Source organism: Nomascus leucogenys, chromosome 19, assembly GCF_006542625.1.
Source record: "Nomascus leucogenys isolate Asia chromosome 19, Asia_NLE_v1, whole genome shotgun sequence".
Lineage (NCBI taxonomy): Eukaryota > Metazoa > Chordata > Mammalia > Primates > Hylobatidae > Nomascus > Nomascus leucogenys.
Genome location: NC_044399.1, coordinates 62,973,847 through 63,045,935, shown reverse-complemented (window position 1 = coordinate 63,045,935; position 72,089 = coordinate 62,973,847). Strand labels below are relative to the sequence as shown.

The 72,089-nt window shown below is 41.3% G+C and overlaps 2 long non-coding RNA genes across 2 annotated transcripts; both read left to right on the top strand.

The window, feature by feature from the left end:
* The first annotated feature begins 14,951 nt into the window (after positions 1-14,951).
* On the top strand, positions 14,952-50,054 carry LOC105738619. Its single transcript, XR_001114454.2, has 2 exons — positions 14,952-15,003; positions 49,131-50,054. It is a non-coding gene; the product is annotated as an uncharacterized LOC105738619 (long non-coding RNA).
* On the top strand, positions 30,847-31,825 carry LOC105738618. The gene is made up of 3 exons (XR_001114453.2): positions 30,847-30,973; positions 31,088-31,364; positions 31,463-31,825. It is a non-coding gene; the product is annotated as an uncharacterized LOC105738618 (long non-coding RNA).
* Positions 50,055-72,089: the final 22,035 nt, after the last annotated feature.

The following is a 72,089-nucleotide window of genomic DNA, read 5'->3' as shown; positions in this document are numbered from 1 at the left end:
ACCTGTAGAGATAGAAATCAGGTTAGTGGTTTCCTAGAGATGGGGGAATCAGAAGTTTGGTGATCCTTAAAGAGTACAGGGTTTCTTTACAAAGTGTTTAAAATGTTCTATAATTGATTATAGTGATGACTGCACAAGTCTGTGAACATACACAAAAAACATTGAATTGTACACTTTAGATGTGAATCATATAGTTTAGAGGTGAATCATATAGTGAGTGATATCTCAATAAAGCTGTAACCAAAAAATGATGTCAAATACCTGAATATGTAGGGTAAGGAGTAGTGAGAGGAGGTGGGACACCAGGGATCAAGTTAGAAACCACATGTGCAATGATTAGAGGAGGGACATTATCAAGCAGAATATATTTGTAGGTCAAAAAGTTGGAAATTAGCCTCAGGCAAAGCAATACGATAGAACACAGTGACAGCCACACATTCATTAAAGATTGAACCTACAACTGGCACAGCAAAAAAGCACTGGGGACCTGAAGGACTGTAGTGACAATAGAAATGGAAAGGAGGGGACACACCTAGGAAATACTGTCTGCCATTCTTGAATTAACAGGACATTAATTATGTCTGTTGAGTGGAGACTAAAGTGTATAGGAAACCCAGGTATGATTGTACGGTTTTGAATCTGAAAACAGGAAAAATGATATTTAATACAATGCAAAAGTCAGGAGAAGATGCTGCTTTGGCAAAGTGGGGTAGTAAAGTCAGTTTGGACAGACAGACCGGAAGTGGAGAAAGTGAGAGAGAGATGAACACAGGCAGAACCCTGAAAACACTCACATGCTCAGTCTGTGAAATGGACCAACAATACCTCACTCTCATAGGGCTTTTTAAAGTTGTTGTTTGGTTTGGTAAGTAACTCAGGGGGTGGATGGGGGTTGGGAGAGACAGGTATTTATTGTTTACCATGTGATATGGTTTCAATATTTTTCCCCTCCAAATTGCATGTTGAAATTTGATCTCCAGTGTTGGAAGCGGGGCCTTGTGGGAAGTGTTGGGTCATGTAGGCTGATCCCTCGTGAATGGTTTGGTGCTGTCCCAGCAGTACTGAGTGAGTTCTCTCTCTATGAGTTTCCATGAGAGCTGGTTGTTTAAAAAAGCCTGAAACCTCCTCCCCTCTCCTTGCACCCTCTCTTACCATAAGACACACCTGTTCCCCTTCCCTTTCCACCATGATCAAAAGCTCCTGGAAGCCCTCATCAGAAGAAGATGTGGGTACCATGCTTCTTGTACAGCCTGCAGAATCATGAGCCAAATAAACCTCTTTTCTTTATAAATTATCCAGCCTCGGTATTCCTTTATACCAGTACAAAAGGAACTAATATACTATGCATCCAGAATTCCCCTATGTTGTTTAACTTTTTTTAAAATATGCATTGTTTTATTTTTCACAGCAGCCGCATGGAGTACATATTACTTTCATTATCCTCTGATTTTGAAACCAGATCTATTTGGTTAATGATAATTTCTACTGTCCTTTGTTGTAAAATCAATGAGGCAGCATGTCTGAGAGCCTAGCCCAGGGCCTGGCAATCACAGATGCTCAACAAATACTAATTTTCTTCCCCATACCTGCATCAACCTGCCCTCCATTGTTGCTGATTTTGTTTAAAAGCCAGGATTTACATTTGCTAACCAGAATCTCCCTGCTCCTTCACCTCTTTCTTTGGCACAATGCAGTTGGTACCTCAAAGCTTCATTTCTCTGCATGGGTAACTTCCTTATCTCTGATCACTCCATTCCTTGTACATCTGCACCTCCCCTGTTCCTTTCAGTGCCTCCTCCTGACTCCACCAATGTCTCTTTCAGCTTTGGCTGAACCAGTGGGGTTTAATAAAGACAAATGTGTATTGGATTTGAAGCTACGGTTAAGTGCTTGTTGGGAATTTGGTGAGGCCCACCCACACACCCATCTCATTTATAACTAATGTCGCTGGAATCAAGACAGCTAAAAACAGAAAGATTATGATCCCCCACCACCCTCTCCAACTAATCTCAAACACGAGAGAGGAAACGGCAGAAGGCTCGTCTCTGTGAGATTTTACAACAGTAAATTGTAGCTCATCAGAGCCAATTCCTCAAGCTATTTGCTGTAATCTAAACCAGGATTTCTCATCTCCCCTTTTATGATTCCACTTTGGGGCTCTGTGATGAAGTTGAGCAGCATGTCCATATGTTATCATCCTAATGAAAACAATCAGAGCCCAGTGATTATTAATCACTTGGCCTTATCATCCATTAAAGGAAAGTCTTATTAACCAAAAGGCATGTGTTTTGGTCCAGAATTCCAAAGATAAAAACCCAACAGAGATGACAGAAGTGAACTAAAAATTCAATTGCATTGAAATTTTTGTTTGTTTGTTTGTTTTTTTGAGACGAAGTCTTGCTCTTTCGCCCAGGCTGGAGTGCAGTGGCGCAATCTCAGCTCACTGCAAGCTCCGCCTCCCGGGTTCACGCCATTCTCCTGCCTCAGCCTCTCCAAGTAGTGAAATTTTTAAAATGAGCAGTATCTTGTCAATGACTTCTTTAATTAAACATTCATGGAGTTTGAAATAAAATATTCAGCCCCTAGATGTGGTTGTCTGACTGTGGTTCTCTTTTTGTTCTTGTCATTCTCTTAGTTTAACATGGGTTCTTGGAATTCCAGAAAAAATGAAGTAGCTTTAATCAGCTTTGTAAATAGTGTTCAGAAATTATTAGGCCTCGTGGAAACCATTCATAAACACCTAGTTGTATTCAGTTTAAAGTTTTTCATAACAGGAAAACAACGTATAAACCGTTTTAGAAATGTGCTTTGATTAGAAGCCTGGTAGATGAGTTATAGAATAATTGTAAGTGATTTCACAATGCTAATTTCCTTAGGCGAGGGCTGAAAGCAGGGCAAATTGATTTCATAGCAAGAAAACTTCTTGGTTAGAAACAAATTATCAGAGCAAAGACATGTAGGCAGCACACTTCTGTAACCTCTAGTTCACTACCAACTAAAATAGACATTTGGGCGAAGGAAAGTTACATGGAAAATAGTTTTAGTATCTATATATTATTTTGTTTTACTTGTTATTTTAATGGAGAGTACACTGTATTTGAATCAGTATTTCTCAAAATGAGTTCCACAGAGCACAAGTATAATGTGATAATTCATAGGGGAAATGTTTGGGACGATCTACAGTCAATAATGTTTGGGAAACTGTTACATTCTTTACTCTTCATTGAATATACCACACACATTCACATGGTAGGGACTTTGAGAAGTCTTTCAGCAGAAAAAACTAACAAGTTTGAATTTTAGCTCAAGTTCTCTGAAACTTATTTGACAGAGAAAATGTGTGTCCTTGTAATAACTATTAAAACGTTCTGGAAATAGTGTGTGTTCCACAAAGCCCATTTAGGGAAACATCTGCCCCCCTCCCCCAGCATGCTATGATTGAAGAAAGGATGCGGAAGTGGTCCATGTACCCACAGCCAGGCACTGGTATTCATCCTGTGACAGTGACCTAATTTTCAGGCACAGCAACTTAGGGAGATACAATCATGGGCACACAGTAGGCACTTACTACTGCTTCCATGGGATAAAATTCAAGTTAATAAAGCTATTTAAACAACCCAGACCACTGACTGGCCGCAGCCCAACTGTTGCTTTCACTGGGACACATGTAAACTGTGTTCAAATTGGTGACCTGGCTACCACCTGACACAAATGGGCTTTGTCCCCAAATCCTTGAGACACCAGGAATCTCAGCGAGCTCTACATTATGTCGAAGTCCTAGACAGCTAGACTAGAAGATAAACAAATCATAGAGCTAGAGGATGGTCAATGCAACACTTAATCATGTGCAGCCTTGGGCATTCTCTCCCATTTGGACACATGTTTGGTCCCCTCCTGGCCCACTGCATAGTGGGGAAAGAGCTTGTGCTTAGGCATCAAACAAAACCTAACTCCGAGTTCAGGTTTTGCTATTTATAATCTTGCAAGCTCCAGCAAGTGACTTACGTACTCTGAGCCTCACTCTCATCATCTGTAAAATGTGAGTAAAAACAGAACCTACGCCGGGCGCGGTGGCTCACGCCTGTAATCCAAGCACTTTGGGAGGCAGAGGCGGCCGGATCACCTGGGGTCAAGAGTTTGAGACAAGCCTGGCCAACATGGGGAAATCCCGTCTCTACTAAAAATACAAAAATTAGCCAGGCATGGCGGCAGGCGCCGGTAATCCCAGCTACTCAGGAGGTTGAGGCAGGATTATCACTTGAACCCAGGAGGCAGAGGTTGCAGTGAGCCGAGATCACACCATTGCACTCCAGCCTGGGTGACAAGAGTGAAACTCCGTCTCAAATTTAAAAAAAGAAACAAAAAACAGAACCTACTTCATAAAGTTGTGAGGAATAAAAATTAAAAAGACCACATGTGTATGAAATAAAAAACAGTGCCCAGAAGACAAATGACCAGGCAATTTTAGGTGATGCTGACCACAATGAAGATGACGACTCTTTGGCTGGGAATACCATGAAATCAGAAGTTCACAGTGGGCTCTGAGACCTAGTGAGAATATTAACCAAACAGGCTATATAGAATTTCCAGCCAATATCACATGGCATTGCAAAAATTTCCACTCTTTCCATTGACAGAGACTGCAAGATACATAGCGGCCCAGAGGAAGGAAGAACAGCAAAAAAGAAAGTGAAGCAGTGCTCAGTCAGGCCTCTTGGGACTTCCAGATCATCCATGAGGGGGAAGGTTGAAGCTTTCACACTGAAACAAGAATTTGTCCCCAGGTACAGAAGTGTGCCAGGTTGTACAGCCTGAGCCTTGCCCCAAACAGTAAGGCTGGATTGGGTCACCTCTGGGATGCTGAGCATAACGAATAATATCCAGGTGCATTTAAAGGGAGAGATCTAAACATTAGCAAGCCACAGAACAGGGACTACCCTTCCCCAGTAGATCTGCAGGAACATGAAAATGAAGCACATATTAGCTGGAACTTTGACCCAGACCCCTGTATGGAATCGAATGAACTGGGCTGGCCTGTTGGAGAGAGCTTTTAGCTAAGTGAGGTCAGTGTGAGAGGCCAGGAAGAAAGGGTAGGCATGTCTGCCCTGAAAAGCAGAGTGTGTGAGAGAGTGAGAGTGTGAGAGTGAGCAGTGGAGACCACGAAGCTCACACCAGTAGCAGAAGAGGCACCCAGTGTGTGCTTCCTGGGATGGGGGTGGAGTGGGAGTCGAGTTGCTTCCAGTCTCAGCTTACGTGGACATATTAGAGAAGGAAGAGCATCTGAAGGGGGAAAATAAAGAGAAAAACAGGGCTAGGCTTTCCCCCAGAAGTAGCCAGCTCAGACTTTCACTTATTCATTCATTCATTCATTTCCTCAACAAATATTTACTGAATACCACAAACAGTTCTAGGCTCTGTGACTATATCAGCCAATACAACAATTACCTAAAACCCCTCCTTTTGTAGAGCTTACATTCCGTTGGGTGTGAAAAATCAACAATAAACATAACAAATACGTATATTATATATTGTATGTATATTATATTTTGCATTAGATGGTGACACGTTATGGAAAAACAAATAAGCATGGTAAGGGAGACATAGAAATGCAGTTGGCCACTTTAAATAAGGTAGTAAGTATGGTCCTCCCTGAAAGGCAACGTCTGAGCAAAGACTTGAAGGAGTTGAAACAGCAGGCCGTGTAGATATGGGGAAGAACATTCCTGGCAGAAGGAACAAAGGACAAAAGTCTTGGGTCCGGAGAATCCCTAGAGGTTATAGGGATGCTGTATAATAGGGTCACCTATTATAGAGGTATGCTCTATTATAAGGATGCTCTGTACTATAACTTAGAGGTTATAGGGTGTTTCTCAATGTCTATTACACAGGATCCAGACTAAAGAAGGGAAGTCAGAGGAACAAGATGGACCAGGCCATCAGCTCCAGTGAAATGTCCTGGCCCTGACCACATCCACAGCACTGCTCCCAGGGTGGGTATAGGGGTAGGGTGGTAAGGTGCCGGGAGACTAGCCTCAAGCCCCTACAAAGTCCAGTAGCGAAGAGACGAGAGCAAGCAGCACCTTGGAGAAACAAGAGTCCTTGATCCTGATCCTCCAGAACATGGGCACTTGAGTTTTCAACTGGACGTGCTACGTGGAGCTGAAACTAGTGACAGCAGTGGATGGAAACAGGCTGCGTCTCAAGGGGGTTCCATAGGAAAGGTGCCAGCCCCAGATAGTAAACCTGCAGTTGTTGGGAGCTAGTTGCAAAGCTTTGCTCTCCTCTTGAATTAGGCAATCTAAGCCTCTGCCTAAAACCTGGAAATGTTTAAAACTCCTTCCCTGGAGATTTGATTCAGTAATGCTGGGGTCAGACCCAAGAGTCTTAATTTTTACAAAGGGAATATAATTCGCCTCCAGGCATAGAGCTGTACGTCCACGCCCTGTGCTCAGCTGCGTGGGGACCTCCAAAAAGGGTTGTCTCTAGCCTGCCACCAGCTTACCCCTTGATAGTATTATTCATGTCTTATTCTCCAATGAAAAGCTTTTGACCTGAGGGATGGAGGAATTTAATAGAATCTGGAAAAGGCAAGGACTTTGTATTTTAGTTTCTTTGGCGCTAAATAATTCCCATAAGTAAGATATCCAAATATTACGTTTTCCTGTGGTTTGCCCTTTATGTTTTAATTCACAACATCTCTCTGTAGCCCTCGTTGAATATCTGGGTGACAATATGTTTCTCAACACTTAGAAATAAGTCCTCCAGAGCCATTACAACTATAAAGTACAGCTGCTAATAGCATACGATCCAAGTTTCCCAGGCTCTCGGAAAACATCAAAGTTTTCTGTTGCCAGAAACTTTGGGTGGAAAGAAAAGTGAAAAGGAGCCTTCTGATCCAACGTGTGAGCTGAGGAATGGTGAGTGGGTTCGATTTATGAACTGTTAGCCGTCGTCCTTGGATGCCTGGATGGCCAAGAGTGAGGTCATCAGAAAGCAGGTGCGCGGCTCCCTAACAGGTGTTTCCAAAGAGACTTTTAGCCTTTTCTAGGCTGCTACCTGGAGTCAAGGGGTGCAGACATCGGGCACAGGAATTCTCAGCAATGGTGCTAAATCAACACAAATGTTCTCCTAAAGGAAATTGCTAAGACTTAAAATCGTGGTCATGTGATTGGGGAAGTTATTTCAGAAAACTGACATGAATTTGAGTGTGTGCCAAATCTGAAGTCTGAGAATGTTATAAAAATTGGGAGAGTTCTTCAAACGACAAAGAATACATTTCTAAAAATGTGTGGCTTTGTTGCTCTTGCCTTCTCTTCGGTTCAGGTATGAATGTGGAAAGGGATATAAAAGTCCAAAGTCATGGGTGTCCCACCCAAGAAAAGGGTACATGTGGCCCAATCTGCTGAGCCTGTCTTTCTGTCATGCACTGTCTTTCTCCCATTATCAGTCTGTGGGGTTTGAGAGAGCTGCCTCTACACCTGTGCTCCAAGATGGGACATACGACCTGCTCCAACTACAATCTGCAATCCCCTGAGCCTTTTGCAGAATTATTGGAAAAGGGTTCCTGAGGCACTTGGAAAGGAACCTTAATTAGCTGGGCCTATCTTTGGTACCATGGGTGGAAGGCCACCTTGAGGGCAAAGCCAATACAGAGAACACTAGAGGTGACAGAGAGAGAGCAGCAGAGCCTTGAAAGCACTGTTTGAGGCCCTGGTGCTGGACGTGCCTAATGATTCATCTCTGATTTGATTTTCATGAGTTTCCTCTCTCGGCATAAGACACCATTTCAGACCAGAAGATCCAGACTTCATCTTTTATCCCTCAAACAAAAACTCTGGGATGGAGCCCTGGCTTTTTGACTCCTGTGACACTCTTGGCTAATCATTTATACTTTGAATGCATCAGGTATCCTCATTTATTAAACCAGAGGGTAGAACAAGGTCAATTCTCAGCTCCTCAATTCTATTATCTTATTATAAACTCCATGATCTTATAACCTAACACCATCTTTAAGTTCATATAAATATAATTTCTTCTCTACACTTAATTGCCTGATGATATGGCTCACTTTAAATGTGTTCATTTGTCGAAGGAATAAAAAACTTGACCTCGTAAATTTTAGCAGCATTACTTTTTATTTGTGATTAATTCTAATTCCTGACAGCTAGTAGGAGAAAAAACAAGGATACTTCCAGCGAAACCTGTTACTGGAAGCAGCTGTCTTGTCAAAGAGCACGTAGGGTGTATCTGAAGATGTTTGATTGGGGTCCCTTTTCGTATACCCACATTTAGAGCCTCTCTCTCATCCTTAGACTCAAATCTTAGCCTCATCTTTCACGTATCTTTGAGCCAAGTGGGACAAAAATTCTCTGCAGACAAATGCAGTAGTGCCAGGAAGCGTTTCTGCCTGTCTGTCACCCAGCTTCCATGTTCAGAGCAAAAAGATATCTTTTCTGTTCACAGCTTACAAAGTATTAATGTCTACTTGTTTCTTCACCTGCTGCCTCTAACCCTAGAATCCTGGAAGTATATCCTTATTGGATTAGTGGCAACTAAATGTCTCAAAACGAATAAAATTACCCTAGTAGGAATTGTTCGTAGGTAATTTGTAAAATGAGGATGCCCTGACATCTTTCCCCTTGTCATTAGACAGCTGGAGAGACAGAGCCTGGCTTTCGTTTTAATAACAAAGCTCCATGCAATTCCTCTAAACACCCTCACAGGAGGAACTAAACAAGCCTATAGACGAGCAATAAATGTGGACTCACCTCACTGAATAGGCCTTTTCCCACTTATAAATCAGAGATAACGAAATTTGCCAGGTTTCTGCTTTAAGCTCCAAATGGGGGTGGAATTGTAGGTCAGGGAGTAAATTGCTATATAAATGCAATACATTGATTTGTGAGCGTTTCGCATTTGGTTTGGGAAAGAGAAAACGGGGGCTAATTCAATTTGTACTGAGTGTTTTCTTTCTCCTTTAAGCTGATCATTGGAAATTCTGGCAGTTGCTAGGCAAAACTTTGGTTGTTCTGAAAAATCTACCAGGAAGCTAAGGTAAGGAATTGCCGAATCCTGGGGGAAACAAGTTTGACAACTGAATGTCCAACAAACACTTGAGGTCAGAGCATTTATTCCCTGCTGGGCCGTGGTTTGCAATGGCTGTGTGCCTCTGCCCACGGCCATGTATCTGTGATGTGGGTCCTTCCCTTTTGCAGCAGTTCTCTCACTTTGCCCCTTTGCACGTAGAGCTGTTAATGACTTCCTGCTTCTGATCATCCCTGGTGTACTGCTCTTCTCTGTTAGTTCACCCTTAAACTCTTCCTGGATATTTGGACCACCACGTGGACACATGGACACATATTAATGACATAGATAAAAACTGTGAGCCACAAAACCAAGATGTAAGAAGTCAAAACAGCTGTCATTAGTCTGTCCCTCACTAAGTTGTAAATGGATCTCTTTTCACCTTCTATGTCTGTAATCTACATTATCAAAGATAGTTTTCTCAAGTCCATGTGGTTTCAGCCCCAACACACCTGTGAGCACACATGCACACACCTACACATTTCCAATTTAAAGCTGTTTGCAAACACCAGGATGTTTAGTGACACCGCCCACCTCCTCTACACCCTGCAACCCCACCAACATCAAAGAACAAACACTCTGTCAATTACTAATCTTCCCAAACCTTAGGTAATCTACCACCCCCCAAACCCCAGGTTGCCCCATGCTTCATCCTTTACCCAAAAAGACTGTGATCATTAATTTTATGTGTCAACCCCTCCAGATCACAGGATGCTGGGATATCTGGCTAAACATTATTTCTGGGTGTGTCTGTGAGGGTGTTTTCCTGAGAGATGATCAGCATTTGAATCAGTAGACTTGAGTCAAGCAGTTTGCCCTTGCTAATGTCGGTGGACATTATAGAGCAAACGGGTAGAGGAAGATGGGATTCACCCTGTCTCCCTGCCTGACTGAACTGGAATATTGATCTTCTTCTGCCGTTAGCTTTCCTGATTCTCAGGTCCTTAAACTCAGACTGGAATCTCCACCATCAGTTCTCAAGCCTCCCAATTACACTGCTGGCCCTGGGACTCCAGGTTGCAGAGAGCAGGTAGTGAGCCCACTTAGCCTCCATAAGCGCAGAAGGCAATTATCTTATAACAAATTTATTTATATGTATTCTATTGGTTTTGGTTCTCTGGAGGACTCTGACTAGTACAAAGACCAAATGTGGATGTCTCAAGACCCAAAGGACGTGGAGAAGCAGACACGGTGGACTGTGGCACAGTGCTGTAATCACGGCCCCAGAGAGCGCGAACAGCTCCTGTCAGGGCACAGGAAGGTAAGTGAGGCAGGAGAATAGAGATAGGATAACATGAGACCAGTGGCCCAAAGAGCAGCCTCCATCAAAATTGCCTCTGTGTATTTGGCACCTAAGAGCCAAAGGTAGTGTGAAGATAATGTCTTATTATAAAACCTGATGTCGGCTGGGCGCGGTGGCTCATGCCTGTAATCCTAGCACTTTGGGAGGCCGAGGCGGGCAGATTACCTGAGCTCAGGAGTTCGAGACCAGCCTGGGCAACATGGTGAATCTCCGTCTCTACTAAATACAAAAATATTAGCCAGGTGTGGTGGCATGAGCCTGTAGTCCCAGCCTCTCGGGAGGCTGAGGCAGGAGAATTGCTTGAACCCGGGAGGTGGAGGTTGCAGTGAGCCGAGATCGTGTCACTGCACTCCAGCCTGGGCGACAGAGTGAGACTATGGCTCCAAAAATAATAAATAAATAAATAAATAAATATTTAAAAAATAAAGTAAAATCTGACGCCTGCCTAGACTTGCTGTTGGAAGCCAGGAAATCAGATGGCTTGCAGGAGCTGTGGTCTGCAAAAGAATAGAATGGGGGCCGGGCGCGGTGGCTCACGCTTGTAATCCCAGCACTTTGGGAGGCCGAGGCGGGCGGATCACGAGGTCAGGAGATCAAGACCACGGTGAAACCCCGTCTCTACTGAAAATACAAAAAATTAGCCGGGCGTTGTGGCGGGCGCCTGTAGTCCCAGCTACTCGGAGAGGCTGAGGCAGGAGAATGGCGTGAATCCGGGAGGCGGAGCTTGCAGTGAGCCGAGATTGCGCCACTGCACTCCAGCCAGGGCGACAGAGCGAGACTCCGTCTCAAAAAAAAAAAAAAAAAAAAAAAGAATAGAATGGGAAGAGGTGAAAGGTGAAGAAAGGTGCCTGCAGAGATGCACCAGAATCAGGAAACAGGATGTGGGACTTAGATAAGCCCTAAAACGTTCAGGCTTGGAATCCAGTGCTTAGCAAGCCTGCCTACATGCACGTCGTAGTCTTTCGTTTCCCGTAGCCTCAATGACCCTTTCCTTTTAGAGCCAGCTTTGACTACACATTGGAATCATCCCAGTGCGAAGGCTGAAAAACACTGACTCCCGAGTCTCATCCCTCCTCCTCTCAGCCTTTAACCCATCTGTGATGTGGCTTTGTGTATTTGGATTTTTAAAAGCTTCTTCCAGGCTATCCCAATATGCAGCCAAAGTTAAGCATCACTGTGTTAGAAATGTCAGCCAGACTCACCTGTGCTCAGGGAAGTACGGAAAGGGCTTCTTAGCCATCTTTGTGTAGGTAAGAATAGGTACTACTGGCCCGGCGCAGTGGCTCATGCCTGTAATCCCAGCACTTTAGGAGGCCAAGGCGGGTGGATCATGAGGTCAGGAGATCAAGAACGTCCTGGCTAACACAGTGAAACCCCGTCTCTACTAAAAATACAAAAAATTAGCTGGGCGTGGCGGCATGCACCTGTAGTGCCAGCTACTCGGGAGGGTGAGGCAGGAGAATTGCTTGAACCTGGAAGGCGGAGGTTGCAGTGAGCCGAGATTGTGCCACTGCACTCCAGCCTGAGCGACAAAGCAAGATTCCATTAAAAAAAAAAAAAAGAAAGAAAGAAAGAATAGGTACTACTATAATCCTTAAGCTGGACTTAGTGGCAGAGGGATCGAAATGAGACTATACTGCAGAGGAAATACCAAAATAGTATCTGAAGAATGCCCAGTGATGCTCTTTCCCCTCTGAGCAGGTTATTTTCCTTTCCGACAGTGGTTCTCAAATGTTAGCAGCATCCAAATCATCCGGAGGGCTAGGGCTTGTCAAAACACAGACTGCTGGGCTCCACCGCAGGAGTTTCTGATTCCGAGAGTTGGAAGAGACCCTAGGAATTGCTTTTCTGACAAGTTCCCAGGTGAAGCTGATGGTGCTGATGCAGGGCCACACTTTGAGAACCACTGCTTTAGAGAAAGTTCCTCTCCATCCATCCCTTACTCTTCCCTGGTTTTTTTTTTTTTTTTTTTTTTTTTTTTTGAGATGGAATCTTGCTCTGTCGCCCAGGCTGGAGTGCAGTGGCGCAATCTCGGCTCACTGCAAGCTCCACCTCCCGGGTTCAAGCCATTCTCCTGCCTCAGCCTCTCCGAGTAGCTGGGACTACAGGCGCCCACCACCACGCCTGGCTAATTTTTTGTATTTTTAGTAGAGACGGGGTTTCACCGTGTTAGCCGGGATGGTCTCGATCTCCTGACCTCGTGATCCGCCCGCCTCGGCCTCCCAAAGTGCTGGGATTACAGGCGTGAGCCACCACGCCCAGCCTTCTCCCCTGTTTTATGTGGTTAAGGGAGCTCTTCCTTTACAGCTCCATGGGAGCCTTCCCAATCTGTGACCACACAGAGGGAAACTTCCATCATCCTGGGCCAGAAAGGGCAGCAAAATCTTATCTATTTCCCCAGCAGGTGTTTGCAAACACAGCTGCCTGGGGCCATGAAAACACTCACTGGGAACTTGGGGTTTACATGGCTGTCATTAAAAATCTCGGAGCCTACACAGCAAAGAAGGCCCATGTGTCGGCAGGAACATTTCTTCCTATGATCACAAACGGTTTCCATTCCTGAAGAACACCCAGGAGACATGTGGGAAGAAAAATTGCCAAGTCTTAGCCCATCCCAAAAATGAAACAGAAAGGAAAACTATGGAAATATATTGGCTTTTCTCTACCCATTCTTGCACTCCTTTTTGGAATAAATAGATTTTTCTTGTATTTCTCATTTTTAATATTTGCAAGGAAACAGTCTCTTGAGAAAAGGTAGAGTATTTGGAGAAGATTCACTTTTATTAATACCTGAGTAGCCCATTTTTTTCCTTTCTCACAAACACAAGCATCTTATCATTCTTTTTTAATTATTGGGTTATTTTCTTTTTATACATGGAAACACATTTTAGAGATAGAAAATACCAGTGGTGCTAATTTCCCTAGCCTCTGTAGAAGAAAATGTAGCAGCTGGGACAAGTGCATGAATTCTACTGGGCTCTTCCACAGTCACCTCTTTACAAAGGCTCAGCTTAGCCACCCTGACCCCCCAGCCCAGGTGAAGGTCACTGTGATGGTTAATATGGAGTATCAACTTGACTGGACTGAAGGATGCAAAGAATTGTTCCTGGGTGTGTCTGTGAGGGTGTTACCAAAGGAGATTAACATTTGAGCCAGTGGACTCGGACAGCCAGAACTACCCTCAGTCTGGGTGAGCACCCTCTAATCAGCTGCCAGTGCAGCTAGAATAAAGCAAGCAGGAGAAGATGGAAGAACAGACTTGCTGAGTCTTTCGGCCTCCGTCTTTCTCCCATGCTGGATGCTTCCTGCCCTTGAACATCAAACTCCAAGTTCTTCAGCTTTTGGACTCTTGGACTTGCACTAGTGATTTCCCAGGGGCTCTCAGGCCTTTGGCCACAGACTGAAGGCTGCACTGTCACTTCCCTACTTTTGAGGTTTTGGGACTCAGACTGGCTTCCTTGTCCCTCAGCTTGCAGACAGCCTATCATAGGACTTCAGCTTGTGATCATGTGAGTCAATTCTCCTAATAAACTGCCCTTCATATATACATTCATCCAACTACTTCTGTCCCTCTAGAGAACCCTAATACAGCCATGATCTCATGTTTGCATCTCAAACACGTGCTGAAGCTTTGAGTTCACAGGGTCTGAATCTAAAAGTTGTGACTTACAAATGGCAGGTTGCATCACTGGGTTCCTGAAATTGCTATGCATATGTGCCTAGGCCACCGAGACCAGAGATAATGGACACTGGACCAGAACGGACATGGTTCTGCAGGCATGATGAATGACCCCGGGGTAGCCTGAAATCTACTGCATGAAACACTGATTCCATGAATGTCAGCTGTCACTGGAAAAAAAAAGGGTGCCATGGACACAGAAGTTTGGGAAATACTCATTGAGTTAAAGAAAGTGAATCATACTGGTTTCTTTATTTTAGGATTCCTCAGAACTTTTGAGATATTAATGTGCATGATGAAGTTTCAAGAGGGGATTTATTTGACCATAGGAAATGTATGAGATCAGAGAGTGAAAAAGAGGGGGATTATCTTGGGATATTTCTGAGGACTATTTTGGGAAAAACAATATATTATATAACATCTATTTTGGGGCTGGACACAGTGGCTCATGCCTGTCATCTTAGCACTTTGGGAGGCCGAAGCGAATGGATCACTTGAGGTCAGGAGTTCAAGACCAGCCTGGCCAACATGGTGAAACCCGTCTCTACTAAAATTCAAAAATTAGCCAGGCGTGGTGGCATGTGCCTGTAATCCCAGCTACTCGGGAGGCTGAGGCAGGAGAATCACTTGAGCCCAGGAAGTGGAGGTTGCAGTGAGCTGAGATCGCGCCACTGCACTCCAGCCTGGGCGACAGAGTGAGACTCCATCTCAAAAAAAAAAATCTACTTTGGTCTTCTCTCACATAAATTCTGTGTTCCATGTTCTAAGTTTCTATGATGTGGAAATAAGTCTTAATGAACCAACAAAACTTAAAGGTGAGGTCTGAGCCAGCCACAAGTCATGTGCTTATGACTTAAGAAGCAAAGCATGGTGAAACTTTCTCAATGTTCCTTCTATTCCCTTTCCATCTCCTCAGTGGGCTAAGAAAAGGATTTTGGTGAGAAAAAAAAAAAATCCAAGAGAGAATTTTAAAACACTAAGTTTCAACGTTTATAGGCATATTTTAAACATTTTCTTTCACTATCTTACATATAAAATATTTGGGTGCGAATATTCTTGCCAAGAGCTCTATGCTGCCTAGGGACCCTTACACAGGCCAGTGCATCTTGGTGGAAATCACTTTTTCTTAAAGAAATATGTAAATGAGTATTCAAATGCAAAGCCCAGAATCAGAGACTGAGCTATCTCTTCTACACTAATTTCCCTCGCTGACCTCTTGTGCTATAGTAATACATCATTTAGTTTGACATCGAACCAAATCCATTAGTGTAAAATATTTTTGCCGATTAGTTATATTGTTTCCTAACAGTTTAAATGCTCTAATGCTCCAAAATTCTATTATATCATGCTGTATTAATTGTATCATATTACCATAATGTTAATTATATAATTATATCATTGAATTCTCATAATATTATACTTATAAACTAAGTATTGTCAAAGTATTCCCCTTTGATAGGTAAGAAAACAAAGTCAGCACAAAGTTAAATAATTATCTCAGGTCACACAATTAGTAATGGCTGGAGCCAGGAGTTAGATCAAAATCCATCTGAAACCAAAGCCTGTGGTCTTCACCATCACCTCAAGTTGCCTTTCATAATTATTGGGATAAGACTGAGAAAGAGGAAAAATGGAATCTTTAGGATAACTTCTTAAAGTAAATCTCAAAATGCCCTTAACTTAATCAATCATTAAAAATTGGAAATAGATTTTAGTAAATAAATAGTAACACACAAGAACAGATTGGAAAAATACAGTTTTATGATCTGCAAATAACTACATCTCACTTATAATAGATTTTATACCAAATAAATAAACAGCTGTATAGATAAAATCTTATACAATGGGGCTATAACTCCTCAAAATGTACACTTTTTTTATTGGTTTGTTTTTGTTTTTGTTTGAGACAGAGTCTTGCTCTGTCACCCAGGCTGGAGTGCAGTGGCGCGATCTTGGCTCACTGCAAGCTCCACTTCCTGAGTTCACACCATTCTCCTCCCGCAGCCTCCCAAGTAGCTGGGACTACAGGCGCCTGCAACCACGCCCTGCTAATTTTTTGCATTTTTAGTAGAGATGGGGTTTCACCATGTTAGGCAGGATGGTTTCAATCTCTTGACCTGGTGATCCACCCTTCTCAGTCTCCCAAAGTGCTGGGATTACAGGCGTGAGCCACCGCGCCCAGCCCTAAAATGTACACTTTTAAAGATGCACTCCAAACTCTTAGAACCAAGGGATTGAAAAAAAAAAAACAACTACCACCAAATTGGTGAGAGGAGAAAAGAACTTTACAGTTAACACAATGCAATTAATCTTCAAGTATGGTAAAACACACTCATTTGTACCAATTAACTTCATTATTCTATTTGGAAGATTTCTCTCCCTCTGTGTGTTCTAACCTTCTTCTAAGTTTTTAGTCCGAGCAATCTTTACTACCTTATGTCTAGTTAAGATTGCAATAATTTGTCATTGGTGTGCAGGCACTTTCTTAACTATTCCTGTGTTACAAATAAAAGAGCCAGTATTGCTCGGGAGGTTATCTCAAGGGCCCTGCAAAGCCATGCACTATAAAATGGTTAGACATTAAAGATGCGAAGAAAACCCATAAAACAACACATAAAAATGTGTCTTCCCATGCCATTTATACGGAAAGATGGTGCAGTTCAATCTTTAAAGCCAAAGACTATTTTAGAATTCAAGTTTCAATCAGAACTTTCAGAAAGGAAGAGGTTTCACTCTCTTTGACCCTCTTCCTTTGGTTGTAAAACTGCCAAAGTTAAAATCATGTGCTTTCTTGGCCTATTGGCCATTTTTTTTTTCTGTTTTTGTTTTTTTTGAGACAAGAGTCTTGCTCTGTCGCCCAGTCTGGAGTGCAGTGGCACGATCTCGGCTCACTGCAAGCTTCGCCTCCCGGGTTCGCACCATTCTCCTGCCTCAGCCTCCCAAGTAGCTGGGACTGCAGGCACCCACCACCACGCCTGGCTAATTTTTTGTATTTTTAGTAGAGACGGGGTTTCACTGTGTTAGCTGGGATGGTCTTGATCTCCTGACCTCGTGATCTGCCTGCCTAAGCCTCCCAAAGTGCTGGGATTACAGGTGTGAGCCACACCGCGCCCAGCCTCCTTTGGCCTTTTGATCTGTCACTCTCTCTCTTTCTCTTTTTTTCTCTCTCTCTCTCTCATGAAATCTGCTTTTTCTAGCTAATATTATTTCTGGAAAATACCTGCTAAATCAGACCTCCAACTCCTGGAGAAAAAAAATATTTATTTAGGCAGATTTATAATTAGAAAAAAATCTGAGAAATGTAGAGGTTCATACTCACTTGAAGAGCCGTTGAATTAACCATTCAAGGGAGTTGTTTTTTTCTTTAAAAGACTGCAATTCTCTGGGTGCATCAATCTGACAGCTTCCAACCGTGAACACCTATGTCTCTTTGAGTGCTTTCTCTAGTTATCTGAACCTTCCCAGAAAGCTGGAAGTGCCAAGGAGTTAACAGCTCCCCACAGCCCTCAAGCAATAACTGACCAGAGTTAAAACCTCAGAGGGAACTTCCACACTGCCGCTGAGAGTTCCCCAGCAGGAAGGCCTCAGTTGTGCGTGGTGTGTATTTGCTTCATTTCCTTCCCTGCCTTATATCCCCACTCTTTACTGATGTTTCTTGGAATCACCTACCAGATAAAGTTCTTGCACTGGAATCCTTGTGCCTCCAGAAATGCAGCTGAAAATATAGGCCCACGCTGATAGAGAAAGGAAGGGAAATCAGAAATTCTGGAGTTATCACAAGATCCTAAAAGTGCCCCAATGTCAATGATCCTATTTTTGTGTCTCAGACATGTTAGTACAGATACCATAAAGCATATGTAATTCTACAGGAGCTAGGTCTAGTCTGTGGATTACCGAGGCCAATTTTCTCAGCCAAGCCCCATCCAGGCAATCAGATGAAAAGAGTGTCTTTCTGTCATTTAGGGAAATCCATGAATTTATTGATTCATGGAGACCAGCGAGGTCTTTGCATGTGATCAGGATGGCTGGTCAGGATGCCTATCATGCATGCCACGTAGATGTTGCAACTGTGGGGCTCTGCAAAGGGTTTTAGGTGAGTAAGTGTGGAATGCATTCAAGAATGAAAATTATCAAGTATTCAGAAGGAGATGGACTCTGGGGCTCTGAGAAATGTTCTTTGTGAACCCTTTGAGAGTCAGGAGCCAGAGTTTTGAATCCTACATGTGGCTCAGTTTTCAGTCTGAGTGAAAACATCCATGGGGTGCTGGACAAGATCAGTGCCTGGGAGACTCAGGAGACTCAAAACCAGGACATGAACAAGGTACTTTGTTTATAAGGAAATTCCATGGCAACCTTCAGAAAGAAAAATGTGGTCTAACAGTAATTGCGTAGTTGGGGCTGGAGTAGAGCACCAGCAAGCAGCAAACCCATAGGAATGGGGTCCATTAAACCATCTGCAAATGGCAGGTGATGGAGGAAGGTAGAGGATAAGACCCTGTGGGGAAGTCTTGGGACATTTTCATGGCTGCAGAAACTGCTGGGACATTTGAGGAATATAAAGGAAGTCAATGTGATAAGAAAAATAAACACAAGGAAACTGACAGAAAATTAGATTGCAAAGTAACATAAGAACCAGACATATAAAGACTTGTAAGCCATGATAAGGAGTTTGGGTCACATTCCAATTGCAATGGGAGACCATAGGGGCAGTTTTGAGTAGAAGAATGATATGCTCACATTTAAATTTTGAGATCACTTTGGCTATAGAAGAAGATTGGCCTGACATTTACCAAATATACTAGAAACTGTGCTTATGATATACTAGACATTGTGCTAAAGCTCTCAGTGCATGTAATCCTCACTACATCTTGACAAAACAGGTCATTTTTATTATCTCCATGGCTCAGAAAAGATGTGTCTAACCCTGAGTCACCCACTGGTAAGTGATGGAGTTAGGAACTGAATCCAGACAGAACTAATTGCAAAGACTGAACTCAAAATATATCTCAGAGTACTCTTGAGAACCTATATGCAAATTCTCTCTCTCCAACCCATCACCTAATGCTTGTTGATGTTCTCATGGGTTCAGTAAGTTATATCACAGAATCCACTATCTGTTCAATGGCTGCCCAGCATGAACGTGGAGTTTTAATGGAACAGGTTTTTGTTTGGGGGCCCCACTTCTCTAGCATTACAGGTGTGCCTTCTTCTACGAACAAATCTATTGATACTATTACTGAACTGAATTTGGGTCTGCCTGCTCAGTGCAGAAAAACTAAACACTGACATTGAGATTTGCAGTGAGAGATAGTGAGGCGTTTATTGCAGGGAATCAACCAAGGAGAATCCGGCAGCTCATTCTTGAGAAAAGAATTCCCCAGTGGCTTAAATGTAAGGGTGTTTTTTGATACACAGTCTCGCTCTGTCACCCAGGCTGGAGTGCAGTGGCATGATCTCGGCTCACTGCAACCTCTGCCTCCTGGGTTCAAGCGATTCGCCTGCCTCAGCCTCCCAAGTAGCTGGGACTACAGGCACCTGCCACCACACCCAGCTGATTTTTTTGTATTTTTAGTAGAGACGGGGTTTCACCATGTTAGCCAGGATGGTCTCGATCTCCTGACCTCATGATCTGTCTGCCTCAGCCTCCCAAAATGCTGGGATTACAGGTGTGAGCCACTGCGCCCGGCCACATGTAAGGGTTTTTAAGGTGGGGAAGCAGAGGTTACAGGCAGAGTCATAAACCAATACATGGAGGCTATCCATTAGTTTGACCTAAAAAGGCAGGACATCTTCAATCAGGGGCTTATAGGTCACAGGTAGATTCAAAGATTTTCTGATTTGTAATTGATTAAGGACGTGAAACTTTGTCTGAAGACTTGCGGTCAGCAGAAAAGATGTTAGGTCTGAACCTGTAAACATGACCTCCTCCAGGCCTCTCGGGAAAAGGTTTAGAACGAAGAATGGCAGTCCGGAGTTCAGTCCTCAGTTCCTTCTTACCTGGGGTGTATGCACCAGGGGATCCATTTGGTGGGGGTCTAGGTTTCTAGAAAACAACTCAGGGACACATGTTAAGATGTAATCTTGGTCGGGCACTGTGTCTTACACTTGTAATCCCAGCACTTTGGGAGGCCAATGCGGGCAGTTCATTTGAGGCTGAGGAGTTCGAGACCAGCCTGATCAACATGGTGAAACCCTGTCTCTACTAAAAATACAAAAAAAAAAAAAAATAGCCAGGTGTGGTGGTGTACACCTGTGATCCTAGCTACTCAGGAGGCTGAGGCAGGAGAATCACTTGAACCTGGGTGGCTGAGGTTGCAGTGAGCTGAGATCTCACCACTGCACTCCAGCCTGGGTGACAGAGTGAGACTCCATCTCACAAAAAAAAAAAAAGGAAAGAAAAGAAAAGAAAAGATGTTATCTTTATGTCTATCAATGATGGACTGGATAGAGGAAATATGGTACATATACACCATGGCTGTGTAAGCCATAAAAAAAGAATCAAAATCATGTCCTTATTGCAGCCACATACATGGAGCTGGAGGCCATTATCCTAAGTGGATTAACATAGGAACAGAAAACCAAATAGAGCATTTTCTCACTTTTAAGTGGGAGCTACAAACTGAGTACACATGGACACAAAGAAAGGAACAGTAGACCCTGGGGCCTATTGAGGGTGGAGGATGGTGAGGAATGAAAAACTACCTACGGGTGCTATGCTGATTATCTGGGTGACAAAATCATCTGTATACCAAACCCATGCAACACACAATTCACCCATGTAACAAACCTGCACGTGTACCTCTTGAACCTAAAATAAAAGAAAGAAAAAAAAGTGTTATCTTTAGTTTCTGTAGGGAACCAAACATCTCCTGACTTTAACTTCCTTGGCTATTGTTTTAAGCCACTGTTACCTTCTTGCTTAATCGAGTTGCTCATTTGCTTCTCAGGGCTGGCTAGGTGTCTGGAATTTCCCTTGGAGGAACTCAAGATATTCCTTTATTTCCATGGTTGGGGGTTCCACAGGCCCCTAAGTGGGGGGTCCGTACTCTATCTCATTACCTGTTTATAGGTGCTACATTCTCACCGAGTTTCGAGGGCGGGCTGGAGGGACAGCAGGACATAGCCTGGGGCCAATGTCACTTGGGGCCCTTGAGTCTCGGGATCTCTTTCAGTAGGTTCAGGCTGGTGCTAGGCTTTTCACTGGGACCTTAGCAGTGTCCTTGTAAAACCCTGCAAGAGTCGTAAATGGTTCTTAAGGAGACATTTGCCCAGACCACTTTTTATTTCTGTAAATGTGAAAGATGAAAGTGCACTTTGGGGCATCTGTCCCTGCTTCCTGCAGACTTGCATTTTTTTTTTTTCATCTATTCCTGACAAGCATGTATCAACCCTGTCCTAAAATCTTTACAGAAAGTGATCCCGCAAGTTTTGCATTACAGGAAAGTACTTCCATTTGGTACTTACACTGCTACCCAGTGCCACTTAGGAATAAGCAAACCCAGATCCACGCTGCAGCTTCTACAGATCCTTGCATGTCTGCCACCACATCCCAGGTGCCTTCATTTACTGTCTTGTTTATTTCATCATCTCAAATTCTTCACAAGTTTGATTGTCTGTAATAACAAACACAAATTGAGACTGCCTCCTGGCTCACAATGATTCTCTCAGTGGTGATCATTCTTCCACCATAGCCTCCCTTCTTATAAGATGTTCTGGCTGGGGGCGGTGGCTCACGCCTGTAATCCCAGCACTTTGGGAGGCTGAGATGGGTGGATCATGAGGTCAGGAGATCGAGACCATCCTGCCTAACACAGTGAAACCCTATCTCTACTAAAAGTACAAAAAATTAGCTGAGCGTGGTGGCGGGCACCTGTAGTCCCAGCTACTCGGGAGGCTGAGGCAGGAGAATGGCATGAACCTGGGAGGTGGAGTTCGCAGTGAGCTGAGATAGTGCCACTGCACTCCAGCCTGGGTGACAGAGCGAGAGTCCATCTCAAAAAAAAATTAAAAAAAAAAGATGCTCTGACTCCCTGGCCACAAGTGGTAAACAAATGATCCAATCAGAGTTATTCACAGTGCCTCACCACCATCCCCTGCCATAGTTCAAGGCATGAATGTGTGATTTAAGCCTGGCCAATCAGCGCACTTTCTAGGAAGTTTGTTTCTAGTTAAATTGGAAGAGGTACCTGGGTGCAGTGGCATGTGCCTGCAGATCCAGCTACTCTGGAGGCTGAAGTGGGAAGATTCCTGGAGCCTAGGAGTTTCAGGCCAGCCTGGGCTATATAGTAAGACCCATCTCTAAAAAAATAAAAAAAAATGAGAGAAGCCTTTTCCCTTCTCCAGACATGGAGATGTTGCCATTGCTGGAGGCCGTATTATCAACCATGCAGTTGTGTTGCACTGTGACGATGTAGCCACAGGAACAGGGAAGCAGAGAAGGGAAACCGACAGGTTCCCGATGGTGTCTAACTCCCTCGTTACAGAGGTTACTACCCCTCCTCTGGGTTTGTTCATGTGGAACCACTAAATGTCTCTTCCTTCTTTAAACTGATTTTAATTCTGACAAGATCCAACTTTTCATTGAATAGCAAAGAAATAAATTGCAGAGAAAGGGGAAAGAAACAGCTCTATAGGAAGGGGCACCCTGATGGTGGAAATGATGGTTGATGATCCCACACCAAGAGAGAGAACTGGAGAGGCAAGGAGCAGGCAGAGTATGCACTTGCGGGATGTTTATAACTCTGACCCTGAATCTGTGCCAAAAGTTCAATAGACTCTGTGTAAGTGAGGGATAAAATAATAGATATTTTAGAGATATTTTAGTCCAAATGGTGAATTCTTTTTAGAGCTCAGGTGTTTGAAGGACTGGATTTGGTTATTAAGATCTACATGCTGAATTCCAGATAAATAAAGCACTTTAAAAAAGATTTTTACCATATCAAATTCATAATTTTTCCCAACACTCTAAAATTATTTTCTCTTACAGACTCTATTTTCTATTCCAAATGCAAACACTTGTATAAACATGGATTTCCTTTCATTTCTTTTCCATTTTCTTTTTCTTGCTGTTTGATTCATTCCCCTTTCCACCATTTGGGCCTGTTTGTCCACAACTTGATCTACCTTCAGCACTGGCCATATCCCAGTCCTCAGAATTGAGGTGTTTTTGTTGTTGTTTTTGTTTTACCAAAGGTGCATTCATGCAAAATGCAGGGCCTCTACCTTCTGGTAGTTTATCTCCTGTGCTAGCCCTACGGCCCTACCGTCACAACCCCAGCTTGCAGCCCAGGAAGTGGTATGGCAGATCCATGAGTTAAGAGACTCTCCTGAGTCATGGTTCTAACCAATACTCATCCTCCTGGGACAGAGGCTCTGCTCAGCTCCTGCCCATCCCCCAAAGACGTACCTTTGGTAAATTCCACTTCAGCAGCTGAACTCTTGTGCCAACTCTATAGCTCTCCAATTATTGCCTTCCCCTGCTGGGTGCCCCTGCATATCCAGCAGGAGAGCCTCAAAGTGGGGCTTAGCCCACAAAAGTTCTTGGTTTGGGCCAGGAAATAATTCAAAGGCAAGCCAGTGGTAGGGTGGAAGAAAACAGCTTTATTGAAGAAGCAGCATTACAGCTCCAGCCGTGACACAGCTCTGTGACGACTCCTGGAGAGCAGGACTACTCCGTAAGGTAATGTGCTGGGAGGAGCAGCTCAGGGCAGTTCCCAGTCATATTTATACCCACTTTTAATTACATGTACATTAAGGGGTGGTTATGCGAAAGGATGATCGCCGTGGAAAGGGGCGGTAACTCCAGGTGTTGCCGTGGCAATGGTAAACTGCTGTGGCACATTGGTGGGCATGTCTTATGTAAAGCTGCTTCCACTCCATATCTGTCTTAGCTAGTCCTCAATTTGGTCCGGTGTCTGAGTCCCACCCCGAGTCCAGTCCCACCCCCTACCTCACCGCCTCCTGCCAAATCACCTGGGTATAACCTATTTGAGTCCAGTTATACCTGTCATCTCCCACTAGGTCATATGGACCCCTGCTTACTCACTCGGTGTGTCTTTTTCCTGTTACCCGCTACTCTCCACCCTCTGCTAACTCCCATCAGGGCCCATCTGGGCTTATCATGCAGCTGCTGCTGCAGGTAACATTTCTCTGACACCAAGTTTTTCTGACTGTGTGCATTTCTACCATCCCACTGACCCCCATATAACCATGTCCCACAGGTATTTCTAATCGAGAATCCAGCTTTTTGTCTCCATTGGTGTTGAATATTATATCTGCTTCTTTTATTAGTATAGTTTCCTAAGTATATGATTTCCATACCTTTTGGCATGTGAATCTCCAAGATTTTTTTTTCTAATTCTTCTAAGCTTTATATTGAATTTTACCAATGACTTGCAATTTTTTTTTTTTTTGATGGAGTCTTGCTCTGTCGCCCAGCCTGGAGTGCAGTGGCATGATCTTGGCTCACTGCAAGCTCCATCTCCCAGGTTCATGCCATTACGCCATTCTCCCACCTCAGTCTCCCGAGTAGCTGGCATTACAGGCACATGCCACCACGCCCAGCTAATTTTGTTTTTGTATTTTTAGTAGAGACAGGGTTTCACCGTGTTAGCCAGGATGGTCTCCTGACCTCATGATCTGCCCGCCTCGGCCTCCCAAAGTGCTGGGATTACAGGCGTGAGCCACCCCACCCAGCCATGACTTATAATTTATATTTTATTATATCTATGCCGCCACCCCTTTAAGATATTTGCATAGTTCTGCCATTCCACTTCTATCGTATACTTGTGTTTTTGTGTAATATTTGCATATAACTTTCTTCTTTTTCCCTTTTGAATGTTCTTACTTTTTCAACATTCTGCCATTCTTGCCAAATTATGCATTTTGTAATTCTATTTCTTTCGCAAAGAGGGACTCCTACCGTTCAGTGTTTTATCTTAGGTAAATAAAATTTAAATTTTTTGAGAATTTAAAAATTAACTGAGAACCTGTCCTTTTCTTGCTAATTAGTTAAACCATAATTTAATCAATTGAAAATAATTGTACATTTACTATTTATAGCTTGCTCTTACTCTAGTTTTCCAGTGGTAGGGATGCGAACTGTCTTTGGGCTACATTATTCTTATTATTTCATAAAATATTAAAAATAGTCTTCATCAATGAGACCACTTAACTGACCTCCAGAAAGCAGCAGAATTGTTTGACCCAACTTGTCTGGTATTTTCAAAATCTTTCACATAATAATTCGTCCTCCTCTTATTTTAATTTTTCAATTATTTTCCCATACCTGTAATCATTAATATCTATCCATATATCAGATACTGCTGGCTCCTGAGTTTCCTTCTTGCTCCAGCCATTGGACCCTGCCTGTGATCCCTCTTTGCTTTGAGTCACCCGCTCTCAGTTTCACTGCTCAGTGCGGCAGAGGCGTCTATGAACAGTCCCTGGGGGAGCTTCACCTCATTTTCCAATAACAGTCTCACCTGGAGCACACAGTGCAATTTATTTTCCTTTCTAGATACATTTTTGTATTGTGTGAATACAGAAGAAAAAAATGATTTTTCTTAAGGGAAACAGAAAAAAATGAAAACTGAACAGTAATAAAAAAATGGTCAAAGAACATGAAGAGGTAATTGACAAAAGAAATTTCCATGGACAATAAACATATGAAAAATGTTCAACATCAGATAAAAAATGAAAATTAAAATCATGAGATGCCCCTTTCATCTGACAGATTGGCAAGATTAAATACATTCTCAATGTCAGAATTTAGAAAACTTTCTAAAACATTGCATTCCCATTGCTGGAAAAGAAGATGAATTGCAATACTCTAAAAGCTAGCTCAGCAAAATGTATCAAATGCCTTAGGTTACAAGTAACATTTATGCATACGTTTCTAGAAATTTAACTTCTTAATTAAAAGGAATAAAGAGTAACAGTAAACTTTTATCATATGCATAATTATAACAACATTATTTAGAATAGTATAAAAAGGGAAACAATCTGAATGTCCATTGATTGACGATTGCCTGTATCAGTTTTATCCTGTCCATAATGGAAGCCATGAGGCCATTAGAAATCACACAGTATAAGAATACAAAGAAAAATTTTACAGTACGTTGCTAAGAGAATAAATCAAGTGTGAAAATAATATGGATGGCTTAAATCAAATTATTATAAATTATTTTTGAGAGTTGTCTAGATGCATAGGACAAAATACCAAAAGATGACAAAATGAAAAGTTATTGGAGGCTATTTCTGGGGGTTCCGATGTGGAGACTTTTTCTGTCTTGTGCTTTTCTTTGTTCTCCAAATTGTTTATGATTTTAAAAAACTTAACTTTTTAAAAAGAGTCAATCTTTGGAAACACTGAAAGTGTCCCATAATTCAACGTCAGCAGCTGTCTGTTTCCTGTTCTCCTCTAATTCATCTTATTTCCCCTAAACAGTAATGCTATGGGGCGGGGTAGGGGGGAAACGCCATCAGCTACTTTTTTCCTCTGTTGTTTTGTTGTTAATACTCCTTCAGTATTGCTCTTTGGTCATTGAAATACGAAACAGTGGTTGAAATACATCCAGCATCTTGCCAGTTACTAGAAGCAACAATGAGAGCAAACAATCACGTGGTGTTTCCTGAGTTTCGGGAACGGTTCTAATAATGCACGTGTGTGTGTGCGCGCGTGTGTGTATTTAAATTCTCACACAACAGCTCCATGAAATAGATCTTAATAGCATGCCCCTTTTATGAATGAAGAAACTGAGAAGCCAAGTGACCTACCCAAAGACACACAGCAAGTGCGTGTCCAAGCCTGGATTCAAGCACAGTCAGTCTGCCCCAGAAGCTGTGCCCATCATCAGCATGAGATGCCACTTCTACAAGGATACAGGATTCACACAGTATAGCTGTTATGTTTTCAACTCTTTGCCATTGCGCTATTTCAACCGAGGTCTGGGTTAAGTAAGAATTTTTGGGCTGACTTTGATCCTTAATTGCCATTTATAATATTACCGCTATAGAAAGAAATCACTACGCATTCTAAACAACTGACCTTCAAATGAAATTTCTCAAAAGTCTGTTTATAAGTTGGTGTCTGCCTGTTTATCTCCCAAGGAGATTATTGCCAACGGAAAGACGTATTTCCATCCAAAAGAAATGTCTGGAAATTATTTGGCCTTTGGATCAACTCAGGCCATCCATCTTTAGCCAGGAGTTCACTCTGAGGACTCTTCATCAAGTGCTTAAACCATGAATAAAGACTCTTCGGAATGCTAACATCAAGTCACAGACATGGTTTTGGAAGCCCTAGAATTGTCTTTTTTTTTTTTTTTTTTTTTGAGACGGCGTCTTGCTCTGTCGCCCAGGCTGGAGTGCAGTGGCGCAATCTCGGCTCACTGCAAGCTCCGCCTCCCGGGCTCACGCCATTCTCCTGCCTCAGCCTCCTGAATAGCTGGGACTACAGGCACCCGTCACTACGCCCGGCTAATTTTTTGTATTTTTAGTAGAGACGGGGTTTCATCGTGTTAATCAGGATGGTCTCAATCTCCTGACCTCGTGATCTGCCTGCCTCGGCCTCCCAAAGTGCTGGGATTACAAGCGTGAGCCACCACACCCGGCCAGCCCTAGACTTTTCAAATGGGCACACACACCTCTGGGAAAAGAATCCTTCTTGGCCACTTGGCACTCTTGAAAAGAAGGCAGAAAAGCATGAAAGCGGAGCATTTCCTGATCCTTTCAGAAGTAGATGAATGTTCAATGAAGACAAAATAATCTAGAAGAGAGAAAAGGCTGAAGGGCAGGAGAGATTTAAGCTGGCATAATTTTCATTGTTCCTAAATATATTCTAATATATGCTTGGATTTGCCTGCTAGAAGTAGACCACGTAATCAACAGGTTGCAAAAAAATTACTTACTGAGCTATTTCAACCCAATTTCTAATAGCAATAGACAGAATACAGTTTTGCTCCATTTCCCTTTCCAAAAGGTAAAGCTGTCAGAGAAGTTTATGTAAAAGCAATACAGCAATATCATACTGTATCCTTAGAAAAATGTGTATTTGTACACATTTTCTCCTTCATCAGTAAGAGAAAATAGGGAGACTCAGAGGTAACAGGAGAAATCTCCCTAGCTGAGAATTAAATCAGGAAAAACTAAAGATACAGTTTAAAAGCTTTTTATACAAAACCATCTCATTGGGAAAACCAAAACAAGCAACCATTCTCAAATTGCAAGGACACGAACCACGTTGTCACAAACTGGAAATTGTACAAGATTAGGAAATAACAAAATCTAATCTTCTCGTGGAAAAGAAATCATAGTCATCTGAAGTTCCACAAAGAACGCTGTCCAGCTTTATTACTCTAAGGAAAAATTCTGAATAGAAAGCAGTGACATTTTCTGGTCATGGCGATAAAGCTCCTTCTTTACATGTGGTATACATTCAGTGAGTGTTTGAAAACAGATCCTACTATAGGCACATAATTTTGATACATGTGTTTATCACTGATTTAGTTTTTACACATAGCAGACTTGTATTACATCTGGTTCTCGAAGTTGAGAGATTCATAAATAATCTGCATATTGCGTTGTTGGTTCCTTTTGTTCTGTTTGATGAAAAGAAAGTGTGTTTTTAGAAGGAGAAAAAGACTTTAATCATTCATCAGCTCTGTTAATAAGCACTCAAAATCCTAGAATGTGGGCTTAGGTTTCCTAAAGACCTTAATGGCATAATATTTTACAATTATTCTTCACTAAGGTGTCATTTTATTGTATTGACATTTTTTTTTCTTTCCATGTTTAAGTCCAAAGATACTGATAACAGACTGGAACTATAGAACTACACTTTCCAAGGTAATAGCCCCTGGACACATATGGCTATTAAGCCCCAGAAATGTGGCTGGTCTGAATTCAAATACACTAGGAGAATAAAATACACACTAGATTTGAAGACTTAGTACAAAAAAAGAAGAATGCAAATCATCAACATCATAATTTTTATATCATTGATATGTTGAAATGATACTCTTTTGGATATACTGTAACATAGGAAATATATTTTTAAAATTCATGTTATCCATTCTCTATTCTCGGTCCTGTCCCCTGCCCCAGCAGGCTGACCTCTGAGGAGTGAGTCCCCCAGGCTTCCTTGATGGCAGGTTCCTGGTTGAGTTCAGCCAATGGGTGGCCCTGGCAGAAGATCTGAGTGTGAGAAAACGGAGCAGGCAAGACAAGCCTTTACTCTTCTCCCCTCCCTACGTTAGGTCCATGTTTCTTAGAGAAGCTGGGCATCACGGTGACAACAGCTCTAACTTGGTGGCTCCTCCTCCGGGATGCCACCTTCCTTGGGCTCTGCAAACACAGTGCCCTGCTTCATCACTTAGGGAAGTAGCACGTCCCACTGTTACTATTCTCTGGGTGCCTTGTCACCCTTGGTTGGTTTCTTTAGCCCTGCCACTCTTTAGTCCATCCCTGTATTAAAACCTATTAATGCATTAGGCTTTTATGCATTAATAGGTGCATTTGAAGCACCTGGGGTGAATTCTGCCCCCTGCTGGGACCCTGCCTGCCTGATACACAAGCCCATTCTTTTCTCCTATATAACAGTAGAAAAAGCCAAGATCCAAGACCCACGAACAAGATATCTTAGATTATGTTAAAATGAGTTTAATGCATTGAAATCAGCATATGTACTCTTTTTCTTAGTGATCCAGGCGCTCCTTGGTGACACAATAAAGCCAATATGATTTAAACCCTGCCCACGGTGGCCAAGCCACCATCTCACTTCAAGAATGTGAGCAAATGAGGAAAGTCCACAGAAAACAAAACTGTGCAGCTGAAATAGTAAGTGCCCACAGAGCTACAAACACAGTGTTTCAGAGTTTAGAGGAAGAAGAAATGTATGGATGTGGTCTGCATTTCCCACTCAGTCTCGCAATCATTTTTCTAGCAAACAGCAGGAAATGTGAACATTGGCTGAAGCATAAAGTCTGGGTACCACGCAAAGTGTTGCAGACCTGTAGTCCTGGCTACTCAGGAGGCTGAGGGGAGAGGACACCCTGAGTCCAGGAATGCAAGGTTGCAGTAAGCAGTAATTGCACCACCGCACTCCAGCCTAGGTGACAGAGTGAGACTTCATTTCTAAAAACAAACAAACAAAACAAAACAAAATACTGGCTAAGGTAGTAGCAGGTGGTCATAATAATAAGTGTAGCTAATGACTATCTAGTAGCTCCTATTTGCCTAACATTCTGCTAAATACTTTACACAACTATCGCTATCACTTCTGAATAGTACTTGTCATTTTCCAGATACTTTTTATAATAACCACTTTACCTCTATAAGTTATAATAACCACTTTATATATATATATATATATATAACCACTTTAACTCTATAAGTTATAAGTAAATTATATAATATATATATAGCCACTTTAATTCTATAAGTTATAAGTAACTCATATAATCCTCTTAACAACCTTAGAGAAAAATACTATGGTAGTCTCCATTTTGCAGATGCAAAACCTGGGGTGCAGACTTTAATCAACTTGCCCAAGGTCCCACAGACAATGACTTCTGGAACTGGAGTTTGAGTGAGGCAGCCCAGCCCCAGAGACTTCATTCGTGGCCATTATGCCCTACCCCTTCCCATAGGCTGAGTTAATCTTCACAACACCCCCATGAAGCTCAGAGGAGAGCAGAGGTTCAGAATTGCTTCCCAAACTCACCCAAGATCATGAGACTAGTCCCCATGACACTATACTGCCTCCCAAATAGACCTGGATAATGAACTGGGGCCAAACTGTAGAGAGCTTGGATGAAAACCTTAGCACAAAGATGAATACTTTAGTCAATCTGTCCTTACTCCTTAACTTCGCTCGTCTTCATTGTCCCCCATGCTTCGTGCTCTGGGTAAGCCACCCAATCATTATCTTTGACTCCTTTTCCACATCTCACTCCATTATCTGACTTCCTCTCTCCAGTAGTTTACCTTCCATCCTCATCTTCCTGCATTAACTTCAACAGTACCAGACATTTCACAATTGGCCAACTGTTATCCACTTTCTCCATCCCTACCTTACGTGTGGAAGAATGGAGCTAACCCCAACAAGCTTCATCAGCCACCTTTGATTTCCCTAAGCCAATCAGCAGGGTTTATCTACCTATTCACAGGAATTGGTTCAGGGACAGACCTAGCAGACTGCTGGAGCCAGCTCCCAGGGGCTTCAGAGAGTCTGCTGTGGGCCCCTCTACCCAACGCTGTGTCCAGGGACATCACGTTGGTAGTTTGAAATCAGCCATGGTGAGAGAGTTTATGCCATAAAAATCAAACGCTGCATATCAGGGTTTTTTCTTTTTTTCATTTTTACCTCTTTTCTTTTTCTTTTTTGAGAGAGACAGACAGGGAGAGGGAATTGCTAGACATTCATCTGTACACTATCTGGATGAACAAGACCTAATTTAGGTCCATGAGACGTGAGGAGATATTTAATCAGGGTTTGGAGAAACCATAGAAGAAGATTCTATTCTTTTGTGTAGGGAGAGTTATAAAGAAATTGGATCGGAGACTACTAAAGCCATTTTGGCCATCAAAGGACCTAACCAGAGGGTAGAGTTGACACACAGAGAAGAGCTGCTCGGAAAGGATCAAAGAGGTCTGGAGTCAGAGCGCTGATGGTGTGGACTTCTGAATCCACCCCCAAAGCCCGTATGCCTCTTCACTCTTCAGTTAAATGAGCCAATAAAGTCCCTATTTTAAAACCAGTTTGAATTGGGATTTTTATGGCCATCAATTGAAAGATGTTGAGTGGATACACAGAGTTATGACTTAGGAGCAAGGCCACCCCTATTGCACAAGCCCAGGGGCACCATTCGCTTTGAAGTCTTTGTAAAGGGGAGTCCTTCCTTGGAGCCAGCAGGGCCCAGCCTGTGCAGCCACATGTGGCAAATGTAATGTTGTGCCTAAGAAACAGCCTATTCCCCTCTATCATTCAACAGGAAGCCCAAATTCCCTGCTAGTACCCCACTGATTCCTTTTATTTCACTGCCGATTTTCATTCATCTCTTATTACCCTGCCGCATGGAAGACACCATTGCCCTATTTTTATTTTCTCACTTCTTCCAACAGCCAACTTTTACTGCTTTCTACCCTTATTCTCTGTCTTCTATAGCCTTTGGGAATTCCTAAAAAGAATAAACAGATTTTTAAAATGCAGGCCAGCTCCATCGATTAATCAAAGTTTTCCCATCAGTCTTGCAAGCGTTTATCCTGTTATTTTGCTTTCCATTCAACCCATGTTGACCAAGCTGGCTCATTCATCATCCACCAAATATGTCCAACAAGTATGTGTTTCAGCACCTTTGTGTGTGATGCTCTCTTTGCCTTGAATTCCAAGATCCTTTCATCTTCCCATATTGAAATCTCATTTCCAACAATTCCCAATTCAAATCCCTCCCCCTTATGATTGTCTTACTCCAATATTATTATAAGAAACAGACTTTTTAGCCAAAAAAGCTAAATGTGTCGAATAAAAAAAATACAGGGGTAACTCACAGAACCTAAGGCGTAAAATGCAGCCAGGTCTCATATGAAATTGGAGTAAGAGAAACCAGAAAATCAGAAATGGAAGTTACTCTGTCCATCTCTGGAGCACCCCATTCTCACTTGTCTGCCTCTCTATTCATATCTGTTTCATTGTTGTTGCTCTCTTCATATCTGCTCTCTGGATTTTGCGTATATGAGGTGGTTTACTTGTTCCATCGATTCCAGAGTCCAGCGGAAACTGAGTAGGTTCTCACTATGTCTCAATTTCAAATGTCTTCCAGGAAAAGCTAATAGCCAAGCCAAGCCAATGGGTTGTTTTCCCCTGGGTCTGATGTCCACTCTGTGACAAGTCAACTGTGAAAGAAGGTACATGACTACATGGCACCTTTGACTGTTCCTTCCTGGGATGTGGAAAGATCAGACTCTCTAAAGAGGAGGTGTAAGGGCATGGAAGAAGGGATTGGCATCCCTAATATGCTAATCATGCCTTACAGAGTGATTCCACATCCCCTACTTCTTACTACATTTATCTAATACTGTTGTAACTTAGATTCATGCCCTGCTTTCCCCACTAAGGTACTAGGAACAGAAATTAGTTTATCTGCATCTTATGTAAGGATCACTATTGTAGTTGGATTTTCCAGAAAGCAGACTCTGAGATACAAGTTAGCATGCAGAATATTTATTAAAGAATGTCTTTGGTATCAAGTTCTGTAGAAGGAAGAGGAAGAAAGCAGGAGTGGTCAGAAGGAAACTGTGAGCAAATTCTTGACAATGAAGTCCAAATCCAAATGACAGCCTCAGCCTACCCTATGGGGAGCTCCTGAGCAAACTTAGCATTGTCCTAGTAAGGGTGAGATCACCAGGCCCGTATCCTGCATCTACCAGTCACTGGATGTGAACTCTACCAGGGATGGGGGCATGTATTTGGGTGAGGGGTCCTTCTGCAGCTGAGGCAATCTGGAAGGGCTAACAGCTGGATGCTGGGTGCCGACAACAAGCTCAGCAGCTGCCGCAATAAGTATTTTAATGAAAGGGGGTCTGGATGGCACACCACAATGATCACAAAGACGACTGCAGCCACCATTGTGCCTTACACAATGCATGTGCTTACACATCTGTTAGCTACTTCAAAGCAGCGGTGGGGGGGAGAATAAAAATAATTGTTAAATGAAAGATTAGAATCGATTTTGTTAAAATCCCAAGATTTGAGGCTAGCAATGTATACAAATTCCACATCTGCCTCTTACTTTGACTTTAAACAAGTTACCAAGCTTCTCTGTAACTTCCCTTCACTGCCCTGAGATGATAGCAAATATGCTCCATGCATGTCTGTCCCTAATATTTGTGTGACCCAGAAAAGGAATACAAATGAGGTTCCCACCCCACGTTAGTGTGTAAGCACCTCAACCCACATGCCCAACTCCTGTTCACACTCTTTCCCCAGCACTCCTCTTAACAGCAGCCCCTTGGATCACTCTCTGCTAAACACACCTGGAAAAGAGGCCCTCGCAGTCTTTGGAAACGGGGTTGAGGCCATTTGCTTAGGGAACCTAATACCCCAGTGCCTGAGGTGGAGTCTAGAAAGAGCAGCACAGCTCTGAGTGGGACTCCCCTGGGCCCCAATCTCCTCACTTCACAAGGAGAAGACTGGGATGCCGAAGTTAAAATAGGTCCCCCAGGCCAGGCGCAGTGGCTCATGCCTCTAATCCCAGCATTTTGGGAGGCTGAGGCGGGCAAATCACCTGAGGTCAGGAGTTCAAGACCAGCCTGACCAACATGGTGAAATCCCGTCTCTACTACAAATACAAAAATTAGCCAGGCATGGTGGCGAGTACCTGTAATTCCAGCTACTCAAGAGGCTGAGGCAGGAGAATTGCTTGAACCGGGAGGCGAGGCAGAGGTTGCAGTGGGTGGAGATCGTGACATTGCACTCCAGCCCTGGGCGACAGAGTAAGACTATGTCTCAAAAAAAAAAAAAAAAAAAGAAAAGAAAAAAAAGAGAATATTCATTTACCTCTGTTTCTATGCTTTTTCCTGTAAGTATATTTATCCTGGTTGATGTTTACTGATTTTTTGAGTCTGTAAATTTATGTCTTTTAACCAGTTTGGGAAATTATCAACCATTAGTTTTTGTTTTATGTTTTTTTTTTTTTTTGAGACGGAGTCTCACTCTGTCACCCAGGCTGGAGTGCAGTGGCGCGATCTCCGCTCACTGCAAGCTCCGCCTCCCGGCTTCACGCCATTCTCCTGCCTCAGCCTCCCGACTAGCTGGGACTACAGGCGCCCGCCACAACGCCCGACTAATTTTTTTGTATTTTTAGTAGAGACGGGGTTTCACTATGTTAGCCAGGATGGTCTCGATCTCCTGACCTCGTGATCCACCTGCTTCGGCCTCTCAAAGTGCGGGGATTACAGGTGTGAACCACTGCACCTGGCCTAGTTTTTTAAATATTTTTTTTCCTGCCCCATTATCTCCCTCTTCTCTTCTTCCAGGATTCCAGTCACGTGTACGTTAAACCTTATGATGTTGTCTGTGGGTCACTGAGCCAACATTTTTATTTTTTAATCTTTTTCTCCTTTTATTTTTCAGACTGGAATTTCTATTAATGTATCTTTAGAGTCACTGACGCTTTCCTCGTTCACTTTCATTAAGCCCATCCAGTGATTATTTTTTTTACTTTCAGGTATTATATTTCTGGTTCTAGAATTTAACTTGTGGTTTTTATTAATAGTTTCTATTTGTCTGCTGAGATTTCCTTTCTATTTATTGATTATTTGTATATCAGCATTGAGCATAGTTATAACTGCTTTAAAATCCCCATCTGCGAATCCCACCTTCTGAGTTCTCTTAAGGTTGGGCTCATTGCTGTGTTTTCTCTTAAGAATAGATTAAATTTTCTTGTTTCTTTATGTATTGAGTAATTTGTAATTATATCCTGGATGTTGTGAATTTTATGTTGTGGTGACTCTGGAGTGTTATATTATTCCAAAGTATGTAAATTGTCCATTTCAACAGGCAATATACTTGGTTGCTCGAGTTGCAAATTATGTCTCTTGGGTAGCATCTCAAATCTCAGTTCAGTTCTTTAATACTTAAGCAGCATTGAGTCAGTCATACATATCTAGTTGAGGGGGTTAGCCAGAGATATGGGCAGAGTTTATGTGTAAAATTTGGACTTCTCTCTGGCTCTCTTTTTTCTTGAATTCCATGTGCCTCCCCTCCTCCTTTCTAGTGGTGGTAGTTGTCACAAATTCTGTTCTCTGATTTTTGAGGCCAGACAGACTATGGGTTTTCTCTTGGAATTTAGTCAACCTGCATGACACTGATCTAGCCTGCTCACAAGCTAGAAGCCTTGGAAACTCACCGGCTGCCATTTCCTTCCTCCAAGGGCCAACTCCCCTTCAGAATCCGCTACTTTGGCAGTTACTTCAGTGAACCGCTTTCTGTAATGTTTCTAAAAGCTATAGTGAAGATGTTCAGGAGGATCAGTCCAGTGGGAGTTTACCAACCCATACCAGAAATGGTGCCATCTTCTACAGCTTCATTAACAAGAAAAGAGGACTCACCTCATTTCCTTTTCCCTAGTCTTTCTTTCTCCATTTTTTTTCTCTTGAAGTTGTGTCTCCCTCCCTATGGAAGTCTGCAGCCTTTTTAGGTGAATCCTTCCCCAGTTTCAACAAGAGTCCCTGTTGAACTCAGGTATATATACTTCCTGATATTAGATCCCCCAAGGCACACAATCCTGGTTGGCCACTGCTCTTTTTGTCCCTTTTTACCTGGCTAGGTGATAAGATTTTTATCTCCTCTACTTCCTGCTCTATATATGCCTCCCCGAGCTGTTACACAAATTTCTGTGATCTCTGAACCTTCTCACTAAAGTGGTTAGTGCTCCAGTTTTTGTTTCCTAACACTAATGAGAAAAAACAGTTTTTCTAGATAAGTACACGTGGGGTAGACATAGGGTATATTCTTTTCTGAATTTATCTTTCCACCAGTAAGCTAAGAATAACATTGAGGTTATGACTTCTATTTCATTTCAAATGCTCAAGAGGAGTTTATGAAGCTCCTTCCTTTCTAGGTCATCCATGAAGACCCAGTACATTTATTCTGCAGGAATTCGCATCTGCAGAAGGCTGGCAGTCATCTTCCATCTGTAAGTTTTAGAAAAGAAAACAATTCTTTTTTTCTTAGTCTCAGTGCCTATAAAATGATTCTTCATTAGTTATCACATTTGGCTGCCACTTCTTACTCAGGAACTCCGAGCTGCTTCATTGGGGAAAAAGAAACTACTCTGTATATTTGAACAATAGGAATTCAATCAAGGGATTTGTCATAGAGGTAGTGGAAGACCTGAGATACAACTGCAGGAAGCCGCTACAATCTCTGTGTCTGGAGGGACGAAGAAAGTGGTACTACTGAAGCTCAGGTCCTGCAGAAACTGGAACAAAGTTGGAGTGTGAAGGAAAAGACAGACGCACTGCCTGTGGAGCTGCAAAGATGGAAAAATACTCTGGATTCTACCTGCTTGCCACCCTCCAATCTCTCCTCAACATCTCTCATTAAATATAGCTGCAATACAGAGCAGAGTAAGGGAAGTGTCAAAAAATGATTTGAAAGCAAATATTAAGATAAATGACCAGCATAAGAAGTATAGCGAATTTAGTAGGAAGTTTGAATTTACTTAAGCTGAAAGATCTTAACATGAATCTAAAGTCAAACTGTAGGCCAGGCGTGGTGACTTATACCCATACTCCCAGCACTTTGAGAGTCCAAGGCAGTAGGATCACGTGAGACCAGGAGTTTGAGACCAGCCTGGGCAACATAGCAAGACCTTATCTTTAAAGATAAATAAATAATAACAAATAAAAATAAATAAAATCAAACTGTAGTCTCTTTAGTTGGGGTGGTTATGGAGGGACAATCTACGGCTAATTTTGGACTATTTTAGTCTCTCCTTGCTCCTAAAGGAAAACCAGGATATGGTTCCTCCAGCATTCTCTTGGTTGAGATAATCACTTCCATACTTTTTCAAAAACCTCTCAAGTTATCTTCATCTACAGGTACTATGAAAGAAGAGCCCTCCCTTTCTCTCTTGCTCAGACACCCAGAAAACTGAGCTGTAGGATGCTTGCATTCCCCCTCCTCTGCCTCAGAATGATTGCATTTGGTTCAGTCACAGAATCAGAATCTCGGTTTCTACACATTGAAAGCACAGGAGGCGTGCACATCCCATTTCTGCATGTCTGTCCTTCCCTGTGGCCCCTGTGTAAATCTGTAGACTTAGGGCTGGCTGGGAGTTGAGGTCCCGCTGGTGTGATGGAAAGGGTTGGACTGCACCCCATTCAGTAAGGATATTTGGGAACTGGAAGCTCCTTTAGACTTCTCTCTGAATCAGGAGATCAGATTACCCTGCCTGTCTCAGTTGGCGGAACACAAGAAACCACTAATCCCATCATACAAAGGGTTACTTGGTACACATGGGCTACAGGGAAATACCCAGCCAGGATCTTCTTGCGAAGACCAGAAGATCTTCAGAACAAGGATTTCAGCATTGGCAAAGCGCAGTCTTTAGTGAAATCAGGAAACCCCGATCCTCTGGGAGGACAGAGAGTCACACCTGGGAGCACCCTGCAGGGAGTCGGGCTCACAGCACCACACAGGCAGCCTGAGTCTCCTGTGTCCCGTGTACCCCTGCCATGTGTGTGAAATGGCTGAACATTTCTGCCTGTCCCGCCTCATGGGATTGGAATAGGTTTACGACAGAAGTGAATGTGGAAGCAATTTGTGAATTCAAAAGAATTGTATGAATGCCAGCACTATTAGTTCCTCGTTTACTCTTCATTAAGGAGCATGAGTCATTATTGAGACATTGATTTTTCAGCAACTCTAAGTCACTGGTGCTCTTTTTCTGTGTGCTCTTATCTCATTGGAAAATAAGAATAAGTCCACTTATTTACTGGTGTGAACATACTGTCCATGAACAGTCTTTTGAAAACTGATGTCAAGTCCACCTTTAAGGACTTCTTTATAAACCTTTGGAAGACTAGCATAATCTTGTGGTCATTGTGCCATTTGATCTGAAAGAAGGAAGAAAAGGAAGGAGAGAAAGAGATAGAAGGGGAGGGAGGGAAGAAAAGAAGACAGGGAGGGTGGAAGGAATAGAGAGAGGAAAGAAGGAAAGAAGAAAAAATTTTAATACACCCTTTGTACGTTATCTTTGATTTCCAAGTTGATAATGAAATAGATTTAAAATTTGGATTCTATCTATAGAAAAATAGGATTCTTCCTTCTTCAAAAAGCTGTATTGTCCTTCTCCACAAAATAACTGAGATCACCTTCCAAGGACTGCATTCTTCTGGTGAGTTCAAGGATACTAACAGGGTCCCTGCCAGGATAGGGCCAGTACCATGCGCTGTGGATATGTGATGACATGAGTCAATTTGACTTACACATTCCTGAGTTTGTCATCTCAGCAGCTCCCAGAGAAAGCACCTGGAATTAAATTTCCATGAATCCACCAGAATGGCAGAGATATCAGGAAGTAGGTTGACTGTTTTGTCAGCGCCTATGTATGAAGACCGTATCCCCTCTGTTCCCATATCTACCCTGCCACATGCCCACAGACTTCTCTAGGCATCACACCCCTTCCTGATATCTCATTATCTGAGGGGTTTAGACCCTACAAACAGGCTACTAGCCTGAACCCACTTAACAGAGACTAAAACTCACGTAGTCAATAGAAAAATAAAGTAATTAATTTTATTCTATATTTAACAATTTAGTTTAAAATTACAATGATTTAATTATTAGAACAAAGAATAAATCAAGTTTTGATTTGTAGGTTTGGGGGGTATAATTTCACCTTAAAAAACTGAAAGGTAGCCTGCCAAGACTTCCTCACCCAATGCTTAACTTTTGCACGTAATTTTTAAAAGAGTTGTTCATTTTCTTTATGCAAACATATTCAAGGGCTTCATCAATGTTCTCAATGACCTGCCTCTTCAAATGGATTCATATTTAAATCATTCTCTCATGAAGTCCTTCCATGATATTATCCTTGCTTGTTTTCATTTCTTCGGTTGTTAACTGGTTTAAATATTTTAGATCCTCACGTATCAGTGGCTTTGCTTGATTCTGGGAGTTCTTCATTGACTTGATAAAGTCCTGGATATTTTGCAAACTTTGCAACTTTGCTTCAAAACACATTTGTAGTGTATATGACTGCATTAACCATTTCATGCATGTATCAACCATGCAAGAAATCAATTTCCAATAAGTAGGGCAACAGATCCATTCCTAAAGTTAAACTGGGAGGGGTGTTGAAATAGGGACTGATTTCATGCATGGTTAATACATTGGTGGATATTCTTGTAATACACTTTGTTTCCCTGTGCACGTTCAACATGTAGGAACTTGAATAAGATAGCCACAGACAATGAGCACCTTTGGACATTAGATGCTGCCTTTACGTGGATAAAGTGGCTGTTGAACCGGGACGCCCATTCTGGCCCAACAGACTAGAAAGGGAACCTTCTAGGGTTAGTTCTCTGCAGCTGCCTTATGGTTTGGGGCTAGGAGGAGATATGGATAGCAGCTAAAAGAGAGGGGTTTTTAAAAGCAAACGAAGCAAAACACTTTATCAAGTAAAGAAAAGGCATCCACATTTCCTACTTGCACCACAAGTAGTACTAGTGAGTCCTACTTGTTAAGATACATGATGGGCTTGCTTCCAGCAGCCAGTTGTCCCTTGTTTCTAATGAATGTGTAACACAAAGAAAAGACACGATCACAGCCAACACTTGCTTCTGCAAACTGGCAATGTTTGCAGCTAAATTCGAATTAAAAAAAAATATTAGAAGAGTATTGAGAAAAGTAAAGAAAAAAGAAATTGCATTTAGATTTCAACCTCTCACCAAGTCCATACTTCCATCTGATGTGGCAATCAATTAGCTCTCTGTGGGATCCTGGGAAAGCCCGCCGCCTCCAAATGCAGACACAAAGGAGAAGGTAGTTGCTGACTTCAATTCAAACACGAAAGTCAACAATTCCTTTTTTTTTTTTTTTTTTTTTTGAGACAGGGTCTTGCTCTGTCACCCAGGCTGGAGTGCAGTGGTGTGATCTTGGCTCACTGCAAGCTCCACCTCCTGGGTTCACGCCATTTTCCCGCCTCAGCCTCCCGAGTAGCTGGGACTACAGGCACCCGCCACCACACCCAGCTAATTTTGTTTTTGCATTTTTAGTAGAGATGGGGTTTCACCGTGTTAGCCAGGATGGTCTCAATCTCCTGACCTCATGATCCACGCGCCTCGGCCTCCCAAAGTGCTGGGATTACAGGCATGAGCCACCGCATCCGGCAACAATTCCTTTTTAAGTGAGCAAACTAAAAAGCAAGTTTACAGGAGACAGATGGGGTGAACGCCTCTCCTTACCTTACCCCCGCCTACCATGCCAACCTATGACTTGTCCCAGTTGAATGAAGTCATTTTCCATTTTTGTGTTAATAAGCAAAGTCTGGGAGCTTACCCATGCCTGGATTGCCATGCCATGTGAGTCCACTGCATAAGTGTCGGGGTCTGAGTTAAATTCTTGGCTCTTCCCTTACTGCCTATATGATCTTAGGTAAGCTGCCAGCCTCTCTGGGCCTCAGTTTGCTCACCTTGAAAATGCAAACACTGTCAGTACTTTCCTTACAGAGCAGTTGTAGGGAGCAAATGAACTAATACCTGAAAAGTGTATAATGCTCTCTCTGGCACAAGGCAAGTGCTCCATGAATGATCGTTATTATGACTAGATAATATGTGGAAAAATACAATATGGAATATATAAGATATGACGGAGTTAAAAAAAAAAAAAACATTGAGAGCATATCATTTGGGACCTCAGTTTTCTTAAGTGTGAAATAGGGGTGAAAATACCTATTTCAAAGGTGATTTTGATGTTGAAATATTAAATGGGGACAGTCTTTCACTAAATGCTTCGAAGTTATGGCCCTTATTTTTATGGCATTAACTGGCTCTGGGGGCTGGGCGTGGTGGCTGACACCTGTAATCCCAGCACTTTGGGAGGCCGAGGCTGGTGGATCACGAGGTCAGGAGATTGAGACCATCCTGGCTAACACGGTGAAACCCCGTCTCTACTAAAAATACAAAAAATTAGCTGGGCGTAGTGGCGGGCGCCTGTAGTCCCAGCTACTCGGGAGGCTGAGGCAGGAGAATGGCGTGAACCCAGGAGGCGGAGCTTGCAGTGAGCCGAGATCGCGCCACTGCACTCCAGCCTGGGTGACAGAGCAAGACTCCATCTCAAAAAAAAAAAAAAAAAAAAAAAAAAAAAAACTGGCTCTGGAGCATAAAATTTTGAACTTTGTTGTTTTCTCTGCTGTTTCTCAGCATCCTGACTCCCACCGGCTAGGGAGCTGGAATTCCTGGTGTTCTCACACCACTGTGTACAGTTGTGCAGTGCACAACCTCCATGGCAGTTCTACATTTTGTCTCAAACCCGGATCTGGGTCTTATTCAGCCCTTCTCCCTGCTCCATGTCCTGTGCCCTCAGGAGAGTAACCATGCAGGGCTGCTCCTCCAGGAGCCCCTGGAACTCCCCAGCACACGGTGTGGCCTCCGTTCCCCACCTTCCACACAGGCAGCTCAGAAAAGCCTCAGCCCTGGACTGTGGGTGTGGGAGGGGGCAAGCTGGGGGTCCAGGGAGCTTTGGCCCCTGCTGAGCCTGAGTCATTCTCCCTTTCCCTCAGTGAAGGAAATGTAAACATGTAAGAAAGAAAGGAACTCAACACCACCCGTGCTATTTGTCAAAACGGACAATGCTACTCTCTGTGCAGTAGAAGGTTGTTGAATCGGGGGCCCAGGAGGCCTGAGCCTTGGCTTTGGCTTAGCTTGGGCCAACACCATAATCCAGAGAAGGCACACAGAAAGATGCCTTGCCTTCCTGTCCCCATCTGTGAGATGAACTTACCTCTGCATCCTGTGGAGTATTAGTGTGCCATGGTACCATTTAGGCCTTCCACAGAGTGTTACTATGGTATTCCATGGAAAAGAATGTTGTGAGACAGGAGATGTAATTATGCCACATCAAACAAAATAAAATATATTTCTTCACAGATGGATTTTTCAGAGGGAGGAAGGTTTATCATTGCCCAAACTTACTTTGCCACATTACCCTTTAAATTTTTTTAATGGAACATCTGTTAACATCTTGAAGATGTCCACTAAGAATAGCTTGGGCAATGATGAATTACACCCCTTTGTAGTCCCTCTTGGTTTAAAATTACAGTATCTCCTCAATATCAGAGAAATAACTTTGAAAAGAAAAACTAAAGTATGAGTTGGCCTGAGTAATCATTATATCAAAAAGAGTAACTGGTGAAACCTTCTTCTAACCTGTTGAATTAGCATGTGTTTATCATTCATTGGGTCAAATTAACCTTTTCGTGTATAATCTTGTTAAGATATAGTAATTTTCTCATTTATACAGCATTTTAGACACGTAACATCATTAGACTAATGACAGACAAATTAGACGAAAATGGACAAGACATTAAATTTGTTAAATAATTAAAGAAGTACCTTATGGTTATATTTTATTCAAAAGTTAATTTCTGATTTGTTATATTTTTTGAAGGTTCTAAGCTAGTGAAAGAGAGTTTGTTACTTGACAGTGCTGAATTACAAATAAAAAATTTCTAGATTACAGATGAAGACTCAAGCCATGCTAGATTACTAAAATTCTAAGACAAAGCTTTAGTTAAAAGAGGGGTCCATCATCATGAATACCTACCTGGGCAGGGCGCAGTGGCTCATGCCTGTAATCTCAGCACTCTGGGAAGCCAAGGCAGGCAGATCACCTGAAGTCAGGAGTTTGAGACCAGCCTGGCCAACATAGTGAAACCCCATCTCTACTAAAAATACAAAAATTAGCCGTGCATGGTGGTACGTGCCTGTTAATCCCAGCTACTTGGGAGGCTGAGGCAGGAAAATCGCTTGAACGTGGGAGGCATAGGTTGCAGTGAGCCAAGATCATGCCACTGCACTCCAGCCTGGCCAACAGAGTGAGACTCTGTCTCAAAAGAAAGAAAGAGAGAAAGAAAAAAAAGAGTACCTACCTAATAACCCTACACTTGGATGCAGTAGGACACTTCTAGCAAAGTACATTCAAATTTCGACTCCAGTTTTCACTCAGTCAACTCTTCCTGCTCCTCTAGCCTCTCTCAGGGAATGGTAGGTACCCAGCGTTCTGAGCCCCAGACCCAGGGAGCAGGCCAGACTCTTCCCCACCTCTTCACACCCACCCAAGAAAACACAAAGCCTGGAAATTCTTTTTACCCCCTCTCCAGTCAGCCCAGCTGTCTCCATCGTCGCTGCTGTTTCCCCTGTTCCAGGCACCATAATCTTTGCCCTGAAATACAGCTACTTCAGTGATGGCTGCACCTCCAGCCTCGCCCGCATCTAATCCATTTGCCATACTGCAGCCAGGAAGATCTTTCCTACGAGAAGATGCAGTCATTTACCTTCCTGTCTAAAAGCCCTTCGTGGCTCCCTGCTGCCTTGAGGATGAAGTCCAAACTCCTCAGCATAACATAAAAGGTCTTTTTTGTCTCCTACTTACAATTGCTGGCTTAAAAAATGAATGCATCGGCCAGGCTTGGTGGCTCATGCAACATAATCCCAGCACTTTGGCAGGCCGAGGCAGGCAGATTACCTGAGGTCAGGAGTTCAAGACCGCCTTGACCAGCATGGTGAAACCCCGTCTCTACTAAAAATACAAAATTAGCCGGGTGTGGTGGGAGGCACCTGTAATCCCAGCTACTCGGGAGGCTGAAACAGGAGAATCGCTTGAAACCAAGAGGCAGAGGTTACAGTGAGCTGAGATGGCGCCCTTGCACTCCAGCCTGGGCAACAAGAGTGAAACTCGATTTCAAAAAAAAAAAGAATGCATTACACATACATATTTATTATATAGTATATTCATTCTACAAATAAATGTATAATGTATAGGCACACACATTTCTACATACAATTAAGTATAAAGGAAATATTACAGATCCCAATGTACAATGATTTGGATTTCACAAACGTTACCATTCTGTCATATTTATTTATATAATTTTAGATACTAGTTTAAATAAATAAAATATTTTAGATAGAGCTAAATGTTCTACACCCTAGGCACAAATCCCACCTATTCCAGGCCAGACGTTGCCAGAAGGAATCTACCTTTACTGTTTTCCATCAGCAAAGTGAATTAGCCCAGCATCCTTTGGTGAACGGTTCATTCCTTCCTCACAAATCTGCCTTCTCTGTCCTGTATCAGCTGTTTCTCAATGCTCAATTCTATAATTCTGTTCCATTGGTCTCTCTCTTTCAGGACAATCTTCTCTTCATTATTCTTTTTTTTTTTTTTTTGAGACGGAGTCTTGCTCTGTCACTGAGGCTGGAGTGCAGAGGTGCGATCTTGGCTCACTGCAACCTCTGCCTCCCGGGTTCAAGCAATTCTCCTGCCTCAGCCTCCTGAGTAGCTGGGATTACAGGCACCTGCCACCACACCCAGCTAATTTTAGTATTTTCAGTAGAGATGGGGTTTCACCATGTTGGTCAGGCTGGTCTCAAACCCCTGACCTTGTGATCCACCCGCCTCGGCCTCCCAAAGTGCTGAGATGACTTATTTTTGGCTCTTTATTTCAATTAGATGTTTGTTATTTTTAATAGAACCTGGCTACTAATTTAATGGCTTTGCAAGTTATAGGTATATTCAGTCTTTCTCTTATTTTCTTGAGGAAATAACTATAGTTATTTTTATTAGAATATGTTCATTTGTCTATAGGTTCATATTTATTAACACTGTTTACATTGTTTTATTAACCTCTGTAAGTTTTTCTAGTTGATTCATTTATGCTTTTATCTTTATTATTGCCTTTCATTTACTTTTAGAGTGTTTATGCTTTTATTGTTTTCCCAACTTTTTTTTATGAATACTATTTGTATTGATATATAACAGTTGTGCATATTTTGGGGGTACATGTGATATTTTGATACATGTGTACAATGTATAATGGTCAAATCAGGTAATTGAAACATCAATAACCTCAAACATTTATATTTATCTTTTCTTTGTGTTGTGAACTTTCCAATTCTGCTCTTCTAGCTATTTTGAAATATATAATAAATTATTAAGTATGATCTCCCTACTGTACCATCAAATACTAGAACTTATTCCTTATATCTAACTGCATTTTTGTATCCATTTACCAACTTCTTTTCATCCTCTTCTTAGCTTCTAGTAACCACTATTGCTTTTCCAACTTCTTGGGACATGAAACAAACCTTAGTCCCAGCTCACAGCCGCATTCCCAGGTCTGATGGCCCCAGCCTTCAGCAAGGCTGCCAGAGGCTGCTGAGGGTGACAGGGGTACTATGACTAGGTATCTATTATTATTGGCATCAAGGGACTTCCATCTACTTCTGTTATTAAACTGTATGTGTAGATTCTACTAGGCATTTCTATGTTGTTTAAAAAGGGAGAAAATCCATATTAGTGTACCATAACATAAAAATCAGATTCGGAGTGCATTATTCTGCTTTTCCTGTTTCCTCCTAGTCTTTCTTCCCTTTCCACTCCTGACCTCCACTTAAGCTATTTTATGTTCATTCTCTCAACTCCCAGGTCTCCCCTTAGAAGACAGGTAGAGTAACAGCTCTATGAAGTTTGAGAAAACCTGCCCACTTACTGACTCCTTGTGGTTGAGCCATGTAGCTCTGAGTAGAAAGAAGAAGGGAAAAAAAAAGATCCAGGCAAAAATGGGGATAGGAAAGAACAAGTCATCAAAGAAACTTACAGATATCATCAAATGTATTTTTGGTGAGTCCTCAGCTACTCGGTAGAGTAAATCTCTCAATAACATTTCAGAATCAAATAAGGCATCATCTTTGGAATGATCCTGTCGAATTGATGAAAAACCAAACCAATTTATATCTCCAAATCAGCTTTGCTTTCTTTCTATTTGAAGGGGGAAAAAAAAAATCCTTGGACTAAGAATATCCCTCACCAAGAGAAAAGAAGCAGAAAGCACTGATAATTAGGTGCAAAGAACATTCCCCCAAATGTTCTTAACTTTCATAGCCAGATACTTTTCTAAATGTTTTCTCACGTTTTCTAGGGAAGCATTTTCTGACATTTCCTCCTGTTGAGACAGTTTCCTTTCAGTGATTCTTTCTGCAGTAACTTTAAGAGGCGGTCTCCAACAGGTTCCCGCTTCATGTGGCTTTCCTTCTGGGGATAATTTGCCAATGGCAATTGCATTCCTTATGCATTCAGTGACCTACCAGTCTGCCCTGAGTCCCACAGACTAAATACTCAAACTCTCCCCTGAGGATCAGTTTTCTTTCATTTTTAATTCTTAAATCTCTTCATCCAGCTGTATTACTTTTGACCATCAGGTCTAGGTGAGATTGACAGATGCTGACAGTTGTTACAGCTGCTGCTAACCACTGGTTACCTTAGAAATGGAAGTAAAAAAAAACACAGAAATTCCAAGGAACCATACCTCACCTCTAGGTTTCTGAAAACATTGTAGAGTAAATAAATCACAACTCTTACTCCTGTCTATCAGGCTGATTTTGTGGCTGGATTTACAAGAAGAAGCAGAGGAAAGAGAGACAGTAGCAGGGGAGAAACAAAAGTCAATTGTTACCAATAGTTCGGAGACAGAAAGCTCTGAGCTTCCATTAAGCAGTTTGATTTATAGCTTCAGATATTATGTGCAAGAGTGCCCACAACCCAAAGTGTTCTGTGTCTTGACCTGTAAAAAATAAGTCTATTAACCCTATCAATCTCCTATTATGCAGAGGTGCCTGAAATTTAGCAAGCAAAAGGGCGACTGAGGTCTTGCAGCCCAGGAACTAACCATTGTCTTTGGTAATCTGCAGTAGCTGGGGTCTTTGCAGAAGCCAAATTATCATTCAGAGTAAGGTGCTTGGTGGGTGGGGCTTTCATCTTTTAATGAGAAAATGGAGGATTGTTTTCATTTTTAATTGCTGGGGCTAATTAAGCCCTGGGGCTCTTGTGTGAACCTGGACCCTTGCGGATGCATGTTCACAGACACCTCTGCCTGCGCTTCAACCCAGCTGTGGGTAACCCGCGTGCCCTGACTTCCTGCTGTAATTAGTAAGGGCTTCTATTCAAATTAAGTACTTCATTACAGAAGCTAATTATGAAGTCTAGCTGGTTCGCTGTGCCTTAGGAGCGACTTCCTTGTGCTTTGTGAGGGGAATTCTAAGGACAGGTGTTATTTTAACCTTTGAAGGGCAAAATAGAAATTGGCACATCACACGGATGGTCAAATGTTAATATGGGCATGGAAAATGGAAATATTTTAAATCCACACCAGGAAAACCAAGCAAACAGAGCTTCTTTTTAACTAAGATTTGGAGAGGGGGTTAGAGAGGAAATAAATGCTATCATTCTATCAACACCTACAAACTGTTATAATAGATCTGTATTGGATCCCCAAACAAACCCAACCCTGGGTTGCAGAATCTGTACTTTGCCTTACATATTGGGCCAGAGTGAAACTGTGTAATAGAAGGTTTACAGTAGTGACCACCTATTTTTCCTTGCAATATTCTGTTCATTCGTGTGTATGTTGTAAGGATCACTGAGTCTTTCTAACTCAAATTTAAAATATTATGTGTGAGTGTAGTTGGGATGTAGGGTAAAGTGAGCTAATGATTGAAATAACCCAGCCTGTTCCTTTTACCAAATTTGGGGCGAGAGTTAAGTGGAGACTCCTAGACCTTGCCTTCTGTGGCAAGGAGGACTCTTTCCACCTCCACTCCTGTGAGCCACCTTGGTCACCTCTTGTGCTTTGGGGTGGGCACACTTACAGAACAGCATATCTTTGTGAGGGACATCCAAGAGAGAGACTCTAGTAGGCCCTAGAAGCAGGCTTGAGGCTGTCTTGACAGAAAATTTCCCAATGTCTAGTACCTGGAGCTTAGTGGGGTGGGGATGAGGGGAGGCTTTGGTAGGTGGACATGAACCTTTGGCCTTGGGGGCTCCTCAGTCCATGAGGATTGTGGCAGGAGGAGAAACAGTGAGCCTGTTAAATCTCCAGGTACAGGGCAAGGCCCTGGGTGCCCAAATCTAAGGGTGATACTATAAATAACCTTAAAAATGAGGTTATATATGTTCATTCATTTATTCATCAAATATATTTTGACTTTCTACAATGTCTTATGAAGTATGCTGGGTACCAACAATATGCAGGTGGCTAATTACGCAAGATGACGTGAATGCTTTTTAAATAAACTTTCCAGAACTTATAAAACCAAATGAATGCAGTTGCTACTGCTTCAATTATTGTGGAACTATTACTCTCTTTAGAAATTTTGCTTCAAAATCTAGAATACATACAAGAAGACTATGTATAGGTATATAATGTATGTGTGTATACGTGTGTGCGTGTGTGTGTATAATATTCAGAGATTGGAAGGGTCCCCCCTTTCTCTTTATAGATGAAGAAATCGAAGTTCAGGAATGGTAAATGTTCTGATTAAGGTTGTTCTGCTGGAGTGGTGGTTGATCTCAAGCTTCCCGCAAGCCTGTTGACTACAGTATTGATCAGTTCACCTAAGTTTCCTGACTGTAAGTATCATGGCTGATTCTAACATCGTGTACGAAGTCTGTCATTCAGAGAGATGGTGCTACAAATTGTTTTGCAATTTTAGTTGTGTTCAAATCAACCAAGTATAAATCAGAATGTCACCAAGGCTAAGAGCTCCACCTTTCTAAATCCGGGTATTCCACGTCCAAGAAGGGTTTCATGCCTGAGAGGTTCATATCTGCAACTGTCTCGAGGCTCTAACTTTTCATAAACACTATTGCAAACTAGTTTAGGTTGTACAAGAGAAGACTTTGTTTTAAAAATCAAAAATACAGGTTTTGGTTCATCTTTGCAAGATGGGGGAAAAAAGCAGAAATAAAGACGTCTAGCCTCCCAGATGACCTCAATATTGGAAATGACCCATGCAAGCACTTTCACTGAGAAGTGAATAAAACTAGGAGAAATTGCTGCCAGATTTAGTGTACAATAGGTCTGATTTTGTTGCTTCGCAACTTATTTTATCATCAAACAGTAGAGTGGACTTCGAAGTGGAGAAGATCCTGTCAAAACTTCACTCACACTCCCTAATTCAGAGGGGTGAGGGCAGGTAGTGGGGCAAAGAGCCATGATACACAAAGTGCAGGCCACTGCCCCCCACTTCAACCTGACCTAATCCATCATGGGAGTTCACATGGCATCGGCCAAATAAATAGAGAGACGCCCTTCTGCACAATGGAGACCTTTCTAGCTGTGACTGCCTACTCGTCACCTCTCAACATCCACTCATACCCCCAAGCTACTGAATGCCTAATATAAATGCATAGCAAAATGTAAATTTTCTGTGTTTCTGTCATCTGGGACTACAGAATTTGGGCAGGAACACCCCCTCCCACACACCAATTTTTGCCATAACATATTATCATCCTTATTGCTTAAGAAAGCAAAGAACTCCCTCTACAAGAATGGGACCAAAGAAGAAAGATTTAAAGACTTAGAAAACATATCACATCAGATGAAACTGGAAACCATCATTCTCAGCAAACTATCGCAAGGACAAAAAACCAAACATCGCATGTTCTCACTCATAGGTGGGAATTGAACAATGAGAACACTTGGACACAGGAAGGGGGACATCACACACTGGGGCCTGTTGTGGGGTGGGGGGAGTGGGGAGGGATAGCATTAGGAGATATACCTAATGTAAATGATGAGTTAATGGGTGTAGCACACCACCATGGCACATCTATACATATGTAACAAACCTGCACATTGTGCACATATACCCTAGAACTTAAAGTATAATAATATATGTATATTTTAAAAATATAAAAAATAAAATAAAAAATTTTAAAAAATAAAAAAAAAAACTGTGAGGCTCCTGCACAGTCAAAAAAAAAAAAAAAAAAGATATCACATTCAAAGAACGGTACCTGACTGAAAAATGGATGCAAATCCTTCTCTGTTAAATAAATTTGCTACAAGAAAGAGCAGAAGGTTTTAGAAAACTGCTAATCTGTGGGCTTAATTTTCAAGTGCCTATTAAATTTATCAATCCTCATTAAGCATTCCTGAGGAGAAGATCATCTCCGAGCAAGAGAGATGGGCATTAAAAGATAAGATTACTGGATTAAAAATCACTATGTTCACTACAAACAGAAGATTAGATTCTGTAGAAAACTGAATTAAATAGATGACAAAGCCCGGACACTTATCCAATACTCAAAGGAAAAAGATGGAATAGGTAAAAGTGATGAGGAAAAAGGTGAGAAAGGTGGAAGAGTCAGATCTACAAGATCCTACTAGGAATATTAGGACAGACTGAGAAAATTGATAGAAAATAAAACGAGTACTAATGTAGCCACTTAGACATAGCCTCCAAGTTATACTGATTCTATCACTTCCTACCATTTCTGATGCCACATCTTCCTCATGCTTCTATTTTTTATTTGTTTCATTTGTCCATTGGCTAGAGTACTTTTTCTAGTAAATGCCTAGAATGTGTCCAATAGTATCCCCCATCTCACCAGAAACTTCTGTAATGTGCATTTATCTCCTGGGCTACTGCTATGTGTCAGGAACCATACCAAGAGTTGGAACTATAGCCTCAGCCTGGGCATCCATTTCAAGATGTGACATTGAGTACCCAGTTTTAATTCTCTCCTCTCCTCCATCCTGAACTCCCACTGATATCTCCAAAAACATATGAAAACAGGAAAATGTGAATGAGAGTGTGTTGGAAAAAAAAGATATATGTCATCAAGGGAACCCAGAAGTTTGGGGAACTGAGGTGGGAGGATCACTTGAGCCCAGGAGTTTAAGACCAGCCTGGGCAACATAGTGAAACCCTATCTCTGCAAAAGATAAAAAATTAAAATTATTCAGGTGTGGTGGCATGCACCTGTAATCCCAGCTACTCAAGAGACTTAGGTGGGAGGATTACTTGTGCCTATGAGTCTGAGGCTGCAGTGAGCCATGATCATGCCACTATACTCTAACCTGGGTGACAAAGTAGGATATATATGTGGAGAACATCTGTAAGTTACAGGTAAACATAGGATCAAACTCAGACAGGTACACAAATGTCAGTACATCGCAGGAAATACCCACCTGGAGAACAAGCAGACAGCAGTGGCGCTCCATCACACGGATACCCAAAACAAACAAATAAAGGAGGGACTGCAACAGCTGAGAGTGAATAACTCACACTAAATGAATTGTTCCAAGGAATAAGGGCCAATGTTTCTTCTATACTTTACTCACTCAAAGAAACAGAAGTGTACTACATACAGAAAAAGGAAACCACCTAAGATAAGAAAAGACTGCCAATTAACAAATTTAAAAACAATGTCAATGGTCATCAGCACATCAGATACAACACAGAACACTGATTAATGGATTAGATTGTGGCAAACCTACCATGTTTGACACTAAGAGTAAATCATGTTTTAAGCAGCCCCATAATATAACAAATTATTTTTATTAGTACTCATGAAAAAAACAATGAGCTGGGCATGATGGCTCACGCCTGTAATCCCAGCACTTTGGGAGGCTAAGACAGGCGGATCATTTGAGATCAGGAGTTTGAAACCAGCATGGCCAACATGGTGAAACCCCGTCTCTACTAAAAATACAAAAATTAGCTGGTTGTGGTGGTGGGCACCTGTAATCTCAGCTACTCAGGAGGCTTAGGCAGGAGAATCACTTGAACCTGGGAGGCAGAGGTTGTAATGAGCCGAGATGGCACCATTGCACTCCAGCCTGGGCGACAGAGCAAGTCTCCGTCTTCAAAAAAAAAAAAAAAAGAAATAAAACAATGATAATAACTAGAAAATAAATCATAAATCACAATGAAATTATTCTTTTATTTTATATCATATAATCCCAGTAAAAATACATTAAAAATAAATATTATAGTACAAGAAAAGGAAAATGAATTACACATTTTTTAATTACATTAGTGCATTTTTAAAGGGGGGATAAAACACATGATTAACAATTCTTACATTGCTATTATATAAACCAGAATTGAACAATTAAATAAATGGATAGTGAGGCAGTGGGAATCAGGTTTCTTGCTGTTGGAGTGGGTGTTACTAATAAAAAAGGGGAGGAGGCTTGAATTATTCAGTAGAGTAGGAGATGTCAGTGTGAACTCATGTTTAGATTTATTTAGATACAGATCATTGCAGACAGAAACGTTTATATATGTGTGTATATATAGATATATATAGGTTATGGATATTCATATTTCCTCATTCTGTAAGCTAAGAGAGCCTAGAGGCAGTGACATCCCCACAGCAATGAACACACCTAGTGCCCAGATCTTGGTTTCTAATACTATTTTCTAATAAACGAAACCAGTGCTTTTGGGAGAAATGGCTGATTCTAGAACTCAGGCATAAAATGTAGTGAGTATCTGGTAGTACAAGAAAGTGAGGACATTCTCCAAAGAAAAATAAATGATGGATGTCAAAGGGATATAGGAGTCCACTGGAAAATAGCTGCCAACGGTCAAAGCTGGAATAATTTGAGCAACAAAATAAATAAAGTAGTATAATGTTATAACTCAAAGTATAAAATAAATGTTCATGAGTCAATACCAATACAAATAAATAAATTAATTTGAAAGAATAGACAAATCTCCCATGCATGAGAATTCCAAGTAATTCGGGGAGATACTCCACCCTCAACAAGGTGGAACATAACTCCCCACTCCTTAAGTAGGGACTGTGTATAGCATTTTCCTTCCAAAGAGTACAGTATGGAAGAGGAGAAAAAGAGTAAATTTACCTTAGGCGAACTTGGCAGAAACAACCTCAGCCACGTGATCAAAGTCAACATCAATAGTGGTAAGTAAGGTTGAGGGTATCAGCAGTGATGACTGAGGCTGGATATGATGCGATGAAAATGGCATTTTACCTCTGTAATTTTTCTCCTCAAAACACATAAACCCAGTTAATCATGAGGAAAGCATCAGAAATATCCCAATTGGAAAACATTCTACAAAATACCTGATCAGTAACCCTTAAAACAATCAGGACTGTCAAAAACAAGAGAAGGCTGAGAAACTGGAACAACTAAGAGCCTAAGGAGACATGATAACTAAATTTGTTTTGTTTTGTTTTTTGAGATGGAGTTTCGCTCTTGTTGCCCAGGCTGGAGTGCAATGGCACGATCTCAGCTCACCACAACCTCCGCCTCCCAGGTTCAAGTGATTATCCTGCCTCAGCCTCCTGAGTAGCTGGGATTACAGGCATGCACCACCTTGCCTGGCTAATTTTGTATTTTTAGTAGAAATGGGGTTTCTCTGTGTTGGTCAGGCTGGCCTTGAACTCCCGACCTCAGGTGATCCGCCCACCTCAGCCTCCCAAAGTGCTGGGATTACAGGTGTGAGCCACTGCACCCAGCCATGATAACTAAATATTATGTGGCATTCTGGATGGGATCCTGGAACAGAAAAGGGACATTAGGGAAAAACTGAGGAAATCTGAATAAAGTATGTGCTTTACTTAATAACAATGTACGAATATTGGTTCATTAATTGTAACAAATAGAACATATGAAAAGAAAATGTTAATAATAAAGCATATCGGGTGTGGAGTTTGTGGCAACTCTGTACTGTCTTCATAGGTTTAAGTAAAGCTAAACTATTTTAAAATTAAAGCTATTAAAACACATGAAGAGATAGTTTTAAAAGACTGCATTTTGCAAGGCTTAAAAAATGACTTGCACATAAAATGACAGAATATAATAACTCCAGTTCAGTTTCTTCCTCTTCACATCATTATGCTGCTATTGCTTATTTCTAATATAATGTTTAAATTCGGGAAGAGCCAGTACTATTAAAAGCTGGAGAAAGGGAATTGAACAATGAGAACACATGGACACAGGAAGGGGAACATCACACACCGGGGCCTGCTGTGGGGTGGGGGAGTGGGGAGGGACAGCATTAGGAGATATACCTAATGCTAAATAACGAGTTAATGGGTGCAGCACACCAACATGGCACATGTATACATATGTAACTAACCTGCACGTTGTGCACATGTACCCTAAAACTTAAAGTATAAAAGAAAAAAAAAAGCTGGAGAGACAAAGAAAACTCAAATAATTCTGAAAGTTACTACCTAGCTCTCAAAACAAATGTGTATACAGTTTTGCGTATATGTTAAGCTTATACAGTTATGCACTTAATGATGGGGATATGTTTTGAGAAATGTTGTCATTCGGCGGTTTCATCATTGCGTGAACATCATACGGTGTACTTAAACAAACCTAGATGGTAGAGCCGATTACACCCCTAGACTATACGGTGTAGCCTATTGCTCCTAAATTACAAACCTGAACAGCATGTGACCTGAATACTGTAGGCACTTATAACACAACAATAAGCATTTGTGCAACTAAATACAGCTAAAAATAGAAAAGATACAGTAAAAAATGTGATATACCAAAGGAATATAAATCATTCTACTATAAAGACACATGCACACATATGTTTATTGCAGCACTATTTACAATGGAAAAGACATGCAACCAATCAAAATGCCCATCAATGATAGACTGGATAAAGAAAATGTGGTACATATACACCATGGAATACTATGCACCCACAAAAAGGAATGAGATCATGTCTTTTTTTTTGAGATGGAGTCTCACTCTGTCCCCCAGGCTGGAGGGCAGTGCACTCACTCCAATCTCGGCTCACTGCAAGCTCCACTTCCTGGGTTCACGCCATTCTCCTGCCTCAGCCTCCCCAGCAGCTGGGACTACAGGTGCACGCCACCACGCCCTGCTAATTTTTGTATTTTTTAGTAGAGACGGGGTTTCACCATGTTAGCCAGGATGGTCTTGATCTCCTGACCTTGTGATCCACCCACCTTGGCCTCCCAAAGTGCTGGGATTACAGGTGTGAGCCACCGCGCCCGGCCGAGATCATGTCTTTCTCAGGAACGTGAATGAAGCTGGAAGCCTCATCCTCAGCAAACTAACACAGGAACAGAATACCAAACACCACGTGTTCTCACTCATGAGTGGGAGTTGAACAGTAAGAACACATGGACACAGGGAGGGGAACAATACATAGCGGGGCTGGTCAGGGCGTGGCGGACGAGAGGAGGGAGAGCATTAGGACAAATAGCTAACGCATGCAGGGCTTAAAACCTAGAATACGGATTGATAGGTGCAGCAAACCACCACGGCATGTGTATACCTATGTAGCAAACCTATACGCTCTGCACTCGTATCCCAGATCTTAAAGTAAAATTTAAAAATATACTGAAAAATTACGGCTTCTGTTCTTATCATAATTTCCTTACCAGACAGCAGACTATTTAAAGAAAAAATAATAATATTGTAAAGTTTATAACCTATGTAGTTGTAAAACTGTGGCAAAAGGTGGTGAGTAGGTAAGTAGAATTATACTGTGCTAGAGTACTGTATTTGTGAAGTAGAAAATAAGAAGTAGAAAGTGTTAAGTTTGAATGAGAGGTGGGAAGTGGGAAAGGAAACTGCAAAGTTTCAGGTGTGAAGTGAAAATTAGAGGAAGTATGAAGGGTCACTATGAAATGTGAAATAGTGCCATATTGACTGTAAAAAGACCGATACATTAATTATACCAATTTTTAGATCTAAAAAAAATCACTACTTTTTTTGAAGGCATATTTAAGAAGACAATGCAAAAACTAAAATAGGAGAGTAAAAAAAAATGTAAATAACCCCAAAGAAGGCAAGAAAAAAGCAATAGAATACCAAAATCAGGAAGGATAAGTGGGGAGAAAAGCAAAATAGCATACTTAACTGCTGATATCAATATTACTGTAATAAGTTAAAGATATATATTGCAAACCTTATTGTAAACACCAAAAAAAGAAGTATAGCTAATAAGCCAACAGTAAAAAAAAATTCATAAGAAAGCAGAAAACAATAATTTAAAAAAGAAAACAACAATAAGCAAAATAATAGAAAACAAAGAGTGAGAAGATAATTTCTTTTATTCACCTGAATAGTCCAGGTGAACTTTCATTTATTTAGATTTTAATTTTTTCAAATTCCAGCCAGAAGCTGAATACAATTGGGAATTGGTTAGCACTATTTTTACTCCAAAGGAGTAGGCTCATTTAGATTTACTCTAATAAAAGCAAAGCTTTTCTTCATTTAAAAGAAAAAAAAAAACCTCTATATGGTAGTCTTTCCTGATGTTAATTGCATAAAATAGGAAGGTAAATGTAAATCCAAACCAATAATTTAACATTTCAATTAACATTTAACATTCTCTATAAGAGTAGGGGGAAAAAAGACAACACCCAACTATATATAAAATACTATATGTCATATAACTATATTAAAATATTAGGTAATATTAGTTACATATGACACAGATGAGTAGAAAACTGGAGTAACTACAACACTAGAGAAAATAGACATCAGAACAAAGATTATCACCATGGGTAAAAGAGACATTTCATAATGATAAATCAATCAATTCATCAAAGAGATACAATCCTAAATTAGCATACATTCAATGACAGCTTTAAAATGCATTTGAAAACTTTAATAACTGAAAAGAAAATAAATTCATAATTTCTGTTGGAAATTTAACATTCTTCCTTTAATAGCCAAGTAAGAACAAATAGATCAAAAATCAGTAAGGATATAGGACACTTGAATAAAAAGATTAACCCATCAGATGGAATTGGCATTTGTAGAACACTCCACCCAATAACTGCAGAATACATATTTGTTTCAAGTACACGTGAAATATTCACTAAGATAAGCCATTTTTTGGCAAGATGAATCTCAACAGAATTAAAAGTATTTAAATAATATAGTATATTCTCTGATCACGACAAAATTAACTTAGATATTAATAACTGAAAACATATCTAGAAAATCCACAAATATTCAGAAATTATACAACACACATCTAAATAATCCACCTATTTTAAAAGATATTAAAAATAAAATTAGAAAAATTATTGAACTGAATGAAAATAAAAACGTAGCATATCAAAATTTGTAGGAAACACGTAAAGAAGAGATGAGAGGGAAACTTATGTCTTTAATTGCGTATGTTAGTAAAATAGAAACCTCTAAAATCAATATCCTAAACTTCTCCTTTAAAAGCCACAAAAGATAAATTTAACACGAATTTAGTAGGAAGAAGAAAATAATAAAGATGAGGGTAGATATCAGTACAATACAAAATTTTCTGAAGAGGAAATCAAAACTGGTTTTTTGAAGAAATCAATGAAATTGATAAATTTCTAGCAGGATTAATAAAGAAGCAAAGAGATACAACATGAATTTTCAATACCAGGAATGAAAGAGAGAACATCACTACAAACGTTACAAACATTAAAAGAACAATAAGAAAATATTTTTTAAAACTTCATGACAATATATTCAACAACCTAGATGAAACGGTCAAATTTATTGAAAGACAAAAATCATCAAAACTAACTCAAGGAGAAACAAAATGTCTGAATATCCTGATATTTACTAAAGGAATTAAATTCATAATTAGAATCTTTCTATACACACAAAAAAATTCCAAGCCTGGTTGGCTTCACTGGTGACTTCTACCAAACACTTGAGGAAAAAACAAGATCAGTCTTACACCAACTCTTTCAGAAAATAGAGGAGGAGGGAATACATCATAACTCATTTCACAAGCCCAGTTTTATCCTGATACCAAAGCCAGATGAAGATATTACAAGGCAGGCCAGGTGCAGTGGCCCATGCCTGTAATCCCAACACTTTGGAAGGCCAAGGCAGGCAGATCACTTGAGCCCAGGAGTTTGAGACCAGCATGGGCAGCATAGCAAAACCCTGTCTCCAGAAAATATACAAAAATTAGCCAGGTGTGGTGGCACACACCTGTGGTCCCAGCTATTCAGGAGGCAGAGGTGGGAGTACCACCTGAGCCTGGGAAGGTTGAGGCTGTAGTGAGTGATGATGGGGCTACTGCACTCCAGCCTGGACAACAGAGTGAGACCCTCTCACAAAAAAAAAAAGATATTACAAGGTAAATTTAGATACCAATATACTTCATTAACATAGATTTTTAAAATCCTCAATAAAACATTAACAAAATGAATACAACAATATATAAACAAGATAATAGACCATGACCAAGTGGGATTTTTATCCAAGAATTGTATGTTGGTTTAACATTTAAACATCAGTCAGATTGGAAACAACCCAAATTATTTTCAATGGGTGAATGGATAAATAAATTTAATGCATCCATACAATGGAATATTACTCAGCTATGAAAAGAACAAACTATTCATGCAGGCAACAATGTATATGGGTCTTAAGAAAATTATGCTGAGTGAACAAAATCTAAAAAAGTCACATACTGTATGATTTCATTTATACAATATTATTGAAGCAACAAAATTATACTGATGGAGAATGGAGTAGTGGTTTCCAAGGGTTAAAGTTCAGAGAAGGTATAACTATTAGGTGGTAACACAAGAGAGTTTCTTTGTGGTGATGAAACAGTTATGTATCCTGATTGTAGTGACGATTACAACAAGTCTATATATGTGATAAATTTCATAGACCTACACACACACACACACACACACAGAAAAAGAGAGACAGAGATGGTCGAATTCAAATTCTATAGTTGAATTAGTGTTATTGTACCAAAGTCAATTTTTTTTATTTTAACACTGCACTCTGGATATTATCATGAAGGAAATCTGGGTGAAGTGCACACAGGAACCATTTTCTATCTATTATTTTCTGGTGTTTTAAAGTATTCCAAAATAAAAAGCATTAAAAAGAGCAAATACAATGCTATTAAAGATAGCGTTACAACAGAAACCAGTTATAATAAAATGCAGCCATCAAAATATTAAAAATCAAATTTGTGATATAGTAAGAAAACATGATCATTGTATTTCAACATATTCACAGAATAAAGGAATAAAAGTTGATTTTCTCGGTAGAAGCAGATAAAGTAAATGACAGAATTCAATGATAAACAGAAATTCCAGCAAACTAGAAATAGAAACTTCCTCAAAATGATAAAGAGCATCTGTGCAAAATCTATAGCTAACATCGTATTTTATGACAAAAGAAACTGAACGGTATCTCTAGAGATTAGCAACAAGGCAATTTGTACACTCTCTTCACTATATCAAGGCAAGGTATTCAACTCTGTTAAACAATCTACTGGAAGCCTACGCTGATGCAAAAAGGCTTTAAAAATATACAGATCAGAAAGGAAGAAGTAATATTATCTTTTTCTCAAAAGACATGATGGTCTGCAATATGAAGTCTATTGAAATCTACAAAAAACACGCTACTATGACTGTTAAGTTCCAAGGACACAAGTTCAATGTACAACAAAAATCTATTATATTTCTATGTATTAGCTCACACTATGAGAAGCTGAAATGTACAAAATTACTACTTATAAAAGTATCAATAAACATACAAATACTTAGGGATAAATTTCATAAAATTCTACAACACCTATATTTTTGAAAACTTTAAAATATTGCTGAGAGAAATTTAAAATCATTTAAATAAATGTAGAGATACAGTATACCATGTTCATGAATGAGAAGATTCAATTGTTAAGATGTCCATTTTTCTCAAATTTTTCTATATATTCAACATAATCCCAGTCAATGTGCCAGCAGTATTTTCTAAAGAAATTGGTAAGATGATTGTAAAATTTATACGGAATTTCAAAAGACCAAGAATAGTCAAAAATATTAAGAACAAAATTGAAGTATAGAAAATCAATAAGGGTACAAAAGACTTGAATATGACTATCAACCAACTTGATGTAATTGATTTTTATGGAATAATCCAGTCAATAACAACAGAATATACTTTCTTTTCAAGTAAACGTAGAACATTTAGGAAGGCAGACCATATCCTAGGCTATCCAACAAGTCTCAATCAATTTGCAGTGGTTTGACTCATAAAGTGTTCTCTGACTACAATAGAATTAAATTAAAAATAAATAATAGGAAGATAACTGGAAAATCTCAAAATATATGAAAACAAAATAGCACACTTCTATATAATTCATGCATCAAATACGATACCAAAAAGAAAATTATAATGTTTTTGAAGCTTTTGTGAAACTGAAATAGTTATTCCTATTTTATAGGTGAAAAAACCAGTTCTGAGACCTTAAGTGTTCTGTTCAAAGCCACATGACTAGAGTTTGCCAGAGCTGGAATTCATATTCAAGCTGTGGTGGTTCCCAAGCCCAACATGCTATCCTGTATAACTAGCCACTAATATATAACTGCTCCTAGAACCCACGATATATCAGAACGTAATTGGTAGTAGTAATAGCTAACAATTATCAGGCAATTAATATGATAAGGCATTTTTTGCATAGTGCCTTATCATACATCACTTTGCCTGTATTGATTCATTTATTACTCAATACAACTCTATGAGGATGGTACTATATCTATCGTCATCTTATAAGTGAGGGGACTGAGGTGCAGAAAAGATAAGTAACTTGCCTAGACAGTTAGTTAGGGTAGAACCATGACTTGAACCCAAGCAGTCTGGTTTCCAGAGTTTGCATCCTTAACCAGGATACTGTATTGCCTTCAAATTGTATGTGTATGTGGTGAGGAGGAGGAAGAGTGAGAGACAAATTGTGTTTTTAATGAAACTAGTGTCAAATTAAATTTGTCAAAATAAATTTATAATTTATATGTATCAAAATAAAGATTACATGTAAATTTAAAACATTAGAGATACAAATTAAAATATCAATTTAAAGTGTCAAATATATGTGACTATCTGACAGAAGAAAAGAGGTTTATGCATAAATATTATTTAAAAATCAATATGCAGTCCTTCAGTATTCATGAGGGATTGATTACGGTACACCCACAGATAACAAAATCCACAGATTCTCAAGTCTCTGATATATAATGATGTCATATTTGCAAATAACCTACACACAACCCCTTATATACTTTAAATCATCTCTAGATTACTTATAATACCTAATTATAGTATTAATGAATGCTGCATAAATAGTTGCCATGATGAATTGTTTAGGCGATAATGACAAGAAAAAAGCCTGTGCATGCTCAGTACGGATGTCACCATCCTTTTTTTCCCACCTGAATCTTTTCAGTTTGTGATTGGTTGAACCAACAGATGAGGAACCCATAAATTCAGACGTCCAACTGTACAAATAACACTAAAATTTAATCTTTTGAAACACAGAAAATGAAAAGATGTTTTTTGGTTAGAAGATTAATAGCTATAATATATAAATAGGACTTATAGAACAATCAAAAAGAACACTCATTTATTCTAATATAAAAACAGGCCATGAATATAAACAGACAAAATAACAGAAGAGTTAGAAGAGGCCACTACACATAATGCAAACAAAAAGAAATTCCGTTAAAGACAGAAATGCAAATTTAAAACAAATATCCTTTTGTCCATGTTTGTATGGCAAAGATAATTCTGTATTTGTTTTAAATAAGTCCTTTTGCTTTTGTTGTTGTGTTCAAATAATTGTTTTATGCAATGGAAGAAAAACTATGGCCTTACTCATATACTGCTTACAGGCTTGTCAATAATATAATTTTTCTGGTGTTTACATTGTTAATATGTATTTTGAAAGCCTGAAGGCCAGGCGTGGTGGCTCACTCCTGTAATCCCAGCACTTTGGAAGGCCAAGGCAGGCGGATCACGAAGTCAAGAGATCGAGACCATCCTGGCCAACATGGTGAAACCCGGTCTCTACTAAAAAATACAAAAATTAGCTGGGCGTGGTGGCACATCCCTGTAGTCCTAGCTACTTGGGAGGCTGAGGCAGGAGAATCCCTGGAACCCAGGAGGAGGAGGTTGCAGTGAGCTGAGATCGCACCACTTCACTCCAGCCTGGCAACAGAGCGAGACTCCGTCTCAAAAAAAAAAAAAAAAAACAAGAAAGCCTAAAATGTATTATATTCTTCATAACAGTAAAAACTTTATGAATTTGTAATGAATAAATAATCAGTGTTACACACCAAGATTTACATGGAGAGACGTTCTTGGTATAATAGATGATAGAAAAAATAGGAAATAATCTATAAGTACATTAGAACATTGGTCAACATGATCAAATATGTATAGAAATTTAAAACCAAATTTTAAAATAATTTTTGGGAATTTTTAAAGAATGAAAAAATGTGCAGGCTATCTTATGTAAAAACTTAGCTTATGTAGAATGTGAACACATTGTTCACGTATAAAGCCAAAAGGAGACACGTTTTTAAATGGAAAGAAAGGCAAAGCTTTAACATTTATCTCTGGGTTGTGATAGTTTGCAGTACTATTATTATTATTTTTCAGATTTTCTATCATACTCCTTTGTTATTATTATAATCAGAAAAATTATAAATTCTTTCTTAAAATCTCCACTTCTTAACTCACACCCTCCACCTGGGAATGGTGTGCGATTCTTTCCCTCTTAATATTAGCTTAAAAAATAAAACAGTTGCAATACAATTATGTTGTCATTCCTGTCTCCAGCCAGATTGAACCTGGCCTTAAATTGACAATGATCTTGTAGGAGTAAAATATCACTTGTATTCCTTGCCAGAGAACCAGAGTTTTTAGAAGAATTCCTGAGAAAATGAAAAAAAAAAAAAAAAAAAACAAGATTTGATAACTTCTTGAGACGTGTGCATTCCTTCCAGAGCATTTGTGAGGAGTGTTCAGCTGCTGCAAACATCCCATGAATCCTCTGCTACTTGGAACAGGTGTACAACTCTGAGCCATGGTGGGGAGGCAGACTAGCGATAAAAAAGGGCTACAGCAGCCTCAGCCCTCATGTCCATCCAGCCAGGAATCTCCAGTTGAGGTTTGTATACACCAGGGAAAGAAATGTACCATCACTCATGGATTTTGTTTTTAGTGGATTACCATTTTATCCATTTTTGGAAATGCAAGAGTCTTCAGACAGTTGGTTTCTGGATGAAATGATAACAAAAGGGACAGATGGATGCAACTGGATCTCAGTGGGCGAAGTGTTGCTACAAGATCTTCATCAATTTGCTAAGTGTGTTTAGTGACAGGCCCTCCAGCAACCAATCAGAATGAGAAATGGAATCTATTAGTGGAGTTGTTAAAGCATCCCTGATCTCTGTGGATGACAGCCAAGTGTGTGCCTTTTTTCTACAAACATTAAATCATTCTCACATGAGAGAGAGGGGTTAGGGAAGGGTGCAAGAGAATACACACGCTACTGGAAAAAGTCTGAACAGTGATTGCTTTATTTTGGAGATGACATTGAGAACACCCGAAGTTCCAGTTAGAAACACTTGGAGATTTATTTTTATGGGTTTTCATCCTCAGGAATTATTTATACGGCAACTCCTGAGACAAAGTAATAATTCACCACGGACCATGGGACTGTGTCTATGTTCTGAAGCATTGAGAATAAAATATTCATTTTTTATTATGTCTATGGCTGTGAAAATGAATGCTAAAAGTTAGTGATCAGTAGGAACTCTGTCATATTAATTCATAGGCTTGCCAGTTCCAAAATTAATATGGCTACACCTGTGTGCCTAGAGCTTCCTGGATTCACCTATATTAACATTGCCACACCTTGTACCATGCATCACATCAAGTTGAAAACACAATTTTATATTGGATGAAAAAGAAGAATGTGATCCTTCTGGTAATTAACTTAGTGCCACTGATCCTTGTAACAAACTAGAGTAGTGAAGCATGCCCCGTCAGTAAATTAGGCTTATGGGTAATCAGTAAATTAGAGTTAGTCATGCTGAGATGGTATTTGACAATGATGGGAAAACTTCACTGCCAGACAAAGACAAATGCATTTATCACTTGTCAGGGCTTCGATCTCCAAACCCTTGCTATCTTCAGACACACAAGCCAATCATACTAGACTTGGTGTCAAGTCAAGGCAGTTTAATTGATCCAGCAGTCCTCAGATCATTCAGATGTTCCAGTTAAAAATAAATAAATTATACTATTTGGTCACAGACCCAAATTGGGTCACAAATATAATTATCCGATTATGATTTCTTCCAAATCCTTTTATGTTTCCAATAATTATTATTTTTGTAAAGGCTGCACAATGACCACATCACACAGGTCAGCTCCTCCTAGCTAACATTCCAGGAGCATTTCGCTTGCATATTATTATTGATTTTTGTTCCATGTGCATCTCTGGCTCTTATTATTGGATTGCATTCCATTGTCAATTCACAAAAATAGATCAACCACTCAAAAGTCAACGACTGAATCATAAAAGCATTTTGAGTTTTCTTTAGCCACATGAAAGAATTCTTTCTACTACCAAGTCTGGATTCCAAGTTTCTTTTCAGATAGAGTCTGGCTTTTCTTACCCTCAATATGAATGGCTACATTTACAGTTTGAGATATGCCTGTCCAGAGCTCAGAAAGTAATCTCTCCGCCCTGATCATAGTGGATTTCTGGTTTCTGTTACTTGCATTTAAGGGTTTTACACTAAGAGGTCTCACCCACTGCAAAAGTCATGCTCTCCCCAGTGGAGAGAAAAAGGTGTGCATGTGTAGTGTGGAGGAGGTTTTGCAAATGCAAAGTAAAAACATTTGGAGGGGCAGTGTCCTAATCTGTTTTGTGCTGCTACAACAGAATACCTAAGACTGGGTAATTATAAAGAACAGAATTTTATTTCTCAGTTCCGAAGGCTGGGCAGTCCAAGATCAAGGCACCGGTAGGTTCAGGGTCTGGTGAGGGCTGCTCTCTGCGTCCAAGATAGCAACTTGTTGCTGCATCCCCCAGAGGGGAGAAATGCAATGTCCTCACATAGCAGAAGGTGAAGGGCAAGCTGGCCCAAGGCTGCTTGAAGCCTCTTTTACCAGGGCTCTAATCCTAGTCAGGGAAGAAGCTCTCCGACCTAATCACCTCCTTTTTTTGTGGGGGCAGGGTTTGGGGGGAATGGAGTCTCACTCTGTCACCAGTATGGAGTGCAGTGGCGCAATCTCAGCTCACTGCAACCTCCACCTCCCAGGATCAAGCGATTCTCCTGCCTCAGCCTCCTTCGTAGCTGGGACTACAGGGGCACACCACCACACCCAGGTAATTTTTGTATTTTTAGTAGAGGCAGGGTTTCACCAAGTTGGCCAGGATGGTCTCGATCTCTTGACCTCGTGATCTGCCTGCCTCGGCCTCCCAAAGTGCTGGGACTACAGGCATAAGCCCGGCCTACTTCTTAAAGGATCCACCTCTTAATATCTTTGCATTGGATATTAAGTTTCAACATATGAATTTTAGGGGCGGCACATTCAGACCATAGCAGGTAAGATATAAATCAAACTATTAACAACAGTTAACTTTGAGGAGTGGAACTGAGAGTGAAGTGAGAAGAGAAGAAATTTGACTTTTCATACAGTTTTTGTACCATTGTCACAATTTTTTCATTCAGATGCTGTTTACTGAGCCCTTGCTGTGAGCAGGTGTGAACATCCACAAGAAAGACAAAGGCCTCTGCTCTCAGTGACCTAACTTCTAGTGGGAAATAAAAGGAGTAGACACATAAACAAATAAGCACATTTGATAAAATACACATTGGAAATAGCACCATGAGAAAAATAAATGTTCCACAGGGACCTGCTTTGGAAAGAACTGATCAAAAACATCTCTGCTATCTCACAGGAGATGACATGTAAGCTCATTTTGTTCAATGAGGAGACATGATCATCATTCCAGGCAGAGGAACAATCAACAGAGAAGGAAGAGCAGAGGCAGTGCCTACACGTGAAAATCGGTGGAGTGTGTGAGGAGCTGCAGGAGGCCAGTGTCGCAGAGATTAGAAGGAAAGGGGAGAGAGATTGACACAAGGTGGGGAGGTGGGTCGGTGGGTTGGGACCAGCTCTAACACAACCTTCTGGGACATATGAACAGTTTGAATTTTATTCAGATAACACATATATCCTTTAAAAGATGCCTTTGTAGAAAAAGAGAAAGACACCCAGCCCCAGGTATGACCTTGGACCTGAAGCAGTAGGCCCCCATCTGGAGGGTCCAGGGGGGGGTACAGATACAAGTAGAGACGCAGGCCTCATATTCTGGACCAAGGAGGCTTAGTGGTGAGATGTAGCCTCTCCAGATTTTTTTCTGCCTGTAACTTATTTTGTCACTATCTCATATTTGCTATGAATGACCTTTTTTCTACGTTTTGAATGAAGACAATGGCCTCAGTTGGAAGGTGAGTTCTTTCACCTACTTTTGTGAAGACTTCCTGAACATCAGGGGTTCAAACTGATGATAACCCTCCTGCATAAATGTCCTTGGAGCCATTAAGTGTCAGGATCATTTTCCTATTCATCCATTCACTGACAGACTACAGAGCTTAGCAGGGAAGCCAAATGCCAGTTCCATTTGAAGATAAGAGATTGGAGGAGTGTAGGGACTGGCCACAGGGGAAAGGCTCTGGCTTGACTTGACCCTGTTACCCACTGTACCCAAAGGCTGGAGCAAGCATAAAATTGAAAGTTTCTGCCTCATGGTGCCTCTCCCAAGTGGGAGCAGAAGTGAATTCAGACCCTACAGCAGCTCCACAAATGAACCCTGGATGGTGCAAGACAAGCAGGATGGGAAGGTTTTCCTCTTACATGAGGGAAACCTCTAACCCATTTGAGGGCAGTGGAACCAGCTAGAAGCTTCGACAATCCATGTCGATAAGTGCAACTTGAAGATAAAGCAAATGTCCCATTCTCTCACTGAAGTTGACTGTAAAATGCAAAAGGCAAAGTCAGCTCTTCTAAATAAGCCAGAAAGAGTCATAGACTTTGCTCCATCATGCTACAGGCTTGCAGGCTTGATAAGGCTGTCTGTCACTGACGCCCTGTGTGAATGTATGCAGATCACTAAAATACTTGGAGTGTTGAATTCATCGGCTATAAGACAAAAGAAAAATCATCCATTGCTCCCTATCTCCTAGGGTGAGTCCCAATCTTCAGGTGATAAAACGTCAGGCAGGCTCCTGGGACCCACAGAGGGTGGTGGCTCAATCTAGGAGCATCTCTCAGGTGAGAATCTCCCATACTCTAGATAACACAGAGCAGCATGGCATCCCTTGTTCCTTAGGAAATGGGGTCAGGGAAGAGGCAGCTGTAGCTAGTGCCCTCTTTTGAACACAAGGGGACAACTGCATGAGCATTCACAAATATTTGTTATGTGTGCTTGGATCCATAAGGGCTATGCTATGTTCTCAAGGCAAAGAGATAAGTCCTCTACCTTCTCAAAGGCCACCTGTGTAATGGGGACACAGGAAGTGAACACAAAAGGATGAATAACATAAGGTGGCCAAGAGTCGCAGGATCAGACAAGGAACAGCCATCAGTGTTGGTTTCATGGAGGAGGGGAGCATGTACAGGGGCCTGGAGACAGGCTGGGATGGAGACAAGAGGAAGGCTGGTGATGAAGCTGAGGCTCAGCGGGACCAGGGAGATACATCTTAGGGAAGAGTGGTGTAGTAGAAATCAAAGCGTCAGAGTGAAAAGGTTTGAGAGCTGGGATTGGAGATGTAGTGAAGGCCAGGCTGTAGAGGGCACTGAATGCCAGAGTGACATGCTTCCATTTTATTCTGTGCACAAACGGAAACCACTTGAAGCCTTTTTGATCGGAGAGGTTGATGTGTGTCAAGTCGAGTTTTCTGTTTGAGAGGGACAAGTCTGAAGTCACAGAGTTCTGGCACAAGACAATTTAGTCTGGAAGCGGACAACGGTCTTAATTAGAGAGGGGTGGGCTGGATTGGGAAGGGAAACATCCAAAACATATGACTGGAGGAGTGATCTTATTTGCTAGTAGTTTAAGATGTATTAAGATTCCTACATGAAAATACAGGAAAGAAGCCAGGGATCAAAGAGAGCATTGAAATATCAAACCTGGATGACTAAAGTGGTGACCCCTAGGCAGGAAGTGGGGAAATGCAGAGTGGGAGAGAGACTGCTGAGGAGCATCTAAAATAAGGGACACACCAGCTACAAGACCAAAGACAGGTACAGAGGGGAACAAAGATACCCTGCAGGGTGAAGAAAACATGCTGTGAGGTCAGAGACCATCAGGGCTGAGTATTTACTGCATTTTTTTGTTTGTTTGTTTTTTGTTTTTTGAGACGGTGTCTTGCTGTGTCTCCCAGGCTGGAGTGCAGTGGCGCGATCTCAGCTCACTGCAACCTCCGCCTCCCAGATTCAAGCAATTCTGCTGCCTCAGCCTCCCGAGTAGCTGGGATTACAGGTGCATGCCAGCATGCCGGGCTAATTTTTGTATTTTTAGTAGAGACGGGACTTTGCCATGTTGGCCAGGCTGGTTTCAAACTCCTGACCTCAGGTGATCCACCCGCCTCGGTCTCTCAAAGTGCTGGGATTACAGATGTGAGCCACTGTGCCCAGCCTTTACTATGTGTTAAATGACAGACACCACACACATGCAGACAGTCTTGACCATCACAGAGGACCCTGTCTAGTAAACAAAAACACAGACCAGGAAAGGTGAGGAATCACAGAGCATCATGAAAGCAAATGCCCCCATGGTCATGTTCTCCACTAGAAGGTAAGCTCCATGAGGGCAGGGACCTGAGTCTATCAGTATGCATCACCAACATGGAGAACGGTGTCCAGCACGACAGTGCCCCATAAACCTAAATTGGACACATGCAATCCAAGGGTAATTGAGCAAAGGGGGTGAAGAGAGAGATGGCTTTCTGAAAGGAAGGAATTGAGAGTCGACTCCTGAAGGGGACTCTGTACTTGGATAAGATGGGGTACAGAAAATGCTACCTTAAAATATACCTTGGCATACTGAATATTTTAAGCTGAAAGAAATTGCAGAAACAGAAAGATCTCTTACCTTCTCCCACCTCCTCTTTTCTGAAGCAGGCCATATAAACTGGCATTTCCCATGACCCTTCTTCCCTGAAGCAGGCCAAAAACCTAGGAAGGTCTCTCTCTCTGACCTTCTCCCTCTCTCCTTCCCTGAAGACCCTGATGTGGCAGGTATCCTGCTCCACATCCAGAAGGAGGGAAGGTCACACAGAGAGGGCAAGAAGAATCTGAATGAACAGACCTTGCTAAGTTGCCTCAGTTTATTACCATTTGATCACACCTTTTGTCCCCAGTTACACTTCTGCAGGGCTGCCCATAAAAATACATGATTTTCCCTGGATCTCTGGGTCTTCATTTCTTTTTTTTTTTTTTTCGTTTTTCAACTTTCATGTGAAACTCTTGGGGTATCTGTGTAGTTTTGTTACATAACTATATTGCATGATGCTGGGGTTTGAAGTACAATTGAACCTGTCCCCCAGGTCGTGAGCATAGTACCAAATAGGCACTTTTTCAACCCTTGTCTCCCTCTCTCCCCTGTGTTGTGTTCCCCCATGTCTGTTGTTCCCGTCTCTCTGTCCACGTGTTGGGTTTTCATTTCTGAAGTTTCCCGTGTCATGTACAACTTACGTTAAATAAATGTGTTATGCCTTTCTCTTATTAATCTATATTTTGTGACAGGGGTCTCAGCCGTGAGACTCCTGGTGATGGGTAAGAAGGAGATATTACTTTGTATCCCCTACAGATAGGTAGCATGAAAGGAAGAATGCATTCCATGTAAGGGTAATGACTTCGGAGATGACACAAACATAGATTACAGTAAGCATCAAGAGAAGGAAGGGAAGAGGGGAGGAAGATGACCTGCCCAGAAAAAGGGACTTATAAGCCCCCCAAAGTCAAGGTTTCCTTCACAGAGTGACTCAGAGAACTTAGTGTCATTTTGAGGAGGTGCATATTTCAGTTTAAAGTCTCCCTAAACACAAAGATTCCGGTACAAAGAGGAAAACTGGGCTGGCTGAGTGTGAAACTGTTCACTATCTCATCAATTGCACAGTGATCGTCCTATGAGTGTACAACCTGATTTCTTAACTTAATAAACCTTGGCCAAGAGAAAAGACTTCTGGAATTCTGAGGTATGAGACCTGAGGAAAGCTTCTTGATCTCCATTTTCCTCGGAAGACCTGCATACAAAGAGAACACCAGAACAGATGGCCACCAAGCCTCCCCACAGCTCTGTCCTGTCCTGGAATCTCCTTTGTCCAATCCTGGCTGAGCTTCTTGAGCTCAAAGCAGAGAATGAAACCCAGCATCTGGGAGGTCCTGGAGAGGAAGGGCTTTCTAACTGCCGTTCCTCTTACAGTGTTATGTTTGGAAAAGAGACTCTGAAAATGATACCATTGATTTCACCTATTTATTTTTTCTGAAAGGCTTTCATATCAAATTTGTTCCCTCTTCAGATCAAACATGTCTGTGGGAAGCAAGGCTTAGAAAAAGAACTTACAAAAGTCTGCCTCTCTAAAGAGTGGTTCTCTGATACAAAGAGAGGCCCACGGAAAAGGAGGGAGAATGGTCACTTTGCCGGTGGGCTGGGCTTCCCTTAGAACACGAAGAGAACCAAGACGCCACCCCAGCCCAAGTGAAGCTCTTCTGCAGCCTCATCTTCAGAGAATCTCAGGGAAGCATAAAATGGCTTTTGATGGCAATTGATCTACTTTATTCATTTGGTAAAGTGTCTGACCCCCTCACGACTCAGAACGTCAGCCTTCCCATAACCACACTAATGGGTTGATAGGTGACTATATCTCTCCCCAGCATTGCAGATTGCCCATTTCTCATAATATCCTGAGGTTCAGAAGGAAGAAATATGTTAATGTTCACACCGTCCAAAACGTAGTAGCAAATGAAGCATTGCTCTTTCCAAAATCTGTCCTATTAATGGTGACGCCTAAGTCACCATTCTATTTATTCTATGAAAAGTTGCTTATTTAAGATTTGTTTTGTATTATCAAAATAAAAACTAGAGGCAATGAAATACTTTACACAGTATTTCTTCTGTCCCACCTCTGGCCAACCTCATCCACCTCTACCATGATAGCCCCCCCGTCGCATCTTGCAAAGAATGACTGAAGGGCTTTGGAGCTCCCAAGCTTGCAGGATTCAAGTCCCTACATTCAGCTCATCTTCTGTTCCACTCAAGTACTTCTGAGCTGCAGAGGTTATTGATCCACCAATTTTTGCTGACCTGTATTTTGCAAAAGTAGTTGGACCACTTTACGGATTAAAGGATTAGAGAGGCTAGGCTCAGTGACTCACACCTATAAGCCCAGCATTTTGGGAGGCCAGGGCGGGAGGATCGCTTTAGCCCAGGAGTTCGAGACCAACCTGAGCAACATAGTGAGATCCTGTTTCTACCAAAAAAAAAAAAAAAATTAATTAGCTGGATGTGGTGGTGCGTACCTATAATTCCAGCTACCAGAGAGGTTGAGGTGGGAGGATGGCATGAGACCAGGAGGTCCAGGCTGCAGTGAGCCAC